Genomic DNA, 72,089 nt, shown 5'->3' on the forward strand with positions numbered 1-72,089 from the left:
ACGCTAGGTTCGGGTGGTCCACCGTGATATATTCCTTCTCTTTTTTTGAGAGAATCTGTTGCTTTTTGGCCGCTTCCAGCAGTTGTGCCAGTTTTTTTTGCATCCTCTTTTAGTGGGGTTCAACATTTCATAGTATTCTTCATCTTTCAAAATGTTATAAGCTGCGGCTAGGTAATCACTTCTATCCTGTATCACAATGCCACCTCTGCACAATGTCTGCACTTCTGATAACGATGGACTCATTAGTCACAAGATTCTTTAGGGCATTTTTCTCTTTTTTTACTGAGATTGTTAGGAATGTTCACATCTTAATTGATAGTCCTAAGGTCTTTGGTGACGAGGGCAGCGAATGTTTCTATGTGGCTGCCTCTATGGTGTAAGGGGTTAAATGTAGATTTTGGTTTGAGTCCCGTTTTGATGGCTTTCAATGTCCTGTCAGGGAGTGTTGGGATGTCCTCTGATATGGTTTGTGGTGCAATTTTCGGTTTTTGTGCAATTTGCCTGTGAGGCAAAAGAAGAGTCCTTTTTGTAATAGGTTGGTCTCTGCGTCACTTAGTGAGTGATAGGATAAGTTGAACATTCGGACTAAACTGTCTTCTTGTTCCTCTTGGGACTCATAACATCAGTTTTCTTGGGGATTAGTGGATCTTGCTTTCCCCCTTCAACGTCCTCTTCTAGGCTTATTCTTCTTTTTAATCCCCTGTTTGTGGCAGGTCGGAAGAAATTTGTGATTATTCTGGTCCCTGATGGTTGCCGTAAGGCGTAAGTTGCTTCCGGGGTCAGGGCCCTGGGTAAGAGTAAAAAAAGACTGTGATCTTGAAAATCCTGAGTGCTGGTGTTGTGAATGGAGATGAGAGAGTCTTCAGATAGCACTAAAAGGTTGTTATCACCTACTGCATGACTCGCAGTTGGTGTTGCTGTGGTGGAAATGGTGGTCAGGGTGGGAGTTGGTGGCCGCAGATGGACGGGAAAAGCAGATCCAAAGGTGGTGGGAGGAAAATTGGGACGCTCGTTGGATTAGTGGTCGATCTCTAGAACGGGTACCAACGTCAAATGGTTACTTTGAATAGGCCACTGGGAGAGTGGAGGTTTTGAGTAAGAAATAGCAGATGTGGTGGGATAATGGTTTGGGGAACTGGTAGAGGAGTCAGAGGTAGGATGTGACTTGGGATTTCAGGTAAGGGAATTTGTGTAGGGATCTGAGGTGCGACGTGATATCAGATTGGTTTTGGGGACGGGACAACGGTGCCCATGTGTTGGTACATACGGAGGTTTCTTTCTGTTACTGTTGAGGAAGGTGTTCCTCTGATAGTGTTTATTAGTGGTGTCCCGATTCGAGACACGTCTCGGTGTCGGGAATGCTTTAGACTGAGTATGTGATGGTATGGCTCCTGTCGGTTGCGTGGGAGTCTGGACTGGGTGGGACATGGACTGAGCTGTAGTGTATGATGGTACTGTGGGTGCTTGGAAAATGGTGGTATGTTTGTTGGTTGTTTACTCTGTTTGACCATAGTTTGATGTTGTTTGTATGGAAGTCAATCCTATCCCTATTTAGTTTGGTGGACTTGTTTTTTTATTGTTTCTTTTTCATATTGGAGGACTCTGGTAGTTATGAGCCGATCAAACTTAATAAAGTCAATATGTGTTGTATATTGTGCGAGATTGGCTACTAGTTCATCTATCCGTATCTTTAGTGTGTCACATAGTTGTTTTTACGTTTCTTATGGAGCCTATCTAGCATTCCGCGGGAGCACATCAACATGTATTCATCCCATTCTTTAGAGAAGATGGGATGATTTTTGAAGGTGCTTTCGAATCGGCCTGAAGCTGCTTGGATCTTACAGCTTGGACTATCCATATGTGAGAAGCTACGCTATCTGCATTAGCACGGACCCAAAAGACTTGAAAAGGGAGAATATCCACTCCGAAACGCGTTGTCACTCCACACTTAGTTATTAAACATTTTTAATAATATCCACTGGAGTCGTGTTTGCGCCAAGAGGTATCACAGTTGTATACTGTCTTGGTAAAGATCCCCCATTGATCCTCTAGCTTGGAGATCTTAGGCAAGCTCTGGCCACCGCTAGGCGTTCACATGCACACTCTTAGAGATCTCCAAGCCAGAGAAGGAGGGCGGGCCCGAGGACTGTAAGTGGGGCTGTTATCTGGGCACATAGCTGGGGTCCTGAGCACTTCAGGCCATAACTCCACCCCTGGGATCTTGTGACAGCTAATTTGCACAACTTTATAAACTTTTTTTTAAAATCTCTACGTGGGACAGACACAAGAGAGGTACTATTTTAATGTGGTAGTGGGGGGGGGGGGAGGTTTTGAGCTGTCTAAAATGCTCGGACTAGGTAACAGAGTCCCTTTAAAGCAATTCTGCAAAGATGAATAGGCCAAAATTCCTCCACAGAGATGTGAAAGACTCATTGCCAGTTATCGCAAATGCTTGATTACAATTGTTGCCGCCAAAGGTGGCACAACCAGGGGCAATTACTTTGTTACATAGGGCTAGGTTGGTTTGGATAGCTATTTTCACTTAATAAATGAAACAATATAAAAACTGCATTTTACATTTACTCAGGTTTTCTTTGATATTCAAATTTGTTTTATAATTTGAAATATTTAAGTGTGACAAATGTGCAAAAGCAACAGAAATCTGTAAGGAGCAAATACATATTTTCCACAGCACTGTTTAATTGTTTCCTGTATAACATTGTAGGACTTCATATACATTGGACTGATTTATAGTAAATCAACCTAGGGAAAATCTGCAATGGAAAAATATCTTTACCACTAAAGTCATATTGTTTTGTGAACCCACATCAAAAGGTATGTAAAATGACAAAATATGCCAGTTAACATCCTCTGCTGAAAACATGTTCCACGCAGAGCAAGTCTCTTACTTCATTTCAGGGTAGAGAGGATCTGAGGCTTTTGGTTTTAGCTGTTGTAACAATCCAAGATTAAAAGACAAAGATGTTAACAAAAATAGTCTTTGTAATGAATGCTTGTCTAGGTGGCTTATTTCTGCTGACTACATTGCAAGTTTCTGGTGAGTTTTACAATTTTCATATTATATTTCATACCAACATTATATTATAATATAAAAGCACAATGTATATAACATATATAAGTGTAAAATCAGCATTAAGCAATGAAACTTCTGCTACTGGATGGTTTATTCTTCATGTACGAACATTTCATTTCTGTTCTGATGCAAATCTATAGTATATACACTGAGCCCCAGTAGTTGCACAACATGTAATTCACTAAACTTACCATGCTTAACTGAACTAAAACAAATTACTTATTTCATGTCACTTTCACACTATAATATTTTTGTGATTATTTTGCACCAGTATTCATAAGCCAAAAGCAGGAGTAGAACACAAACAAAGAACCATGGGTGAAATCAGCCTTTTCCACCTATTTAATTTATCAGTATAATTTTATCAAACAGGTAAACAAAGCTAATTTTGAAAGCACTGGTGTTGGATTAGCACAGGTAACCAAAATCTTCACGTCAAAACAAAGCCACGCAGGTTGTCAGAAACATTAATAGGAATATTGTTAGATGCACACTTCTCAACAGATTTGGTTGCTAACTGTTGATTGCAACTGTTTATTAATGTGACATAAGTTATGGTTTCTTATTATTTATTCAAATAATTATAGAATGTTTTCAATCAAGTTTTCAGTTATAGAACAATAACAGCTTATATCTACATCTATACCAACTGAAATTGGTCTGGCTATACTTGTACCATGAGTGGTTTATGATGCCTGCTTAACTTTTAAATTAATATTTGGATAATATTAAGTAAATATTAACTAATAGAATAGACTGTTACCATGCTTTTGCGCTGTGAATGTTTTTATTTTTTTCATTTTTTAATACGTATAAGAGATGCAAATGGTTAATGTACTTTGAGGAATTTTGCTGTGGTTGGAAGAAAAGAGAAAACTGCAAAAATGTTTAGTCTTAATTGTGTTGTTGTACAGTATGATCTAGCCCAAGTTTCCTTAATGGCACTTCAACTTTGTCAATAGCCCCTTTTTTATCTCAGTGACTTTGAGAAAAGTCTAGCAATATGTCTGATTCAATATGTGCCACCATTGAGGCATATGATTACTTATTCTCCTCTGTGAGGGATTTTATAATGGCTGAGCCCTCAGCAAATACAGTTTTTGTGTGTGCACATTATGGCTTATGGATTGGCATCCAGCTATTTTGAAGCTTCACATTTCATTACAGCAGCTGGCCCCCACAGTTTCCTTGGCCCCTGACCTATAAGACACAGTAATGCCTAAATTGGATGATACCTCTATAATATCACATGAATTACCACATGATTACTACCTGCCTACATCGAATCCTTGAGAAATATACCTTGTGCTTTCTTGTAAAATTGGAGGGACAGTTCTTCAAAACTTGTCAGATTCTCATATGCCCATAAGCCTAATCATTTTAGTCAGTCAACTGCACACTGTGTGACCCATATTCCTGAGCTGAAAGTCAAATACCAGCAAAACTCTGTTACAAACTGGTATACTGTATAGTAAGAGGGTTACTATTCACATGGTTTAACAGGGGGTTTCCATCCCAGATCATAGCTGACAGTATTGTTAGTAACTGCTCACCTTTGGAAAAGCTACAATTATATATATGGGGGAATATGTTATGGGCAAATGTCTATTCTACATCAATTACATAATAACATAATATTAAAGCTGTGTATCAGACCTAAATGTCACAAAAACAGCCTAAAAGTGATTTTTGTGGTTTATATATCATTTGAATAGGTCCCATGCACACAATTTTTGATCTGCATCAAATCAGCATTTTTTTTTTTGCGGTTAGGATGTGAACCCATTTGTATGTCTGTTCCACTGCCCCTAAAAAAATAGAACACATCCTATCTGTCATGTTCGATTGAAGGTCCTATCTCAATCAAATAAACACAAGGCAAGCAATCAGACAGACAAGGCAAGGACCAAAACCGAATACTTTAATGACTAGATACAAACATGGCAGAAAACTGGATCAGCAGGTAAAGGACCAGTGTCAGGAAATACCAATGGACGAAGTGCATCGGTTTTACTTGGGGCCAAACACAGAGGGCAGAGACTCAGTGAGGCCCGTTCTTCACAGAGCCCCAAATGGTGGGGATGAACTAGGCCGAGGGCTCACTAGTTGCACCTCTAGGATGGTCCTGGTGCACTTGGCCACTTTCCTGCAGAGACTGATGATGCAAGCACCAGTAGTCCACACAAACATGGACTGGAACCCAGGCACACATACTGTAACCCGAACAAACCACACAGGACACAGTACAGACAAGACAATTAGGAACCAGCAGACAAGCAGCTGCCTGGACCCCATGCAGAACTGATGTATGGCGGTCTCAGGCAGAGCTGCCATAACAGGCAGACAAGCAGATGCCTGAACCCCATGCCGAACGACACATGGCGGTCACAGGCATAGCTGCACACAGACTAGATGTCCTCCCTCTGGAGAACCCAGGAGCCCTCTCACCAAAAACCGAACATACACAAGACAGGATAAGAAGCAGTTAAGCACTGCCAGGCTAACATATATCTAGACACTGAACAAATAGAGATAAGAAAGAAATGTCCTCCCTCCGGAGAAACCAGAAGCCCTCGCACCAAAGGCGTAGACAGGACTAGCAGATGTCTGTTCCCCATGCAGAGTTAATCCATGGGTGAACAGACAGAGCTGCACACAGGGCACATGGTGGTCACAGACCAGATATGGAACAGACAAAGTGACCTTAATGTCTTACTGGGTGGCCACTCAGACAGGGCAGATGGAATAACCCAGGTCAGGTGCATAGCTTCTGCACTCAGCAAGGCTGAAGACAGACTCACCCCTAGGCCCACAGCAAACAGGAATATAAAGCACCTAGTGAGCACATCCAGACCAGGACATTAACCCCACACAAACCAGGAGACAAGGAGGGTAAAGCATACACAGAGAAAGTACACATACAGGTTGCCGTTGCTACTAAGATTTTAGATGTACCACAGATATACACTTTATATTAATGACTGCTGTTTTTTTTTACAGGACAACGTACTGAGAGCGGCAACTCATTTCCACATCTTGTGGTTGCCTCCCATATGGGAGAAGCGGAACTCTGCCGATATAGTCTTTCAGGCACTTCAGGCACTTTCAGGGACAAGTTTAACTTGACTCTAGAAAAAGATGGAAATGTGGTGTGTTTGGTGTATAATTCAGGCACTAAACTAAAATTACACAACTGGACAAACGGAACACAATGTCATATTTCTCCATTTAATGGCAGTTTTTCTGTTAGTCTTACTAACCTTGCAAAAATGCACACTGGCAACTATATTTGTCATATACAAACACTTGTTCCACCTCCTGTTACACATTCAACTGTGAATAGGACACTTTTGTATGTCCATGGTAAGTCATCCTTTTTCTTATATTTGATAAATTGTGTGATTATGAGACTTGATTCACACATGCGCTTCTTGGCGCAGTTATTAATGCGACATTTAGCTAAAGTCAAGGGGTTATCCAACAGAGAGGTGAGTATAAAAGATCCATTGGATCCATTCTTTGGTTAAACAAACTGCCTCATACCTCACACCAAAAACTGTATGTGTGAATCTAACCTAACATGTGTTGTCTAATAATGAGACCTCAGGAAGGACTAAATAATAAAAGCATTGCATTATTATTGGTAATACTGAAACATGAAATAAAGTGAGAGATGTGATAGTATTTCACTTGATGATAATTAAAGTTTGTGTACCTCAAGATGCTTTTATGTTTCATTCAGCTAAAAAAATAGTTTTAGGGTACTTTCACACTAGCGGCAGGACGGATCCGACAGGCTGTTCACCCTGTCAGATCCGTCCGCCCCCGTCCCCATTATAGTTGATCAGTGGGGGTCCTGGGTGTCAGACCCCCACCACTCAGATACTGATGACTGATAGGTCAGCAGTAAAAATATCTAGGAAAAAAAGCTTACATTTACCCAGAAACATGTTTTGTGTTCTTTTTTTGTTTATGTTTAAATCATAAATCACAAATAACAATTGTAAAAAAATGGACTCTGACTAATATAACCTGCAATCGAAAGTCCTATTGCTCAGGGTCACAAAAACACATTAGCTGCCAGTTATATAACAAGTAACTGCATACAGAAAAGGCTTAAATAGATATCTACTAGGTTATAATATAAAATATCTGCACAAAACCAAAGTATACCCTAGAAAAATAATTTCTTTCTCCCATCAAAGGGGTTGTCTTAGATTCAGATATTGATGACCTATTGTCAGGGTAGGTTATCAATATCAGATCGATGAGGAGATGACTCCCAGCACCCCCGTCTGTGTGAAAAGGAAGTGGTACTCTGATGAGTGCTGCAGCGTGTTCCTAGTCCAGCGACATCAAGTTCTTCTGTCACATAGCCTAGGTGCAGCTCAATCAATTCAAGTGAATGGGGGTGAGCTGCAATACTCCAATGGAAGGCACGGCGCTTGGTAAACTGCAAGACATCAGCAGCCTCCACAAATAGCTGTTAGTTGGGGAAACTGGGAGTTGGATCCTCACCAATCTGATATTGTTAAACGCATGGAAAACCCCTTTAAAGTGAGTCTGTCACCATCCTGACCAGTTTTAAACCGATCCCATAGTTCAGTGGGACACAAAGACATGACATAGATGGTACCTTTGTTTCGTTTTTCAGATCATCCAAATTGCCCAAAAAGTAGTTTTTATGATATGCTAACTGGCGTGAAATCAGCGCATGCGCACTGCATATCTCTGTGCCTCTGCTCACAGTGGGCAGAACACTGCGCATGCACGGGCCCGGCAGCGATGCGCGAACGGCCTATAATATATCATAAAAAACTACTTTTTGAGCGAATTGGATGATCTGAAAAGCAAAACAAAGGTATCATCTGTGTCATGTGTTTGTGTCCCACTGAACTATGTGATCGGTTTAAACCGGTCAGGTTGGTGACAGACTCCATTTAAAGTGAGTGTCACATAGTTTATTCTGCTCTTTGAGAACTCCATGAAGTCGTAATAGTTTCAGTAAGCTAAACTATATAACTATTACGCATAAAGACTTCATACTGTAGCTTTAGTATCTTATAGTATCTTATGTTTTAATAGCTTCATTGCATACTGCATTCATAAACTGCAGGCCTAACCAGCCCAAACCTACCAATATGGATGCAAAATTTATGGTTTAGGAGACAATATTTTAAAAGGGTAAAACCCATATAACATGTTAGTAAGCCACTCATTTAATTCTGTAAAAACTGACCAGACTCTCATAAACCAAATAATACATTTATTTTGAAAGTGTATATTCAGGGAGTGCAGAATTATTAGGCAAGTTGTATTTTTGAGGATTATTTTATTATTGAACAACAACCATGTTCTCAATGAACCCAAAAAACTCATTAATATCAAAGCTGAATATTTTTGGAAGTAGTTTTTAGTTTGTTTTTAGTTTTAGCTATTTTAGGGGGATATCTGTGTGTGCAGGTGACTATTACTGTGCATAATTATTAGGCAACTTAACAAAAAACAAATATATACCTATTTCAATTATTTATTTTTACCAGTGAAACCAATATAACATCTCAACATTCACAAATATACATTTCTGACATTCAAAAACAAAACAAAAACAAATCAGTGACCAATATAGCCACCTTTCTATGCAAGGACACTCAGAAGCCTGCCATCCATGGATTCTGTCAGTGTTTTGATCTGTTCACCATCAACATTGCGTGCAGCAGCAACCACAGCCTCCCAGACACTGTTCAGAGAGGTGTACTGTTTTCCCTCCTTGTAAATCTCACATTTGATGATGGACCACAGGTTCTCAATGGGGTTCAGATCAGGTGAACAAGGAGGCCATGTCATTAGATTTTCTTCTTTTATACCCTTTCTTGCCAGCCACACTGTGGAGTACTTGGACGCGTGTGATGGAGCATTGTCCTGCATGAAAATCATGTTTGCAGACTTCTTCCTGTACCACTGCTTGAAGAAGCATCCTCAACCCGAAAAGGCCCCACAAGCTCATCTTTGATGATACCAGCCCAAACCAGTACTCCACCTCCACCTTGCTGGCGTCTGAGTCGGACTGGAGCTCTCTGCCCTTTACCAATCCAGCCACGGGCCCATCCATCTGGCCCATCAAGACTCACTCTCATTTCATCAGTCCATAAAACCTTAGAAAAATCAGTCTTGAGATATTTCTTGGCCCAGTCTTGACGTTTCAGCTGGTGTGTCTTGTTCAGTGGTGGTCGTCTTTCAGCCTTTCTTACCTTGGCCATGTCTCTGAGTATTGCACACCTTGTGCTTTTGGGCACTCCAGTGATGTTGCAGCTCTGAAATATGGCCAAACTGGTGGCAAGTGGCATCTTGGCAGCTGCACGCTTGACTTTTCTCAGTTCATGGGCAGTTATTTTGCGCCTTGGTTTTTCCACACGCTTCTTGCGACCCTATTGACTATTTTGAATGAAACACTTGATTGTTCGATGATCACGCTTCAGAAGCTTTGCAATTTTAAGAGTGCTGCATCCCTCTGCAAGATATCTCACTATTTTTTACTTTTCTGAGCCTGTCAAGTCCTTCTTTTGACCCATTTTGCCAAAGGAAAGGAAGTTGCCTAATAATTATGCACACCTTATGTAGGGTGTTGATGTCATTAGACCACACCCCTTCTCATTACAGAGATGCACATCACCTAATATGCTTAATTGGTAGTAGGCTTTCGAGCCTATACAGCTTGGAGTAAGACAACATGCATAAAGAGGATGATGTGGTCAAAATACTCATTTGCCTAATAATTCTGCACTCCCTGTATACTGTCAGATATGGATTGTGTTCACCTTTTATTAATATATAGAAAATCTAACATGGAAGACAAGGATCAAGCACTGCCTTTCTCCGAACTGTAGAATTTATTGAATCGTACACATGCAATTAAAAAAGATTGAGTTTTCTTGATCCGTTTCGGGCAACACTAGCTCTTTGTCAAAAGAGTAAAATCTCACACAAAGCAGCAGATAAGATACATGTTTGGAAAATCAGGTAACCAATAGTGAATCAACACATACATGATCAGGTGAATATCATTAGATCTCCACAGGTTCATAACTAATTATTCATAAAGAGGGGGAGGAGGGGAAGAAGCCTAAAAAAAATAAAAAAATAAAAACAACAATACTTCATATACATAATATCTTCGAAAATAACGTCTATTACTGCTCACCCTACAATAAAGTGCATAATATATCATGATAAAATATCCAACTGATATAAATTAAATTAATAGTAATAAATGACATCCTGTCTTTTATTTAGACCAGTCAGGGCTCTAGTTTCCAACATAAAGATCCAGTATGTTTCCCTGGCCAAGAGCTTTGTCCTATGGTCTCCACCTCTAAATGGACTAGACACCCTTTCAATTTCACCAAAAGGAAAGGAGGATACATCTCCCTTGTGGGTATCAGTGAAGTGTAAACTTTAGACACAGCAGAAATAATCCACGCCTTCTCATTATTGATATCATAAAGATGCTTGTGTATCCTTGTTTTTCTGACAAACCCTGCTATACATGGTTAGATGCAAAAGTTTTTTTTTTATGCGGCCATAACATATGGCGTTGTTGCTACTTCGCAAAAATTTCAACAACCTTTTTCTCTTTCAATACTAATAACACCGATAAAATATCTTCGCATATTAATTGCAATACTAAATTTCTGGGGTACCTTGTAAACTGCAGTTTGTATAAACTGCAGTACATAGGTTGCACCACAAATACCCTGAAGACAAGGATATGCAAGCATCTTTCTGATGTCAATAATGAGAAGGCGTGGATTATTTCTGCTGTGTCTAAACACTTTACTGATATCCACAAGGGAGATTTATCCTCCTTTACTTTTAGTGGAATTGAAAGGGTGTCTAGACCAATTAGAGGTGAAGACCATAGGAAAAAGCTCTTGGCCAGGGAAACATACTGGACCTTTATGTTAGAAACAAAAGCCCCGGCTGGTCTAAATAAAAGACAGGTCGTAATTTATTACTATTAAATTAATTTATATCAGTTGGATATTTTATCATGATATATTATGCACTTTATTGTGGGGTGAGCAGTGACAGACGTCATTTTCGAAGATATTATTTATATGAAGTATTGTTTTTTATTATTTTTATTTTAGGAGTCTTCTCCTTTCCCTCTTTCTGAATAATAAGTCATGGACCTGTGAAGACCTAATGATATTCACCTGATCATGTATGTGTTGATTCACTATTGGTTACCTGATTCTTCAAACATGTATTCTATCTTCTGCTTTGTATGAGATTTTACTCTTTTGACAAAGAGCTAGTGTTGCCCGAAACGGATCAAGAAAACTCAATCTTTTTTAATTGCATGTGTACGATTCAATAAAGTCTACAGTTCGGAGAAAGGCAGTGCTGGATCCTTGTTTTCCATTTTGGGAGTCTTTACCTTCAACTGATCCGACAGGCTGTGCCGACTGTTCACTGGATTCAGCATAGCCTAACACGGCTGTACACCGTCGAATCCATTTGACTATAATGGGATCCAATGGTGATCTGGTCACTTTCCAGAGTAAGTGCCAGCTTCGAAAGGATAAAAAGTCTTGCATGCACAGGTTTTTGTCCGGCTTAAGCCGGCACTTATGCCTGAAAGCGGCCAGCTGGATCCCATTATAGTCAATAGGGTTCTGCAGTGCATGGCCGTGTTCAGCTATGCTGGATCCTGTGAACTTTAGCAAGTTGTTTCTCTGGGGGAACATCCTGCTGGATCAGTTAAACTCAGATGTCAATCAGCCTTTAGCTGATATATTTCATTTTTCTAATCCTAGATGTTGGTGTGCAACCCCCGGTTTGTCATATACTGTCATTTGTAGAAATATGGGTTTTGACTGGAGTTTCTATCTTCCTGCTTGCATGTTTCATGGTGGTATTAATCATAAGTGCCAAAAGGAAGGTGAGTATTAACACTTTAATAAAACACTTTATTTCTTACAAGCACTAACACTGCATACACATGACAGAGTGCATAAAGCCTGTACAAAAGGACACAGAGGGGCAAACTTAATAATTCTGTAGATGGTGTAGACTTAGGCAGTCTAGACCTGCACCAGATTTATCACAGTGGCTCAGAATGGATCATACATTTGCTACACAGCTAGACACATTTGTCTACCTTTATACAAATTACTGATCACTGCTTACTTTTGCAACAGAATATTACTCCAGAATTGTAGTCCAATTTTTGGGAACAAATTTGTATCTTAGATAACACTGTATTCCAATAAGCCACACCTTTTTTTCAACTAAGCCCCCGGAAATTAGCTGTTTGTCCCATTTACTTAAATGGGAGAAGGAACTGTAATTACCCTGCACTGGCTCTACAATGAGGATGCAATGCTCGCACAAGTGCAACACATTCAAACAGCTTATTCGTGGGGGTGCCAGGAATTGGATCTCCACTGATCTGATTTTGGTGACCTATCTTGAGGCTCAATATCATGAAACCAGACAACCCCTTCAAACTGCCTAAAGCTGCCACTAGGGGGAGTGTAGGTGCTTACTATATATTAGGTTCATTTTGGGTTCCATGTATAAGCAGTGTGCAGCATGCTTTCTGGTGGCAGCCAGAATGTTCTAATTTAGCCTCAAGATTAAAACAAACTGCCTACATTCTCCTAGTAAACCAACTACTAATACAGTAAACGGAATTAAATAAAAAATAGCTTCAAGTCTGTTATCTTATAGTTTGGTTAAAGTAGGATAAGTGTAATTATCTTCTTTCTCCTGGATTACATGGCAAATCTCAATAAGAGTCAAATAGCTATTTGTGGGTGTTGAAAGCAGCATTAAAAAGAGGGTTGATATCATTTAAACTATTCAAATTTGTAAAATCTGAAACTGGCAAATGATGCAGGCATTCACAGCTCGCTTGTGCAAACTTAGTGTTGTTTGAATCGACGTGAAATGAATTGAATATGATCAAAATTTTGGGAAAAATTTGATTCACCATGAATTCCAATTTCCTTGCACTTCGTAGTAACAAATCGTTATTTTCCTAAAATGGCGGCTATATGTGTTATAAAGTGAAAGTAAGAAGCCTGTGAGCTGAGCATAGGAACTGACGAAGCACAATGTAGGGAGATCGTAAGGAGCCTATGTAGCCTATCACTGATATTTATGATGTGTCAAACATTATACAGGAGATGTAGCGCAGGTAATGTTGCTGCTGTCACCAGTGACTAATACAAAATTACAGGGAATGTCACAGCTATTTGGGATGCGCAAATGTTATACAGGAGAATAGCATGTGAGCTTCTGACGCTTGACGCTGAGCTCAGCCTTCCTCTAACCTCTACTGCTTGATCCAGAGTCGGCGGCCTTGGGAGCCCAGGGCTTGGAGTTGTCGCTGGGCAAGACGCCACACTTGGAGCTCGGTGTGTATTAGTGGAAAAAGAAAAAATATTTTTGCCACCTAGTGGTGCTGTTATCTGTTTTGAAGCCTTTTTTTGCGTGTATTAATGGAAAAAGACAAAATATCTTTGCCGCTCAGCATTGCAGTGAGATATTTTACAGCCCAGTTTGCTGTGTACTAGTGGTGAAATACAAATTTTTTCGCCGTTCATAGTTGTACTTATTTGTTGAAAAGCATTTTGTTAAAAAAAAAAAGAAAAAATTAGGGCCTATTTGCCATTCACTGGTACAGTGAGATATTTTACCATTTGCCATGTATTTGTCACGGGTAGGAAGATAGAGAGGAAGTGCACCCCCTGGGCTGCCACCCTCACCCCTGTTCCTGCCTACTTGCACCACCCGCCCTAGGTGATGGGGAGCAACTGGGTGACGGTCCCTGACCTGCGTAAGTGCATGCAGAGTCGATAGAGACAGTGAGGGAAGCGGACAGCCAAACGAGAAGTAGTAACAAAGCAGACAGGGAGGTAGACAAGCAAGGTACCCAGAAATGGAAAGGGCAAGGCAGGTCAACTAGCCGAGGTCAGTCCGGGAGATCACGTCAAGGTCAAAGGAGCAGGCAGAAGGGGCGTCAGGAAACAAATCAAGGGTCAATACCAGAGGTCAGATAAGATATTATAATAATAATACACAGCCCAAGAGACGAAAATCACAGGCAACCTGTTTAAATAGTGGAGGGAAGGGGTCATGTGACGTGGCGAGCGCCTCCCTGACAGTAGCCGAATGTCCTGGCTGCCGCGAGATCGGGGACCGTCGGCGGCGCAGGGGACGAGAAGCCCGCCGCCTGCCTCTTGTGACAGTATTACTGGCGAAATACAAATATATTTGCCGTTCATGGTTGTACACAGGGGTCAAGTCCTGGGAAAAAAAGTGTGGGAACTCACCCAAATGCCTCCGTGTGACGTCACGGCGCGCGGCATATGCAAAGGGCAGGGGAGGTTGGGAGGAGGAGCAAGCAAGTATTGTATTTTTCGCCCTATAAGATGCACCTAGGTTTTAGAGGAGGATAATAGGAAACAATATTTTTCATTTCACCTCAGGTCAGACCCCAATGTTAATTAGACCTCAGCTCACAGGCACAGCCCCAATGCCTCAGATCAGACCCCCATGTCATATTTCTCCCCGTCCATGGCACAGACAGACCACAGACATTGTCTCCGGCCCATCATGTAACCCCATCCTCACCCATGTCACATTTCCCCCCCTCCATTTCATTGCTCTAACACCTAAAGAAAAAATAATTTAAAAAACCTGATGTTTCTCCAGATGATCTTATGCTAAAAGTAGTGGTAATAGAGTCTCAAAGGTCTATAGAAGTAGGTACACTATTTTTGCAAACCTTTGAGACTCTATTAACACTACTATCAACATCAGGTCATTTAGAGAAACAGCATGTTTTTTTAATTATGTTTTTCCTTTATGTGTTAAAACATAACTTTCATTTGATTGCTGTAACACCTAAAGGAAAAATCATTTTAAAAACCTGCTGTGTCTCTAAATGACCTTATGTTGACAGTAGTGTTAATAGAGCCTCAAAGGTCTGTAAAAATAGGGTAACTGCTTCTATAGACCTTTCAGACTCTATTACCACTGCTATCAACATAAGGTCATCTTGAGAAACAGCAGGTTTTTAATTTGTTTTCCTTTAGGTGTTCAAGCAATCAAATAAGTTATGTTTTAACACCTAAAGGAAAAACATAATTTTAAAAACTTGCTCTCTTTCTCTAGGTGACCTTATGTTTATAGTAGTGTTAATAGAGTCTCAAGGGTCTATAAAAGCAGTTACCCTATTTTTACAGACTTTTGAGACTCTATTAACACTACTATCAACATAAGGTCATCTAGAGAAACAGCAGGCTTTTAAAAAAAAAATCCCTTTAGGTGTTAGAGTAAATTGCAATCAAATAAACATTATGTGTGAAGATTACGGTCAGAAACAGACAAGCAGGGTTTTCTTTATCCTCTTGGGTATTAGTTTTTACATTCATAAAGCTCCACATTGAGCTTCCAGCAGCAGACAGATGCCAGGGCACTTCTGTGGTCACCTTACCTGGGCACATGGTATTTGCTCAGCAGAGTCCTGCCATACATGCTGGGTAGATGCTAGAATGGATTTGTAAGAAGGAGGTCTGTGACATCACTGGTCACATGATCCACTGTGAGAACGCAGGCTTCACAACCTCCTGCTGTGTTTAGCTCCAGAGAGAAGGGGGTGTGAAAGGATGGACCAATGGCAGGGCAGCTAGCTGATACTGGCCAATCAGCAGCCTCCTGCTCCTCTCTGTGGCTTAGAGTGAACACTGGCTGGGGAGGGCTCCCGGCAGCGCTGCGCTGCTGGCAAGTAAGTGATTGATCTCTCTCTTCTGTGCAGAGTGCGTCCTAAAGGCAGCCGCTTGGTCTGCCTTATGGAAGCGCCAGCCCTGTGAACGGGAACGGCGTTCCTGCTGTGAAAAAAGTGCAGGAACGCCGTTCCCACCCGTTCCCCCTCGACTCGAGCCCTGGTTGTACATATCTGTTGAAAAGCATTTTGTGTAAAAATATTTAAAAAAATTGGGCCAATTTGCCATTCAGCAGCGCAGTGGGATATTTTATAGCTCAGTTTGCTGTTTATTACGTGTGAAATACTAATATATTTGCAGTTCATAGTTGTACAGTACTTATCTGTTGAAAAGCCTTTGGTGTAAAAATATAAAAAGAATTGGGCCTATTTGCCGTTCAGCGGTGCAGTGTGATATTTTACAGCTCAGTTTGCCTTGTATTACTGGCGAAATACAACTATATTCGCCTTTCATCATTGCACTTATCTGTTGAAAAGCCGTTTGTGTAAAAATATAAAAAAAATTGGGCCTATTTGCCGTTCAGCGGTGCAGTGAGATATTTTACAGCCCAGTTTTCCATGTATTACTGGCGAAATAAAAATATATGTGCCGTTCATGGTTGTACTTATCTGTTGAAAAGCCTTTTGTGTAAAAATAGGGGGGGGCGTGGCTTGCTCATGGCAGAGTAGGACGCAGAGAAGCGAAGCTCTCCCGCCATCTCCGCCTGATTTGCCATTTCTACAAGAATACCTGTTGATTAATGATCCCTGATGGGCCGCAAGACTACCAAGGGGCCACTGGAGCCTGCACAACAGCCGGAGGGGTCCGGAATACAGAAGTTTTTCGGCTCACAGTCGAGCGGTACTGGGACTGTAGAGACGCCCAAGATGGCGACCGGGAGAAATGCACCCGCTGCTGCAGGAAGTGCGAGCCTGCCGCTTACTGATAAAGAGCCTAGAAGCCCGGCATCCAGTGTGGCAGAAGGAGAATGGGATCTCCGCACTTATTTGCAGGCGCTGCCTACTAAGGATGATCTGGCGCAGTCAGTACAGAGGCTGGAGCAGACTTACCGCTCCGAGATGAAGACCCTTAAGGGGGAAATCAAGCATCTCGGCACCAGAGTGGAGGCCTCAGAAAAGGTGCAGGAATCCTTCCACGACCAGCTGGAGGACCAGCATAAGGTACTGTCGGCGCATTCGCAGCAGATAAACCACCTCCTGGCCCATGTAGACGACCTGGAGAATCGCCACCGCAGGAATAACTTGCGGATACGGGGGGTAGCGGAATCGGTCCCCACATCTGAGCTGGAGGCGACGATCCAGACCTTCTTTGGTTCGCTACTAGGGGACTCTGCTACACTACCGGTGGAATTAGACCGGCTGCATAGGGCCTTGGGGCCTAAATCTAATGATGTCTCCAGACCGAGGGACATTGTGTGCAGGGTGCACTTCTTTAAAGTGAAGGAGGACATTTTAAGAGCGGCCAGACAGGCGGACACTCTGGAACTTGGAGGGTCTTCAGTACAGATTTTGCCAGACCTTTCCAGGCGCACTCTTCAACTAAGAAGGGCGGTGAGGCCCTTACTCACCTTGTTAAAGAGAAGGAGATCCCATACAGATGGGGCTTTCCTTTTCAGCTGCATGCCAGGAAAGATGGCAAGTCGGCGGTGTTCAAGGATCCGGTAGATCTTCCCAAGTTTCTGGAGACTTTGGCGCTCCTGCGTGTCTCATTGCTGGAGTGGCCTGACTGTTCCAGAGCCTGCGACATTGCCCCAGAGGGAGAGGTGGTCTGAGGTCTCCCCAAGGGCCTCCAAACAAAGGAGATCGCCGTGAAGCTGTTGCTGGACTCTTTAGTCTAGGGGTCACTTAGTAGCTTGCAGAGGCCGTTTAATGGGCTGTTATGGTGGGTCTCAAGTTATGTCCCACATAAAGGCGGCTACAGCCGTTAGGCTGTCTCGTTATGTTTGCTCATATTATGATCCTAATGTTCAGGATTGTGTGGGGAATGGGCGATTTGTTTATCTGGGGTAAGCTGCTGTATATTGAATATAAGACAGGAGGATAATAAGATGGCCCCATGGGCCTATAACGTATTTTTGATACAGGATGTATTTCTATACTATTCCTATTGTTCTGTTTCTGTCAATGGCATTTTATTGAATGTTAATTAGTTCTAACACATGGAGATGGTGGGGGGGGGGGCTGCTTTGTCATATAGAGCTTCCTCTTCTCCCTTAGTTGTGTGGGTGGTGGAAGGACGTTATACTCCACCACTTAATGTTACTTACAAGTAATATCACTGCCTTGCGTTGCTTATTTGTTATATGTGTCTGTTGTATGTCTCCCCTGTTGTGTCTTGTCCTCCCTTGGGTATTGTTCTTACCCTTATATGTTAGGTATCCATCAGATTTTATAGGAATAACTGTTTCATGCTATGGCTTCCATTAAGGTTTGCTCTTATAATGTTAATGGCCTAAATGAACCGGTTAAAAGGAATCAGATTTTATATAACCTCCATAAACAGAAAGTGGGTATAGTCTTCTTGCAGGAGACCCATTTTAAGAAGGGACACCTCCCCGCGTACAAAACCAGGTACTATACCACATGGGCCCACAGTACATATGCTGAATCTAAATCTAGGGGAGTTGCTATAGTCATCCACAAGAATGTGCCAGGATGATCAGGGCTGTTACGTGTTCCTGAAAGTTAATATTGCATCTAGACTGTTGGTTCTTGCTAATTTGTACTGTCCCAACACAGGTCAGAGTGGCTTTGCAGATGTAGCCTTTGCAGCGTTGGAGGACTTTGCAGACGGGGTGCCGATTATCTTGGGTGGAGACATTAATCTCCCTCTGGATGCTAAATTGGACACGTTATCAGGTGAGTCTTCAATTTCTCCTGGGGTAGCCCGGGGCTTTCAGAGACACCTACATTCACTGCGCCTAGTGGATGTTTGGCGGATCCTTCATCCGTCGGTGAAAGACTTTACGTTTTTCTCCATTGCTCATAATTCACATCACCGCCTAGACTATGTGTTTATCTCGCATGATTTATTAGATCTGAAGCCGACTGCGGAGATAGAACCTATCCTCTTCTCTGATCACTCGCTGACATGGGTTGCTCTGGACCTGGGAGACCCCACACTGTCAAAGGGCACTTGGAAGTTGAATGATAATGTATTGAAAGACAGTGTGTGTGTGTGGCTGACATTAAAAAGGTTATTGAGGAGTTTATGGAGGTTCATGCTGGAGATTTCTCTAGATCTACTATTAAGTGGGAGGCGCTCAAGTGTGTGATTAGGGGTCGCTTGATTTCCCATGCGTCCCGATTGAAGAAAATGAGATCCATCCAGATTGTTGAACTGCTTAAAAAAATAGCAGAGATAGAGGGGTGCCATAAGAACAGTCTAGACCCGAAGGTATACCAGGAGCTCTGTGATGTTAGGAATGCCTTGTGGAAACTCATTGACCAGAAATATTTAGTGGCCAGAGAAAGGCTTAAAAGTCTGTATTATGGTTTGGGGGACAAAAGTGGTAGACTCCTAGCAAGGGCGCTGCGACCGCGGACAGCCTCCGGATACATTCCTTCTCTCAACTCTAGAGCGGGAGGGAAGGTGCATGCTACTGGTGAGGGAATTCTGAGGGAGTTCCAAGCTTATTATGAGAAACTATGTAGTCTGAATGGAAAATATGCAGATTTAGCACCCGATCTTAAAGCTCAAAAAATAAGACAGTACTTATCAGGGTTGAAGGGACCTAAACTTTAGAGCGTGGAGAGTGACTTAGAGCGGGAGATATCCGAGCAGGAGATTAAGGGGGTCGTGAAAACACTGGTAGTAGGTAAATGCCCAGGACCAGATGGGTTTACACCCCGCTTTTATAAAATATTCCTAGATGAGGTGTTAGGGCCCTTGAAAGATATGTGCAACTCTATAGAGCAAGGAGATATGTTTCCAGCGCAGGCGGTTACGGCACACATCTGTGTTATTCCTAAACCAGGGAAGGACCCTTTGGTCTGTAGTAATTATCAGCCAATTTCTTTAATAAATATTGACGTCAAGATATATGCTAAAAATTTTGGCAAACAGGCTGAAGGTTCATATTCCTTCCCTGGTTTATGTGGATCAAGTGGGGTTTGTTCCCGGTAGAGAGGCAAGAGATAATACCATCAGATCCCTGGCGCATATTGGAAGGGCTAAGGCCAATAAGATACCTCTTTGTCTACTCTCAGTCGGCGCGGAAAAGGCGTTTGACCGCGTGGACTGGGACTTCCTTAGGAAGACCCTGCAGGCGTTTGGACTAGGACCTAATATGTTAATCAGGATAATGGCTTTATACAATAAGCCAAGAGCTCAGGTGAGAGTAAATGGCGCGTTGTCTTCCCCGTTTGAGATTCACAATGGGACCCGTCAGGGGTGCCCATTGTCGCCATTACTGTATATTCTGGTCATGGAGTTTCTGGCAAGGGCACTTAGAGCTAATGCGTCCATAAGGGGCTTTCATTTCGGAACACAGAAATCTAAAATTGCCATCTACGCAGATGATCTATTGATATACTGCTTCGACCAGGTGGTTAGTTTACCAAATATCACGAGGGAATTCTCTATATTTGGGGATTTAAGCAACTTCAAGGTGAATTTCCATAAATCCGAGATACTGAATGTCATGGTTCCACACACCACTGTGCAAGCCTTGAAACAGGCCTTTCCGTTCCAATGGAGGTCGGATTACATTTCTTATTTGGGGGTGTCTATTCCTGCCCGTTTAGAGAGCCTATATCAGCTGCATTTTTCTGCAATATTGGTGGAGATTAAAAAGGATCTCACTGCCTGGAAGCATGTGCCATTGTCGTGGTTTGGAAGAATACACACGCTAAAAATGAACATACTCCCCAGGATTTTTTATCTTCTGAGGACTGTTCTCATCCCGTTACCGTGTGTGTTCTTCAAAACCATGAGATCCATGTTCCTAGATTTCATCTGGGCAGGGGCCTCACCTAGGTTGGGGATTAAGTTCCTATTTAGAACTAAGGACAGAGGTGGAGTAGGTGTCCCTGATATTAAGTTATATCATAGAGCGGCAATCCTTGCGTACATATTAGACTGGTTTCACAACGGTTCCACTAAGAGATGGGTTGGGTTTGAGAAAATGGAGACGGAAGTCCCCCCCAAAATCTCCTGTGGGTGCCTAAAGCTTCCCGTAGTCAAAGACTTCCGCTTATCACGGCAGGTGTCCTTCAAGTTTGGGATAGATGTGCTGTTGCATTGGGTTGTTCGTCTTTCCCAAGTCCTATGACACCAATTGTGGAAAACCCGGTTTTCCCGTTGGGTATGAGGAGGAAGGAATTACTGGGTTTTCGCAAAGGGGAAGATGTTAGGGTGCAGCAGATGATCAAGGGGAACTCAATCCGACCATTAGTTGATTTACCAGGCCATGAGGGGAGAGGAGCATGGATAATGTATAGTGGGTTGAGGAATTTCGTGCTATCTTTAGGCCCGTTGGAAGCACTTTCTAGGGATCTAACACCGTTTGAAGCAGTGTGTTCACAATCATCCCCTCCTACGCATCTGGTGTCTCTGTTGTACGGGCTGCTCCAGGAGAGTGTTGGGCCTCCCTTTTCCTTGCCATATGTTCAGGCATGGGAGAAAGAACTTGGTAAAGTATTCTCTACTGACCAATGGATGAAATCATTTACGCTGTCTCATAAGTCCTCCATTTGCTGTGGGGTACAGGAGAAAAATTTCAAGGTCCTTTCTAGGTGGTACAGGACTCCTGCTATCTTGTATTCCTTTTATCCGGTTTGCTCTGATATATGTTGGAGATGTTTGGAGGAGGTTGGTACGTTGTCCCATATATGGTGGCAGTGCAAGAAAATAGATCCCTTTTGGTCTGCTCTAAATGAGTTATATAATCGTGTAACGGGCTCAAAGTCCAAATGGACTCTGGAGGAAGCTCTCCTTTCGATGTTTGCTGGTTCCATTCAGGTAGCTAAGAGGGGCCTCCTGAGATTTTTCGTACAGGCAGCTCGTTTGGTGGTGCCGAGACACTGGAAGTCTCAGGATGCTCCTAAGGTGGGGGAGTGGCTAGAGACGTTCGAAAAAATACGCAGAATGGCGAGATTAATAGCTGAGGACATGGGAATGGATCAGAAATACCTGAAATTGAGGTCGCCATGGCTTCTCTTTAAGGGGTCTCAGGAGTTCCCTATTTGGCTGGAGCAGGCCATTGTCACTCCGGTTACTTCAGGGTGATGCGTTTGGTTTCTTGTGGGATACCTTGTTGTTGTCTTTATCCTTATGTGTCGTGTATGTGTCGTGTTAGTTTGTCCACACGTGTGTCTGATTTACATGTCTATGCCTAAGTTTCTCTTTTTGTGGAAGCTTTTTTTTTTCTTGTTGGGCCGGGGGTTTCTAAATTTGTGCGGATATTTTCAATCTAGATGAGCAGCCCAATTGTTATTATCTGTACTTTGATGCTTATGCTGTACTTGTGTATGCTATCATTTATTGTGTCTCAATAAAATGATTGAACAACAACTACCACCAAACTATAGAGACATTATAGGCCATTACACCACTCTGGCATTCCTAATCTGGGACATGCGTTATAACACCTTGGAAGGACCCTGAGATAGTACCCTGCACACCTTGCAATTGGCGTCACAACAAATACAGTACATATTATACACCCGTACCGGGCCACTGCAATTGTTTGTGTTGAGTTTCTGCACTCCACCCCTCCCAGTAGAAGGTTCCAGTCTAGCTAGAAATGGTATATAAGGAAAACATTTAGAGACCCTAGTGTTCTGCAGTTAGGGACCAGTGCATGGAGGGGAAGATGCATGCCAGTCTGCATGAGTGACCAGAAGAAGATGCTGAGATGGGGATGCTGAGCCACAGACCGTGGACATCCAGCCTTTGACCAGGATACCAGCCTTCAGAGAGAGAGAGAGAGAAAGAGAGAGGGACAGCTAGCTCAGACCTTTCCTCAGCATCAATACCTTCTGCTGCCAGGGAGGAGATGGGAGAAGCCAGCCCTATGCCTCACCTGTATTGTTTTGCCCCTGAACTCCTCCAGTAAGAAGCACACTAGATTACTGCAGACCCTGACTTTCTTATTTCTCATTCGGATGCACCATGCCTTACCATCCCTTCCGGAGAGCAGCAACACGTAGTGACACCTCAATAGTGTTCGGGGGACACAGCGTAGAGTTGGGGCCACCACAAACCTTGCCACTGCAGGAGCACGTGCTGTGAGTGGTCAGGGATGTGGCCATGAGACTGGTGAGGGTGACATAAGTGTCGACCAGACAGTAGTGGATGATGACGTAGCCAATCGCACATTTGAGCTGGGTGAAGAGGGGCTTCATCATCAGAGGGTCAGGGTGACAGCATGCCGATGAGCCAGCAGGGTGGAAGTAGTGTGAGATCTGGGGCCAAATGCGCCCTGGGCAGACTGTCTGCTACTCAGGAGCCTACCTGTTAGGAAACAGTGGTGCAGGGGTTCAAAAAGCCAGCAGCAAGCAGTTAACACGGAATAGTGGGGGTAAAATACCATACTTGGCAGTGTGGGAATTTTTTAGCAAGTCATTGGAGGACGTTAGCATGGCAGATATGCAGGCTATGTAGACAGAAGGTGAAGTGCGGTCAGGGTGCTAATGTTGGCACCACTGCCCTGCTTCAACACATGGAGCATCACCAAAGAGTGGCCTAGAAAAACTGTAGCACTAACATAGTGCTACAGCCTGATGCTGCAGCCACTGCATCTCCCAGCAACCTCCACACCTTCTCCAGCAGTCAGGGCTCCTCAACCTCAGCAGAAGGAAGCTGTCGTTCCTACCCTTCGTCTATTGCTCCTGATGCTCCTCTGCCTCCTACTCCTTGTTACTTGTTTTGCCAGCAGTCGATCACCAAGGTGAAGGCAAAGAGACAACAGTATGCATGCACTCATCAAATGATGCAGAAGCTGAACATACACCTGGCCAAGTAGCTGGTACTACAGTCCCTCCCTTTAAATATCATGGACTCTGAACATTTCAGAGAACTAATGGCTTGTGTCCAACCAAGGTGGAGAATCTCAAGCCATCATTACTTCTCTAAAAAAGCTGTACCAATCCTCCACACATATGTTGAGCAGAAGGTGGACCAGTGATCCTATTGGCGTCTGGTACAGTTCATGTCAGAACTGAGCATAACTGTCCTTCACAGCTTACTGGGTAAATGTTGTTCCAGCCCAGTCACACCAGCAACTTGGACAGGTGATGACATTGCTGCCTTCACATTGTAATCATGGGTTTGCTGCACCAATGTCCTCCTCTGCCTCATTATCCTCCACCTTGTCCTCAGCCTCCACTATAGGCACAATTCAGAATGGTCCTCCAGCATACTACCCATGCAATGCATGGCATTGTCATGGGGCTCTGCAGCTGGTAAGCCTGGGTGAATAGGGTCACATTAGGGATGAACTTCTCCACGTCATCAACCAAGAAATTGAATCCTAGCTGTCTCCTCGCCAAATAGGAACCATGGTCACAATAATGGGAAGAACATTCTGTCTGCGCTGCATCAGACATGGCTGACTCCTGCACCCTGCATAGCACACGCCTTCAATCTGGTTGTCACCTGGTTCCTGAAGTCTTCCACTCAACTGCAAGATGTCTTGAAAATGTCAAGGAAACTGTGCATGCACTTCAACCACTGTTACTGTGAAAAACACTCCCACCTTGGGCTGCAAAGGCAGAATGGTGTTCCCCTACATCACCTCCATATGCAACGTTTCCACATGTTTGAACTCCATGCTACACATGTTGGACCAAATGTATGAGCAGAGGAGACCCGTGGCCAAATTCTTGATGATGCAGACGGATAGGACCACTCCCCGGTGTAATTTTTACATTAGACAGTGGCAGTTCATGCGTGACACCTACCATTTGCTTAGGCCCTTTTAGGAGGCCACTTTATTTTTTAATCACCAGGTCTTTCACTGGCAAGGGGACAGAAGATGTGGCGCCTATATCTCATGGCCACATGACCCCTGTAGAGGCTGAACTGGCACAGGAGGAGGACATAAACATAACATAAACACCCAGGAATTCTATAGTGAACTAGTTTTTTTTTATTGCCCAAGCAACAGGAGAGGAGCATAAGGAGCACAAGGAGCTAGAGGGCAGTGACGAAGACCAGGCAGATGATCCCAACAGACCGTGGCAGTATGCAGTGGAGATGGAGGCAGGGGTCCCTCTGAGTTCCTTGCACAAATGGCTAAATGCATGATGAGTTGGTTGTTTGCGTAGTGACAGCCACAGTATCACCATTCGGCAGAGGGATTACTACTTGCTCTCCACGATGTTAGACCCTTGCTACTGGGCAAAAACGGGGGGCCTTTTTTACACCTTCTGAGAGGGGTGAAAAACTGAACTACTGTACTATCGAGATACCCTTTGTAGTCAGTTGGTTGCTGCCTACATCGCTCATTCTCACGAACGTCTAACAGGGGGAACCTCTGAGCTCACTTTCCACTGCCATGACTGCTGGATGTGGGTGAGAGTGCAGGAGCAGCTCCGTCAACAGCAACTTAAGTCTTGAGTTTCTAATGAGCACTTTTCTTCACCTGCATACTGAAGAAACCACCCAACAACAGCAGGACATGGAGCAGAACCCAAACCAGCAGATGGTGACATACTTGGACTGCACTCTATCATCCCAGATCCAAAATCCCCCAGACTAATGGGCAACCACACTTGAATTGTGTCTGCAACTGGCTGAGTTTGCCCTGGGCAAGCTTTTCTGCCCAGCCAGTAGTGTGGCATCAAAGCAAGTGTCTAGTGTGGCGGGTGGCATAGTTACCCCAAAGAGAACTCTCCTTTCAACTCAAAATGTTGAGAGACTAGCCTTTATAAAGATGAATCAGGCCTGTATCTACCAGGATTTCCAGATATAATTATGATCTAGCATTAATGATCTGACTGAAGTTTGCTACACCGGAACATTGTGACAAATGGCAACCCACCTGATGCCACACACCTGCTGCTGCCTCTACTTCCATCTGCTCCTACTGTGATCTGTCACCATCCTATTGCCACTGCTGTTGCCTCCACCCCTCTGTTCTGGGGCCACTATTGTGACTCTTTATGCTGTTGCTGCCCTCACCACTCTGTTCTGAGGCCACTATTGTGACTCTTCATGCTGTTGCCACTCTCACCAGTCTCTTACAGCCACTTGTTTCCCTGTGCGACTGTACTGACACATTTTTCCGTTCTTCTGATCCGTCAGAAGAACAGAAAAATAACAAAATAAATGGGTCCTGTCGTTTGAGCATCCATAAGGTCTCTATAACACAGTCAGTATTTTGCATCAGGATTTGATCATGATTTGGAAGACAAAAGTGGGAGTGGGTCCAAAACACTGAAGACATGCAAATGTTTTCATCACATGTTATTTCTGTTTTGCACCCACTCCTGTTTTGCCTTACCAATACTGAACAAATACTGATGCAAACATTTGACTGCAGGACTTAATTTCCATCTGAATGAAACTGATTTCAGATCCAAAGGCCAAAATTCATGAAAACTGAGCATGAGGCCTCTATCACACGGTCAGTATTTTGCATCAGGATTTGATCATGATTTAGAAGGCAAAAGCAGGAGTGGGTCCAAAACACAAAAGATATGCAAATATTTCCATTACATCTTATCTCTGTTTTGGACCCTCTGCTGTTTTTGCCTTACAAATACTGATCAAATGCTGACCAAAACCTGACGGTTTGAAGGTGGTTGCTCAAACTGCAGGTGTTGGGCTGCTTTTCTGATGGATCAGAAGAACAGAAAAATTAACAGTGATGTGAACACAGCCTTACTGCTGACACCCTCCCCACTGTCATGGGGCCACTACTTGAATTTGGGGCCACTGCACGATTAAATCCATGCCGATAAATTAGAGCTGATGCTAACATTGACCTGTAAGGCTGAGTTCACACTTCTGTTATTTGGTGAGCCAAGCCTACTCTCAGATTACGTATTATGAATAGATCTGCACCTGTTCTGTTGTTTTGACCTGCACCTGCTTTGAGCTGACAATAACTGATGATAATAACTTACCAAATAAGTAAAATGTGAACTAAGCCTAATCAAGAACGTAAAAAAGAAAACAAGAAGAAACAAGGTTATCCCAGCTCTATCTAGGGATCAATTGAATGCCCCTGAAGAGGAGGAAAGAAGGCCGCCAACAGGACTGTGATGATGTAAAAAAGAATATAGAGTCACTAAAAATAAGTAGGCTGCTCAAATCAGTGTAAACGAGGTTTAACACTAAGTCAATGAAATAGAACAGAGTAAAACACAAATCCGTAACCCGTGAAGTGGTAAAAACGACACCGTGAAGGAGAGAGCGAGCGCCAAACTTCTATTCTGTGATGTACATATAAGTGATATAAATAATAGATGGATAGATAGATACCCCACTAGATAAACATGCAAGACAGATGAATATAGTATTGTTATCGTTAGTTTTTAATGGAATTGCTACCAAATTACATTCACTATAAGTGGATAAAATTGCAACTGGACAAATACCCAAAATCTGGACACATCCCAATAAATAAAGTATCTCAAATAGAGGTCAAAGGAGAAATAATACAAATATATAAAAGTCAAATATGTAAAACAAGTAGTAAGAGCCAAAAAGCTTTTCCACTCACTTTAAAAGGGGGGTCACCTCCAGGATAAACTCAAGACACCTGGGGTGATTCCCCCCTGATCCGAGGTCATTTGTAGAATGGTAGAGATCCAGGTAAGTGGGCCAAATCTGCAGTGAAGATGAAAGCAGCAGCCAGATCCTCGACTTCATGAAATCTCTCTTTATTGGAAATAAAACAAGCTCAATGCGTTTCGGGGTTCCATATAATATCCCCCTTCCTCAGGAGCAGATGGGCTCTGCTCCTGAGGAAGGGGGATATTATATGGACCCCCGAAACGCTTTGAGCTTGTTTTATTTCCAATAAAGAGAGATTTCATGAATGCCATTAAAAACTAATGATAACAATACTATATTAATCTGTCTTGCACGTTTATCTAGTGGGGTATCTATTTATCCATCTATTATTTATATCACTTATATGTACATCACAAAATAGAAGTTTGGTGCTCGCTCTCCCCTTCCCGGTGTCGTTTTTACCACTTCACAGGTTACGGATTTGTGTTTTCCTCTGTTCTATTTCATTAGCTAAGCCTAATAGCAGGCCCGAAATGGCCCACCAAGTAGGCAGGGAATTCTTCGGTAGGAGCCCAGTCTCCTGCCCCCGGAGATAAGACGGAGGAGTAATTATTTCTCTTGTTTCTCAGGAGAGATAATTATTGTAGCCACTAGGTGGCAATATCACAAAATGATGCAACCTCCTACTGGTGTAAATTGTACAGGAGGCCCCACAATATCTTCTAAGCTTCCTGGGCTTCTGTTAGTGAAGGAGGAGAGCACATGGTCTGGCCATCCTCTTGCCCTCTCTGCTGTCAGAAAACTGTGGTTGTTGGAGAGAAGGACTCCTCTGCGTTGCTGGGCTGATTTCTCAGGTGTGTGAAAGTAGTGAGGTGTAAAAGATTGTAAGGGGGAAATAGGGGATTTGTTTATAGTAGACTCAGATCTGTGTGCGGCTCTCTGCAGAGTTCAGAGTGGCATTGGGGAGACTCTGCCCTAGGTCCCCCCCAATGCCTCTGCTTTAGGTGCACCCCCATTAGGCCACAGCTCCAGATGCCCCCAATGCCCCCACTCTAAATACATCCCTAATATTGCCTTTTCTCCAGTTGCCCCCCTAATACCTCTGCTCCAGGATCACCACTATTACCCTGCCTCAGATGACCCTAATGCCTCTGCTTTAGGTGCACCCCCATAAATGACCAAGCTCCAGATGCCCCCACTCTAAATGCACCGCTAATATTGCCTCTTCTCCAGTTACCCCTGCTACAGGATCCCCACTATTACCCTGCCTCTGTTTCAGTTATGTTCCTCCTCTAGCACCTTTGCTTGGGTTTTGTTAAAGGTTATGACGTGCAAAGGGAGTTGGACTTATGACTGAAAAATTCTGCACAGTGCGTCACATTCGCCAGTATTGACACATACTGTATGGTTTACATAGAGGTAGTGATGATATTCCGTATTTACAGGCATCACTGTTGCCATGTAAAGAGATATTGGTGGTGGAGTGGTGGAGGATTTAAAGGGGTTGTCCAGGTTTCCAAGTTATCCTCTCCACACCATAGGGCATAACTATATGATTAGTGGGGTCCGATTCTGCGACTCCCCACTGATCACAGGAATGGGTCCTGTTCCCCCTTTTTGATGGTGTGGCAGGCCACACATATGCCCTGCTTCTCTATTTATTCTCTTTTGGACCAATTGAAATAGCCAGCGCTGTACTCTGCCATCTCCAGCGACCCCATAGAGAATGGATGGAGAGGCAGCACATATGCTTTACCTGCCACGCAATCATAAGGGGGATCAGTGGGGGGTTCCAGCATTCAGACCCCCACGGATCACTTAGTTATCTCCGATCCGGTGAAAAGAGGATAACTAGAAAAGTGGACACAGATCCTTTAACAGGCGAGCATTTCTATTTTAGTTCGACACATATTTTGGGCCAGATTTAAATTTAAATTGTATTTTTTTTTTTACACCCAAAGAAAACCTTTAAGGATAGGGAATGTGATAAGGTCCAACAGCTATGACACCACAGGTGAAAAGTGTCGGATTGATGGGGGTCTGACTGTTAAGGACCACCAGCAATCTGACATTATGGTAGGACAACCCTTTTAATTATAATGTAGATTATGTACAATATGAGGAGATTAAGATTTGGTAAATTTCATGCCAGGCATTTATGCTTAAAAGGGTTAAAGTGTTTTTCTCACTTCAGTAAATGGAATTGATCATGCAGTTAATACAAGGCACTTACTAATGTTTTGTAATTGTCCATATTGCCTCCTTTCCATCAAATTATTCACATCACGTATCCGTGTTTATTACCACCATGTAATCCAGCAGTGGTAGCCGTGCTTACAAACTATAGGGAAAGGCTGAAAGTGCGCATAGGCCAACACCTTTATCTATAGTGTGCAAGCACGGCCACCACTGCTGGAAAGTGTTAAGGGCGAATTTTCGAATAGCTAATTTTTATTGTGAATATCGCCTCTTCGAGAATTCACAAATATTTAGAATATAGTGTTATATATTCATTATATCGAATATTCCGATTTTTTTTTTATCTGAACACATGATTACTCTCTGCTTGAGAAGGAAGCAATGTCAAGTTCACAACAATACTTAGTGCACCAATCAGTAATCTTTAGTCAGACCTGCTAAAATATGAATATATCGCAATCACAAATATATTGGAGCACTTGACTCTATCTGCATATAAAGCTATTGTAATGTTCTGCCATGCCAACCATTTTCTCCAGTCTCAGGAGAAACTCATGAAACTTCTAGCTGTTTGAAAAATGTAGTCAAAGTGACCAACGCCTGTATTTTGCTTTATGAATTCGCATTACGTGATTTTTAGATTGCCGATTTTTCGCATTTAATAAAAAAATCTCGAATTTGCGAATATATGACGCATATTCTACAAAATATTTGTGAAATATCGCAAATTCAAATATAGCCCCTGCTGCTCATCACTACTGCTAGATTGCAGAGTGGTCAAAACCATGGATACGTGCTGTGATGTGATGGAAAAAAATCTATATGGACAATCACAATACATTAGTAAGTACCTTGTATTAACTTTCTCTTCATGATAAATGCCAATTGCTGAAGTGAGACAAGCTCTTTAACCCCTTTAATTGTGCTACACTTAAAATGTAACTGTCATTTTTTTTTATTTGCTAGTTTATTAGAGCTAGGCATGTATACCTGAGTTAGTCTGTCAATGACTGTCAAAAGATCTGTAATTACCTTATAATATCAGCCCTATGTCCCCTGTCCCTTTCCACTGCTCCCTTAAAAAACTGTGTGTGTGTGTGTGTGTGTGTGGGGGAAGGGGGGGGGGGTCTTTACACTGCATGCCTGCAATAGGCTTCAGAGTGAGGAGGCGTGCCTCTCAGTAATCCAATCTGATTGGCTGGCAGGGAGCTGCTGGCTACAGCAAGTGTGTATGTAAAGTGAGGGAAAGCAGTTTAGGCCTCAGAGAACTGGCAGAGGAGCCATCTTAAAAAGGTCCTTATATTGTAAATGTTTAAACAGCCATAACTAAGGTAAAAACTCAAGGAAAACTGTGGTATGTGAAGAAACTAAAGATTTCTTTATGCATAATGCTGCTGCAGCAGTAACATATGCTAAAAAATATTTTTGGATTAAAAAATGACACATAAAGTTATATTTTAATAGGATTAGGCATACATGTCTTGGTGTGTGCATAGCGTGTTTCCTTTGTGTGATTGGTATGTGCTATATATGTTCTATGTATCAGTTGTGTATGTGCAGTATGTGCCATATGCATCAGTGGCATGTGAGCAATGTATAAGTTTCTTGTGTGCCACGTGTGTCCAATGAGTGATTGGTGTGCGCTGCATGTGTCTTGTTCCTGACTGACTTAAGTGCAGGATATCCATATATGTGTAAATTCTTCCACATGTATGTTTGTGCATTTTGCTAATTTGTTCATCTTTAATATTTCTGTTATCACTGTAAGTGCTCATGAACACGACCGTTGGATGCTTTGCAGTCTGCAAATTGCGGATCCGCAAAACATGAATACCGGGTGTGTGCATTCCATATTATGCGAAACAGAACAGCTGGCCTCTAATAGAACAGTACTATACTTGTCTGTAATGCCGACAATAATATTATATGTTCTATTATTTTACAGAACGGCCATGCGGACATACAGACACGGAATGCACATGGAGACATTTTTTTTTTTTTTTTTACTGCCCTGTCAAGTGAAGTGAACGGTACAGACATGGAGAAAAAATAAGTTAGTGTGCAGGAGCCCTAAGGTGGGCCCCCAGAATAAGTTACACTGGTGGGCCCTAAGTACCCCAGTCCGACACTGCCTAATAGTGACGAACAGCCATTCTACAGTTAACAGAAGGAATTAAACGCATGTGTTTGCACTGCCACAACATGGATTAAAATAACCTTTTTTTTTCTCCACTACTTTATTGGTGCTACCTCCATGTCCTTATTTTGTTACACTAAATAGTAATTTGACAACGGCTCCTACAGGGGCGGACAGACTTTTTTTTTCTGCTTTAAAGAAGGATGCTGTAGACTTTTTTAGCTAGGGGTTAGCTAGGAATGTTGGTGGGTTGTGTGATGTTGTGCGCTTTCATATGTGACCTGCCTGTCATTCTGACAGTAACTGTTTCACTACCAGAAAGGACTAGCTATGCATGTTGCTGCACTGCACAGTGATGTACACCAGGATACATTCTTACTGCGGGCCGGGATAGACCTGATTTAATACACTTCATGATAAATGAATTCGTAATTAAGCAAATTTTTTCGAAAAATGCGGAGAAGGGGTGAAACGAATATTTGAATACTTCCCTCATCTCTATGCAAACTCGCAGGCCCGTATTACAGGGAATCCACATGTTATCCAGGGATATCCTTAGAAAAGACTATTATCAGCCTAGCCTTCAGCTTTTCTATTTATAAAGCTGTGGCCAAGTTACAGTCAATTGAAATGTGGCTATCATTCTCTTTTGTAAGTACAGTAATACTGAATAATCCACTTTATGTGCCTCAGTGTTGCAGAATAATTTTTGGTGGATTACATTGTCTGACAGTGGACCATGTGTAGACTGTTGGAAGAAGCAAAACACGCTTTATCATAGGATCCAATCTAAAATCCTGAAATCGTTTGCCCTGTGTTTGGTCAATTTTCTCAGCTGGAATGTGTTTTTTGGATTTAATAATAATCATTTAATAATTTCTGTTTTTGACAGAATTGCAGAGAATGTGATGCTAGAAACATGGAGCTGACAAAGGACCATAACAGCGAGTATATGCACATGGCTTCTGTCCCTCATGCAAGATGGCCATTGCGGTAAGATATGAAGAATTTGTATTGTTTTTATATTATAAAGCAAGTTTTAAGCTATAGTAGTAAACTATGTTAGCATCAAATATCAAGAGTAAAAATACTGTATAACAGTAATAACATAATGCACAATACTTTCTAAGGTGTCCTGTAACATCAGCGGTCTATACCCATGGCATCTCCCTGCTCCCTGTGGAGACAGCTGCTAAAACGCTTACCCAACCCTCTCCTCTGATGCCTCTCTGCTCCCTCCTGGGTGGCAGGGCGACTGGAGTAGCGCTGCCCCATCCACTCCACACTGGTTTGCTGCCTTCTGCTTGTTTGCAGTGCCTCTGTCTGTAGGATGCGCATGCACTCCCTCTGGCTATTAAAGGTCCAGTTCATGTCGTAGTCTGCCAGATTATGACTAGCCTTCCCATGGTATTTAAAGAGAACCTGTCATCAAGAAATGCAATTCAATCTGCAGGCAGAATTTTATAGAGCAGAATGACATGAGCAGTTTGATATATAGTTTTATGTGAAAATATTCAGCAAAACTTGTAATTTATACATTGAAACAGGTAGCTATGAATACACACTTACAATGGGAATGCAATCAATAACTGATAAGAAAGCCCCAATTAAAGTCAGAAATTAGTTTTACAGAATCTTTACCCACAAAACAATGCTGTACGTTAATCTGCTCAGCTTTTCCTGCTTTATAACATGCTGTCTTCACACTGCACTGAATTTTGTGCTGACAGTTTAAGTCATCTTCCCCTGTAGGAGGGTTCCTGAGCAACAGGTCAGCTTTCATTTGACGGAGAGTACTCCAAGAGGTAGCAGCCTGGTGGTTCCCCTGCAGGAGACCAGATCTCTGTATAGGGGTAAAAGGGTGAATGCCGGGAATACGTAGATAATGCCCTTAGAAGTAGCCCTAAGCCAAACTATGCTGCTTTCTTAAGGAGTTAATAGATTATACTATATATCCCAAACTGATACTAATAAAAACTACAATCTGTCCGACAAAAACAAGCAAAAATTGATGGTCTTAGAATGCATTGACACAAAAAATATTTTTTATTACACATAGTTTATTACATATAGTATATGAAATCCGGCAACACTCACTTTAGAGGTTATCAGGTGCAAGCGTCTCGCCTTTGACCATAGGCTTGTATAGTCAAGGAAAAATCAACTCAGCACTTGGCTTGAGAAGGATCACGGAAGGGGATTAAAACGTTGCCTATTTTTGTGTCACATGTGTGAATAAAGAGTGCTGCGTTGATTTTTCCTTGAATATATATACATATATATATATACAGTACAGACCAAAAGTTTGGACACACCTTCTTATTCAAAGAGTTTTCTTTATTTTCATGACTATAAAAATTGTAGATTCACACTGAAGGCATCAAAACTATGAATTAACACATGTGGAATTATATACATAACAAAAAAGTGTGAAACAACTGAAAATATGTCATATTCTAGGTTCTTCAAAGTAGCCACCTTTTGCTTTGATTACTGCTTTGCACACTCTTGGCATTCTCTTGATGAGCTTCAAGAGGTAGTCACCTGAAATGGTCTTCCAACAGTCTTGAAGGAGTTCCCAGAGATGCTTAGCACTTGTTGGCCCTTTTGCCTTCACTCTGCGGTCCAGCTCACCCCAAACCATCTTGATTGGGTTCAGGTTCGGTGACTGTGGAGGCCAGGTCATCTGGCGGAGCACCCCGTCACTCTCCTTCATGGTCAAATAGCCCTTACACAGCCTCGAGGTGTGTTTGGGGTCATTGTCCTGTTGAAAAATATATAATGGTCCAACTAAACGCAAACAAGATGGAATAGCATGCCGCTGCAAGATGCTGTGGTAGCCATGCTGGTTCAGTATGCCTTCAATTTTGAATAAATCCCCAACAGTGTCACCAGCAAAGCACCCCCACACCATCACACCGCCTCCTCCATGCTTCATAGTGGGAACCAGGCATGTAGAGTCCATCCGTTCACCTTTTCTGCGTCGCACAAAGACACGGTGGTTGGAACCAAAGATCTCAAATTTGGACTCATCAGACCAAAGCACAGATTTCCACTGGTCTAATGTCCATTCCTTGTGTTCTTTAGCCCAAACAAGTCTCTTCTGCTTGTTGCCTGTCCTTAGCAGTGGTTTCCTAGCAGATATTCTACCATGAAGGCCTGATTCACACAGTCTCCTCTTAACAGTTGTTCTAGAGATGTGTCTGCTGCTAGAACTCTGTGTGGCATTGACCTGGTCTCTAATCTGAGCTGCTGTTAACCTGCGATTTCTGAGGCTGGTGACTTGGATGAACTTATCCTCCGCAGCAATGGTGACTCTTGGTCTTCCTTTTCTGAGGTGGTCCGCATGTGAGCCAGTTTCTTTGTAGCGCTTGATGGTTTTTGTGACTGCATTATGGACACTTTCAAAGTTTTTCAAATTTTTCAGACTGAGTGACCTTAATTTCTTAAAGTAATGATGGCCACTCGTTTTTCTTTACTTAGCTGCTTTTTTCTTGCCATAATACAAATTCTAACAGTCTATTCAGTAGGACTATCAGCTGTGTATCCACCTGACTGATCCACAACGCAACTGATGGCCCCAACCCCATTTATAAGGCAAGAAATCCCACTTATTAAACCTGACAGGGCACACCTGTGAAGTGAAAACCATTTCAGGTGACTACCTCTTGAAGCTCATCAAGAGAATGCCAAGAGTGTGCAAAGCAGTAATCAAACAAAAGGTGGCTATTTTGAAGAACCTAGAATATTATATATTTTCAGTTGTTTCACACTTTTTTGTTATGTATATAATTCCACATGTGTTAATTCAAAGTTTTGATGCCTTCAGTGTGAATCTACAATTTTTATAGTCATGAAAATAAAGAAAACTCTTTGAATGAGAAGGTGTCTCCAAACTTTTGGTCTGTACTGTATGTATACATATATATATATATATATATGAATTAAAATGGCAGCACTGACTAAAAATGTAGGTAATATATAGGTGCAAAGCCCAATGAGAGTAAGCAAATACCCAAAGCATAAAATGCAAAAAAGGGCAGAACTCCAAGGTAAAAAGGAAACCGTTTATTCACCCAAGTGGTACAGCGACGTTTCAGCTCAACAATAGAGCCTTTCTTAAGCAAGGAAAATGGACAAAGTGCTCAGTACATAGAACGTAACCAATAAAACTCATAATTACATAAAAGTGCAATAGACATTATTTGATACATAAAAAACCTTGCAATCACCGGATCAATAATTAAAGGGCTTCTGTCACCCCCCAAAAGTCATTATAGTGTGATTATTTAATATATAGTGCTCTTACCTTTTTCTGTGGCTTAGTTTCTTTAAAAAACACACTTTTATAATATGTTACTTACCTCGCTACCAGCAAGTAGAGCGGTTACTTGCTGGTAGCTGCCGCATCCTCCTTTTCAAAAAAACGCCCCCTCCTCCTATTGATTGACAGGGCCAGCAAGCGCTTTCCTCCTCCGGCTGGCACTGTCTGCGTTCCAAATCTCGCGCCTGCGCCGTACCGGTCTTCAGTCGGCGCAGGCGCACTGAGAGGAGGATGCTCGCTCGGCCGCCCCTTACTCAGTGCGCCTGCACCGGGTGTAGATGTGACGTCATCTGCGCAGGCGCACTGAGGAAGGAGCGGCCGAGCGAGCGTCCTCCTCTCAGTGCGCCTGCGCCGACTGAAGACCGGTACTAGAAGCACAAAAAGGGGGGGTCAGCACATCCCAATGCGCAGAGTACAAAAGTATAACTTTCATAACTTAGAGATGCTTAGCAAATACATTTTGTACAAAATCATTTGAGCCCGCCTGCCGCACACCAAGGCGATCTCTATAAGACGGGTCCTAACACTAAAGCTCACCTGTTGGGTGCCATAACAGCAACCATGAAATCCAGGAAGTGCAGGTCCCACATGCATGCTGGGCCCCTGTTGATCCATATCTGTGTGGAGCCAAAATGGCCTTGATGGAATCCAGGGACTATAAATACAAGCATGCATGTTGAGCTGACTATATACTCATGCTAATTAAAATCAGCCTGTGAGGCAGAAGAGGCTAAGGGAGTGCACGACCCAGCATATAGGAGTCAGCCGCTACTCCCATATATATAATACTAGAAACACAAAAAGGGGGGTCGGCACATCCCAATGCGCAGGTGCACGTCGCATTATTTGGTCCAGGAAATAGTGACACAACCCGGGTATATTAAGCAGATCATACATAAAAAACTTTTGAACACTATTGCCGCACAAACATCTGCAAGTGCCTCCATAATCCGTATTCATCCCATCCGTCTCCAGCACATCATATGTAAAGAAAAATATAAATTAGTAAAGATTACAAAAATGTAATCATTTGTCCAAAATAAACTACCTAACACACAGACATGAGGAAAATAAATCCCCAAGGAACAAAGGGCAAGCAGACCTCTCACAATAAATTCCCAAATTTATAATCAACATTAAGGCCAGAGGGTTTCAAATTATTGAGTTTGTGTATCCAGAATAACTCCCTTTTCTTCAACATATTCACACTTTAGGTTATTTCATTTTCAGTATGTTTAAAAAAAAAAAAATGCTTGGAAACAGGTAAATCAAGACATTTTTTGCATATCGAATAACAATGATTATTGAGACGTGTTTTCATGTCCGTAGTAGTCTCACCCACATACAATAATCTACATGAGCATGAAAGCGCATAAATAACGAAGGTAGAGTCATACTTATGGTAAAAACGTATATGATAAGAAACCCCCGAAACGGGGTTAATAAAACATTTTCCTTTCCTTATGTAATGCCAATTTACACAGCTAAGGCATGGAAAACATCCCAGGCCAGCTTGTGTCAATGTAGACTGTTTAATGGTTTTAGTAGGCCCAATTTCCGCTTTCACTAATTGGTCAAGCATAGAGTTGAGCGGACACTTGGATGTTCGGGTTCAACGGGTTCGGCTGAACTTCACAAAAAAATTCGAGTTCGAACTTGACCCGAACTTGACCCCGAACCCGACCACCATTGAAGTCAATGGTGACCCGGACATTTTTAGCACTTAAATGGCTGTAAAAATGTCATGGAAAGGGCTAGAGGGCTGCAAATGGCATAAAAATGTGGTTAAGAGCATGGCAAGAGCTCTGCAAACAAATCTGGATAGGGAAGTTACTTAAAATAACATAAAATACATTTTAAAAAAAAGCTGGATCTAGGAGGACAAGGTACATATGGAGTAGGAGGTTGAAGAGGCGGTGGATGTGGTGGTGTAGGTGGTAGTGGCGGTGGAGGAGGAGGTAGCCAACACTGGTTTTTGTTTTTTATTTAATAATTAATTTTTTCTGTTTAAATTTGGGTAGACCCCAAAAAATTGGGAAATATAACCTGCGATAACCCCCTCCAGCCATGCTAAAAAAAACGTTCAGACAATACACTGGCTGCAGAGCAGGCCAGCACCTCCAAGGTGTAAAGGGCAAGCTCAGGCCATGTGCCCGATTTGGAGACCCAGAAGTTGAAGGGGGCAGACCCATCAATCAGTACGTGTAGGTATGTGCACACATACTGCTCCACCATGTCGCACGTCTCCATGATGTCCACGTTCCAATTGGATATCTTCTCTATCAACTTTCAATGTTCTTTTCTGCACCTACCATGTTGATCACGGTTAGTGGCAAAATCAGGGTTCCACGCCGGAGAGGGAGCGTGAGAAAGGGATACCACATCCAAGGGAGGTCAATGTATGAAATTAAATGTCATCAAGCGGAAGTGTGGGACATATTATTGAAGCCGAAGCTTCCTAGTTAAAGGAGGGGGCGCACAGCAATAACCCACTCCCAACTCGGGGAGGTAGTGACGATAAATAACAATACAGGACTCTTAAGATGCCTTGTTTTTGGAATGATAATAAAAAATTATAGGGAATGTCATTGGGGTATTTTGGATTTGAAAAAGTTAGACAGGAGAGGCCCTGTTGCCGCTTTGTTGATAACTTCTGCCTGATTGCACGTCCCCGTGACGTCCACGGTCCAATTGGATATCTTCTCTATCAATTTTCGATGTTCTTTTCTGCGCCGACCATGTTGATCACGGTTAGCAGCGAATCAGGGTTCCACACCGGAAAGGGAGCGTGAGAAAGGGATACCACATCCAAGGAAGGTCAATGGCTGAAATGTGGGACAAGTTGTTAAAGCAGAAGGATCGAATGAAAGGAGGTGGCACGCGTCAATTAAAGACGAATTTTAGACATTTAAGTCGTTGTCACCTATGCAGAGCAGGAGTTTTTCATAGGCGAAAATGGGTTAATGTCACCCACCAATGGAACAGAAGATCTTTAAAAATTCCGGTCCCTGCCAACTATGCAGAGCAGGGGTTTATTCATGGCAAAACTGTGTTCATGTCACCCACCAACTGAACAGATGATTTTACAAAAATTAGGTCCCTGTCACCTATGCAGAGCAGGGGTTTGTATACGGCAGAATTGGTGAAATGTCACCTGACAGTGTAACAGACAATTTTTTTTACATTTATGTCCCTGTCACCTATGCAGAGCAGGGTTTATTCACAGAAAAAATTGTAAAATGTCACCCAAGAATGTAACAGACGCTTTTGCTCCCTGCTCCCTCTTTTGCTGTGCTGGTCCCTCTGTGCGACCACTGCCTCTTCCTCCGGACTAGACAGGTCACTCACATGATCTTGATTCCATTCGGGGTATAGTATCTCATCATTCTCCACATCAGCTTCCACCCACTCTTTACCCCTGCCCTCCTTGTCAGTCGGCATACTGCAGAAAGCCGCAGCAGTTGGGACCTGTGTTTTGTCATTATCAGAGACGTGCTGCGGTGGTCTTCCAATATACTCATCCTGAAACATAAGTGGATGGGCATCAGTGACCTAAATCTCTTCCACTTCTGGGGCAGGGTTATGTGGATGGCCCACAGAAACCCTGCCAGCAGAGTCATCAAAAAGCATGACAGACTGCTGCATGACTTGGGGCTCAGACTGCTTGCCTGATTTGCAAGTGGGTGAGTTGAAAGACAGATGACCATGGGCTGTAGGTGCCAACTCTGATCTTTCAGCAGGGGACTGGGTGAGAGACAATGCAAAGGAACTGTAGGCACTGTCAGCCCCCCAATCTGTAAAAACTTCTACTTTTTCCATGAGAGAATAGGCTTCATACCATTATGAAAGGAAAACACTATTCACACCTAGCCAAAGATTATGGCAAAAGTCGAGAGTTTGAGTTTTGGGGAGAAAATTGACAGCATTTAAAATATTTGGAATATGAATGGTTAGAATGTTTTCCTCAGCATTTTACTTTTTACACTGAGAAATATAAAAGAGGGTTGCGCGGATAGATACTTTTCTCTGACTCTATACTGACTCTAACTATTGGTTGGCTTAAGTTTGACGCCATAATTGTGGCATAGTTTTGCTGCAAAATGATGAATTTCACCTGACAATGTAACAGACAAATTAGTGCAATGTATTTACCTGTCTACTAGGTAGAGCAGGGGTATAACACAGCCAAAAATTTGGGAAATGTAGCCCAACAATGTATGAAATGACTTAAAAAATAAAAAAAATACATAAAAATAAAAAAAAACTATTATCTTGATCTATGAGGTGAAGGTCCATATAGAGTAGGAGGTTGAGGAGGTAGACGTAGCGGTGTAGGTGGAAGCGGCGGTGGAGGGGGACAAGGTAGCCAACACAGTTTTTTGGTTTAATTTTTTTTTTTTTTTATTAGGGTACACCCCTAAAGAGTGTGAAATATCAAAAATACAACAATGAGCAATTGCGCTGTAGTATAACAATGGTTGGGTAAGGCCGGTATACATGTCTATTCTGCACAAGGTACGGACAAGTCCTGTGGGATCCATGCCTGGTTCATTTTAATGAACGTGAGCTTGGCCACATTGGCAGTGGACAGACGGCTGCGCTTGTCTGTGATAACGCCCCCTGCCGTGCTAAACACATGTTCAGACAATACACTGGCCGCAGGGCAGGCCAGCACCTCCAAGGCGTAAAGGGTAAGCTCAGGCCATGTGCCCAATTTGGAGACCCAGAAGTTGAAGGGGGCAGACCCATCATTCAGTTTGTGTAGGTGTGTGCACACATATTTCTCCACTATGTTGCTGAAATGCTGCCTTCTGCAAAGACGTTTCATATCAGATGGTGGTGCTGGTTGTTGTGGCGTGCTGACAAAGCTTTTCCACATTTCGGCCATGCATCTAATCGCTCATGCATGCCAGGCAGCCCAGAGGCAACGATAAGCTGTCCTCTGTGGGAGGTGTATTGTCTCTGTCCTCTGTATCCCCCCAGCCATGCATCAGTGATGGCCATGAGCTGGCTTGGGTGCCAGCCTGCTGTGAACACGGTTCCTCCTCCTCCATCCCCTCATCCTTCAGCTCGTCATCCTCCAGAACTGTGCCCTTGCAGGAACCCACCCTCGGAGCTACTTGTGAATGACTGGCCTGAAACTCTATGAAATGATCCCTCTTCCTCCTCCTCCTCCAGTGCCACATCCTCTTCCATCATCACCCGAAGCGTTTTTTCAAGGAGGTATAGAAGTGGAATAGTAACGCTGAGAACGGCGTCATCAGCACAGGCAATGTTGGTGGAGTACTCGAAACAGAGCATCAAGGCACACAGGTCTCGCATGGAGGCCCACTCATTAATTTGAAGTGGTGCTGTTCCTCAGAGTGACTCACCCATGCGTGCTGCAGCTGAAACTCTGCTATCGCCTGCTGCTGCTTGCATAGTCTGGCTAGCATGTGCAAGGTGGAGTTCCACCTTGTGGGAACGTTGTATATGAGGCGGTAAGCGGGAAGGCCAAAGTTACGTTGCAGCGCTGACAGATGAGCAGCAGCAGGGTGAGAACGCTGAAGCAGCAGTTCTGACATATCGGGGAAATTTTTATGGAAACTCTGCACCACCAAATTCAGCACAGCAAATCGGCTAGTCCCAGAGCTGCTATGAGATTTCGCCCATTATCGCACACCACCAGGCCGGGCTTGAGGCTCACTGGCACCAACCACTCATCTGTCTGTTGTTCCATGCCCGTCCACAGCTCCTGAGCGGTGTGGGGTTTGTCCCCCAAACAGATAAGTTTCAAAACTGCTTGCTATCGTTTACCCCTGGCTGTGCTGAAGTTGGTGGTAAAGGTGTTACGCTGACCGGATGAGGAGCCGGTAGAGGATGAGGAACCTGAGAAGGAGAAGGAAGCAACAGGAGGCAAATAGAAGCACCCTGCAATCCTTGGTGGCGGAAGGACATGCGCCAAACTGCTATCTGCTTTAGGCCCAGCCGCCACTGCATTTACCCAGTGTGCTGTTAGGGAGATATAACGTCCCTGACCGTGCTTACAGGTCACCATATTCGTAGTTAGGTGGACCTTGCCACAGATGGCGTTGCACAGTGCACACCTGATTTGGTCCCCTACTTGGTTGTGCAGGAAAGGGATGGTACGACTGGAAAAGTAGTGGAGGCTGGGCACATCGTACTGTGGGACAGCCACCACCATAAGGCTTTTAAAACTCTCCGTCTCCACCAGACGGAATGACAGCATTTCAAAGGCCAGTCATTTTGAAATGCTAGCATTCAGAGCCAGGGATCGTGGGTGGGTAGGGGGGTACTTTCTCTTTTGCTCCAGTGTTTGGGATATAGAGAGTTGAACCCTTCCATGTGACATTGTGGAGATGCTTGGTGACCCAGATGTTGGCGTTGCTGGCAGATCCTCTGTTTGCGGGGTGGCAGGTGCCACTGTCACTCCAGAGGTGGATGAAGAGGCCAAGACTGCTGCAGAAGAGGAAGCAGGAGGATCCAGAGACCTTTCTTTGTTTTTGAGGTGTCTACTCTACTACAGCTCGTGCTTTGCACTTAGATGCCTGGTCATGCAGATTGTGCTTAGGTTGAGAACATTAATTCCTCGCTTCAGGCTCTGATTGCACAGTGTGCAAACCACTCATGTCTTGTCGTCAGCACATTGTCTGAAGGACTGCCATGCCAGGGTACTCCTTGGAGCTGGCTTTGGTGTGCTCGGTCCCTTGCTGCGTTGGGCAGTAGCAGGCGTACTGTCTAAGGGACGGCTGCTCCACTTTTGCACGCTGCTCCCTCTTCTGCTGTGCTGGTGGCTCTGTGCGACCACCGCCTCTTACTCCAAATTACAAACCGGATTCCCAAAAAGTTGGGACACTAAACAAATTGTGAATAAAAACTGAATGCAATGATGTGGAGATGGCAAATGTCAATATTTTATTTGTAATAGAACGTAGATGACAGATCAAACGTTTTATCCGAGTAAATGTATCATTTTAAAGGAAAAATACGTTGATTAAAATTTTCACGGTGTCAACAAATCCCCAAAAAGTTGGGACAAGTAGCAATAAGAGGCTGGAAAAAGTAAATTTGAGCATAACGAAGAGCTGGAAGACCAATTAACACTAATTAGGTCAATTGGCAACATGATTGGGTATAAAAAGAGCTTCTCAGAGTGGCAGTGTCTCTCAGAAGCCAAGATGGGTAGAGGATCACCAATTCCCACAATGTTGCACAGAAAGATAGTGGAGCAATATCAGAAAGGTGTTACCCAGCGAAAAATTGCAAAGACTTTGCATCTATCATCATCAACTGTGCATAACATCATCCAAAGATTTAGAGAATCTGGAACAATCTCTGTGCGTAAGGGTCAAGGCCGTAAAACCATACTGGATGCCTGTGATCTCCGGGCCCTTAAACGACACTGCACCACAAACAGGAATGCTACTGTAAAGGAAATCGCAGAATGGGCTCAGGAATACTTCCAGAAACCATTGTCAGTGAACACAATCCACCGTGCCATCTGCCGTTGCCAGCTGAAACTCTACAGTGCAAAGAAGAAGCCATTTCTAAGCAAGATCCACAAGCTCAGGCGTTTTCACTGGGCCAGGGATAATTTAAAATGGAGTGTGGCAAAATGGAAGACTGTTCTGTGGTCAGACGAGTCACGATTCGAAGTTCTTTTTGGAAATCTGGGACGCCATGTCATCCAGACCAAAGAGGACAAGGACAACCCAAGTTGTTATCAACGTTCAGTTCAGAAGCCTGCATCTCTGATAGTATGGGGTTGCATGAGTGCGTGTGGCATGGGCAGCTTGCATGTCTGGAAAGGCACCATCAATGCAGAAAAATATATTCAGGTTCTAGAACAACATATGTTCCCATCCAGACGTCATCTCTTTCAGGGAAGACCCTGCATTTTTCAACAAGATAATGCCAGACCACATTCTACATCAATCACAACATCATGGCTGCTAAGGAGAAGGATCCGGGTACTGAAATGGCCAGTCAGCAGTCCAGATCTTTCACCTATAGAGAGCATTTGGCGCATCATAAAGAGGAAGGTGCAACAAAGAAGGCCCAAGACGATTGAACAGTTAGAGGCCTGTATTAGACAAGAATGGGAGAGCATTCCAATTTCTAAACTTGAGAAACTGGTCTCCTCGGTCCCCAGACGTCTGTTGAGTGTTGTGAGAAGAAGGGGAGATGCCACACAGTGGTGAAAATGGCCTTGTCCCAACTTTTTGGGGATTTGTTGACACCATGAAATTCTGATTCAACATATTTTTCCCTTAAAATGGTACATTTTCTCAGTTTAAACTTTTGTTCTGTGATTTATGTTCTATTCTGAATAAAATATTAGAAGTTGGCACCTCCACATCATTGCATTCAGTTTTTATTCACGATTTGTATAGTGTCCCAACTTTTTGGGAATCCGGTTTGTAAACTCTTGACATATCTTTCTTTGCATGTAATGAGTCTATCTCATATGTTAGTTTCAATTCAGACCTACGGTTTTCTGCATTTCTGGGTTATTCGGGTCTCTGGGGACCCGATAACCCGGAACAGGATGGTGATCGGTGGTGTAATAATACACCACCAATCACCATCCTGCGATCCTGAGAGATGATGGTGACGTCACCTCTCAGCATCGCCTCTTATTGGTCGGCTGCAGGGGCGGGCAGTTCAAATTACTGCACGTCCAATCTCAGAGACAGCACCCCCATCTGTGCAGGGATCATCAGCAAGAACCCCATCTGTGCTCCAGCACCCACATCTGTGCACCCAGGTATTTAGGGAAAGGTTAGGTTAAGCAGGGATATTCAGGGAAAGTTAGTGGAAGAAAAAAAAATGTTCAGGTATCTGGGGTCCACAGCACAGCTGTATGACCCTAGACCCCCCCCACCCTAGGGGTGCTGAAGCTTGCACCCCTGCACCCCCTCCCTCCCCACAACTTTTTTTTGGGCGCAAGCATTTTTTTTTTACAGTACATACGCTGACTGTGGCCGGCACTCTTAGCGTCCGGCCACTGTTAGCACATCGCAACTTTGGTTGGTTGGTCAGCGATTTTTTTATTTTTCAAATTTTTTCCCCTTTTATTTATTTACATTTTTTTTGTCTGTTATGTTTAGGGTAAGTTCTCGAACACCTGTGCCCCCCCACACACGTTCACCAAATAAAGTTTATCGCGCACGCACACACACAACTATGGCCACCGGATGTTCTCGGCCGAGGAGGCATACGCCCAGCTTGCCTCCGAGTACGATAGCCCCAGTGACGACGAGGATGACCCCACTTTCCTTTTGTCATCCGCATCCTCCTCATCATCTAGCGATGATGATGAGCCCCCAAGGCGGCGGAGACGCCACCAGGCGGAAAAAGGGGACCCTGTGGCCCCACACTAGTACAAGCACCTCTGGGGCTCGTTTTCCGGCCCACCAGTTAAGTCCAATGGAGCCCCCTGCCGGTGAACTTGTCTAGTATACCCCAGAGCGTTTTAAGCCCGTGATTCCTGATTTTGTAGGCCAACCAGGGATCCAGATTTCCACAGTGGGCTTCACTGAATACGACTACTTTAGTCTTTTTTTCAGTGACCACTTTGTAAATCTAATGGTGGAGCAAACAAACCTGTATGCCCAACAGTTTGTTGCTCAACACCCGGGCTCCTTTTTGGCTAGGTTCAGTCGCTGGACTCCGGTCAGTGCAGCAGAGATGAGGACGTTTTAGGGCCTCATGCTGCACATGGGTCTAGTCAAGAAACCTAGTGTCAGGCATTACTGGAGTGGGGACATCCTATAGCAGACCCCACTTTACAGTACGGCCATGACACGCTCCCGGTGTGAGGCCATCCGGAAATGCCTGCATTATGCAGATAATGCAGCATGTCTACCCCAAGGTGATCCTGCCTATGACCGCCTGTACAAAATCAGGCCGGTCATCGATCACTTTGGGGCCAAATTTGTGCAGGCCTATGTACCTGGAAGGGAGGTCGCGGTTGATGAGTCTCTCATTGCTTTCAAGGGGAAACTCATTTTCCGCCAGTAAGTTCCCTCTAAGCGGGCGAGGTATGGCGTGAAGCTACACAAACTTTGTGAGAGTACCTCAGGGTACATTTACAAGTTTTGTGTGTAAGAGGGGCAAAATTCCCGTATTCAACCCCCAGAATGTCCCCCCACTCTGGGTTTTAGCGGGAAACTTGTGTGGGACCTTATGCACCCACTCCTAGATAAGCGTTACCACCTGTACGTGGATAACTTTTATACTAGTATCCCCTTGTTCCAGTTCCTTGCCACCAGATCCACGTCTGATTGTTGGACCGTGTGGAAAAATCAACGCAGCCCCCCTACCCACCCCCTCTAGGTACCTATCCCCAGGGGTGCGACCCGTGCCCTTACCAGTGGAAACCTGTTGCTGGTCAGATATAAGGACAAGAGGGATGTCCTGGTACTGTCCACAATTCATGGTAACGGCATCACCCCTGTTCCTGTGCAAGGTACCGCGGTAACGGTCCTCAAGCCCGATTGTATTGTCGACTACAATCGGTATATGGGAGGAGTTGATCTCTCTGATCAAGTCCTCAAGCCATATAATTCCATGCACAAAACCCGGGCATGGTACAAAAAAGTTGTGATCTACTTGGTACAGGTTGCCTTGTACAACACTTTTGTGCTGTCCCGGAGCGCTGGCAACACAGGGACATTCCTTCAGTTCTATGAGGCAGTCCTCAAGCACCTGATCTTTTCTGACCGGGAAAGAGCAGGCCGGAGTACCTCGGGAACTGGAGGTGTCCGGGTCGTCCCTGGCCAACGCTTTCCAGGGGTAGTCCCCCATACTGGAAAGAAGGGACGGACCCAAAAAAGGTGCAGAAAGTGTCTCAGGAGGGGGATACGGAAGGACACCACTACTCAGTGTGACACGTGCCCGATCATCCAGGCCTCTGCATTATTGGTTGCTTCAGGGAGTACCATACTTCCATGGAGTACTAAATTTATTTCCCTTCCCCGATTTAGCCAGTGACAATTGTATAAAAAACTATGGTTCTCAGACTTGAGACACTAAAACAAAACAAAACAAAAATTAAAATATTATTTAGTAAAACTAAAATAAAGTTATATATAGTGTAAAACATAAATAAATAAAAAGTAGACCTATTAGGTATCGCCGCGTCCATAGGAATCTGCTCTATAAAAAAAAAAACATGACCCAACCCCTCAGATTAACACAGTCAAAAAAAATTAAATAAAACGGTGCCAAAACAGCAATTTTTGGGCAAATTTTCCATTTTAATCATTTTTTTTCCAGTAACAAAGCAAGGATTAACAGCCAAACAAAACTTAATATTTATTACTCTGATTCTGCAGTTTACTGTGGTCTTAAACTGCTGTATTACCAAACAGCAGGGCGCAGAAAGAAAAGGAACGCCGTATGGTTTCTGGAGGGCAGATTTTGATGGCCTTTTTTGGGGGGCACCATGTCCCATTTGAAGCCCCCCGATGCACCCCTAGAGTAGAAACTCCATAAAAGTGACCCCATCTAAGAAACTACCCTTAAGGTATTCAAAACTGATTTTACAAACTTTATTAATCCTTTAGGTGTTCCTCAACAGTTTATGGCAAATGGAGGTGAAATTTCAGAATTTCTATTTTTGGTAACCTTGCCTCACAAAAATGTAATATAGAGCAACCCAAAAATTATATGTACCCTAAAAATAGTCCCAACAAAACTGCCACCTTATCTCGTAGTTTCCAAAACGGGGTCACTTTTATGGATTTTCTACTCTACATGGTGTAAATAAACCAGTCCAGCAAAATCTGGCTTCCAAATCCCTCTACGCCCTACTGTGTGCCCGTACAGTAGTTTATGGCCACATATGAGGTGTTTCTGCAAACTACAGAATGGGGGCAATAAATATAGCAATTTGTTTGGATGTTAACCATTGCTTTGTTACTGGAAAAATGGATTAAAATAGAAAATTTGCCCAAAAAAAAATGAAATTCTCAAATTTCATCTCCATTTGCCAATAACTCTTGTACAACACCTAAAGGGTTAACAAAGTTTGTAAAATCAGTTTTGAATACCTTAAGGGGTGCAGTTTCTTAGATGGGTTCACTTTTATGGGGTTTCTAATCTAGGGGTGCATTGGGGGGCTTTAAATGGGACATGGTGTAAATAAACCAGTCCAGCAAAATCTGCCTTCCAAAAACCGCATGGCGCACCTTTCCCTCTACACCCTACCGTGTGCCTGTACAGTAGTTTGCGGCCACATATGGGGTGTTTCTGCAAACTACAGAATCGGGGCCATAAATATAGCATTTTGTTTGGCTGTTAACCCTTGCTTTGTTACTGGAAAAAATGGATTAAAGTGGAAAATCTGCCAAAAAATCTAATTTCAGAAATTTTATCTCCATTTGCCATTAACTCTTGTGGAACACTTAAAGGGTTAACGTTTGTAAAAATCAGTTTTGAATACCTAGAAGATTGCAGTTTCTAGAATGGGGTCATTTTTGGGTGGTTTCTATTATGTAAGCCTTACAAAGTGACTTCAGACCTGAACTGGTCCCTAAAAATTGGGTTTTTAAAGATTTCTGAAAAATTTCAAGATTTGCTTCTAAACTTCTAAGCCCTGTAACGTCCCCAAAAACTAAAATGTAATTCCTAAAATGATCCAAACATGAAGTAGACATATGGGGAATGTAAAGTGATAACTATTTTTGGAGGTATTTACTGTGTATTATAGAAGTAGAAAAATTGAAACTTGGAAATTTGCAAATTTTTCCCACATTTTGGTAAATTTGGCATTTTCTTTATAAATAAAAATGATTTTTTTTTACTTCATTTTACCAGTGTCATGAAGTACAATATGTGACGAAAAAACTATATCAGAATGGCCTTATTAATTCAAAGCGTTTAAAGTCATCACCACATAAAGTGACACTGGTCAGATTTGCAAAAAATTGTCTGGTCCTTAAGGTGAAATATGGCTGTGTCCTTAACCCCTTCATGTTTGAATTATTTTGGGAATGATATTTTATTTTTTGGGGATGTTAGGCTACTTTCACACTAGCGTTCGGGCGGATCCGTTCTGAACGGATCCGCTCATAATAATGCAGACGGAGGATCCGTTCAGAACGGATCCGTCTGCATTATATTAGCTAAAAAAAGCTAAGTGTGAAAATAGCCTCGGACGGATCCGTCCAGACTTTCAATGTAAAGTCAATGGGGGACGGATCCGCCTGAAGATTGAGCCACAGGGTGACATCTTCAAACGGATCCGTCCCCATTGACTTACATTGTACGTCTGGGCGGATCCGCACGCCTCCGCACGGCCAGGCGGACACCCGAACGCTGCAAGCAGCGTTCAGCTGTCCGCCTGTCCGTGCGGAGGCGAGCGGAGCGGAGGCTGAACGCCGCCAGACTGATGCAGTCTGAGCGGATCCGCTCCATTCAGACTGCATCAGGGCTGGACGGCTGCGTTCGGGTCCGCTCGTGAGCCCCTTCAAACGGAGCTCACGAACGGACCAGCGAACGCTAGTGTGAAAGCAGCCTTACAAAGCTTAGAAGTTTAGAAGCAAATCTAGAAATTTTTCAGAAATTTACAAAAACCCAATTTTTAGGGACCACTACAGCTCTGAAGTCACTTTGCGAGGCTTACATAATAGAAACCACCCAAAAATGACCCCATTCTATAAACTACACCCCTCAAGGTATTCAAAACTGATTTTACAAACTTTGTTAACCCTTTAGGTGTTGCACAAGAGTTATTGGCAAATGGGGATGAAATTTGAGAATTTCATTTTTTTGCCTAATTTTCCATTTTAACCCATTTTTTCCACTAATAAAGCAAGGGTTAACAGCCAAACAAGACTGTATCTTTATTGCCCTGACTCTGCCGTTTACAGAAACACCCCATATGTGGCCGTAAACTACTGTACGGCCACACAGCGGGGCGTAGAGTGAAAGGTGCGCCGTTTGGTTTTTGGAAGGCAGGTTTTGCTGGACTGGTTTTTTGACACCATGTCCCATTTGAAGCCCCCTGATGCACCCCTAGAGTAGAAACTCCATAAAAGTGACCCCATCTAAGAAACTACACCCCTCAAGGTATTCAAAACTGATTTTACAAACTTTGTTAACCCTTTAGGTGTTGCACAAGAGTTATTGGCAAATGGGGATGAAATTTGAGAATTTCATTTTTTTGCCTAATTTTCCATTTTAACCCATTTTTTCCACTAACAAAGCAAGGGTTAACAGCCAAACAAGACTGTATCTTTATTGCCCTGACTCTGCCATTTACAGAAACACCCCATATGTGGCCGTAAACTACTGTACGGCCACACAGCGGGGCATAGAGTGAAAGGTGCGCCGTTTGGTTTTTGGAAGGCATGTTTTGCTGGACTGGTTTTTTGACACCATGTCCCATTTGAAGCCCCCCTGATGCACCCCTAGAGTAGAAACTCCATAAAAGTTACCCCATCTAAGAAACTACACCCCTCAAGGTATACAAAACTGATTTTACAAACTTTGTTAACCCTTTAGGTGTTGCACAAGATTTAATGGAAAATAGAGATACAATTTTGAAAATTTCACTTTTTTGGTAGATTTTCCATTTTAATATTTTTTTTCCAGTTACAAATCAAGGGTTAACAGCCAAACAAAACTCATTATTTATGGCCCTGATTCTGTAGTTTACAGAAACACCTCATATGTGGTCATAAACTGCTGTACGTGCACACGGCAGGGCGCAGAAGGAAAGGAATGCCATACGGTTTTTGGAAGGCAGATTTTGTTGGACTGGTTTTTTTGACACCATGTCCCATTTGAAGCCCCCCTGATGCACCCCTAGAGTAGAAACTCCAAAAAAGTGACCCCATTTTATAAACTACGGGATAGGGTGGCAGTTTTGTTGGTACAAGTTTAGGGTACATATGATTTTTGGTTGCTCTATATTACACTTTTTGTGCGGCAAGGTAACAAGAAATTGCTTTTTTGGCACCGTTTTTTTTTTGTTATTTACACCATTCATCTGACAGGTTAGATCATGTGGTAATTTTATAGAGAAGGTTGTCCCGGACGCGGTGATACCCAATATGTATACAATTTTTTTTATTTATGTAAGTTTTACACAATAATTTCATTTTTAAAACAAAAAAAATGTTTTAGTGTCTCCATAGTCTAAGAGCCATAGTTTTTTCAATTTTTGGGCGATTATCTTAAGTAGGGTCTCATTTTTTGTGGGATGAGATGACGGTTTGATTAGCACTATTTTAGGGTGCACATGACTTTTTGATTGCTTGCTATTACACTTTTTGTGACGGAAGATGACAAAAAATGGCTTTTTTTACACCGTTTTTATTTTTATTTTTTTTACGGTGGTCATCTGAGAGGTTAGGTCATGTGATATTTTTATAGAGCCGGTCAATACGGACGCAGCGATACCTAATATGTATACTTTTTTTTTATTTATGTAAGTTTTACACAATGATTTCATTTTTGAAACAAAAGAAATCATGTTTTAGTGTTTCCATAGTCTAAGAGCCATAACTTTTTCAGTTTTTGGGCGATTATCTTGGGTAGGGTATGATTTTTGCGGGATGAGATAACGGTTTGATTTTGGCGTACATGTGACTTTTTTGATCACTTTTATTACCTTTTTTGGGAAGTAAGGTGGGCAAAATACCAAACATGTGTAGGGAATTTTGGGTCTGATGTCTGCATAATACAGTACAATATATATTGTACTGTTCTGTATTTTACTTACACTTTGTCTGAACAGATCTATGCTTTCAGCACAGATCTGTTCAGAACCATGGACAGCAGGACGCCTGAGAAGGCGTCCTGTTGCCATGGGAACCTTCCCCGTCTGCTCAGTAGTTGCCAGAACTTCGCAGACGGGGAAGGGTAAGGACGGGGCTTGGGGGGCTGCCTGGAAGCTCTCTCCCTCTCCATTCGGGGGGCTGCAAAGGCACAACAGCCCCCCGATGGGAGAGGGAGGGAGCTCCCTGAGCTGTTAACCTTTTCCATACAGCGGTCCGTAAGGACCGCTGTATGGAAAGGGTTAAACGGCTGACATCGCATCACCGATGTCAGCCGTTTATACCAGGGTGCCAGCAATGTGCTGGCACCCTGGTATACCCACTAGACGCCAACGATTATGCAATGGGAGGCGGGCGGGGGATCGCGATCCCGCCTACCGCACCGTTCCCGGTCTGTTCTTTGCTAGCTGTGGGCTTGGGCTAAAGGACCTTTGATGACATCAGATCACATGCTCTAATCACATGGTCCATCACCATGGTGATGGAGCATGTGATCTGACATCATCAAAGGTCCTTTAGCCCAAGCCCACAGCTAGCAAAGAACAGACTGGGAACGAACTACGCGAACAAGAGGATAAGGTAAGTTAACTTTTTTTATTTTTTTAACCCTTCCAGCAGTATTATACTATGTATTCTGTAGTCAGAATGCTATTATTTTCCCTTATAACCATGTTATAAGGGAAAATAATACAGTGAGTAGACTGTCACCTAGAACCCATGCGTGAAAATCGCTTGCGCTTGCGGATGCTTGCGATTTTCACGCAACCCCATTCACTTCTATGGGGCCCGCGTTGCTTGGATTATCGCACTGCAACGCACAAAGAGGAGCATGCTGCGATTTTCACGCAACGCATAAGTGATGCGTGAAAATCACCGCTCATGTGAACAGCCCCATAGAAATGAATGGGTCAGGATTCAGTGCGGGTGCAATGCGTTCAACTCACGCATCGCACCCGCGCGGAATACTCGCTCGTGTGAAGGGGGCCTTAGGCTGAGTTCATACGAGCGAGATTTCCGCGCGGATGCAATGCGGTAGGTGAACGTATTGCACCTGCACTGAATCCGGCACCATTCATTTCAATGGGGCTGTGTACATGAGCGTTTTTTTTTCACGCATTACTTCTGCAATGCTTTAAAATCGCAGCATGCTCTATATTCTGCGTTTGTAACGCAGGACAGGCCCTATAGAAGTGAATGGGGCTGCATGAAAAACGCATTGCATCCTTAAGCAAGTGCGGGTGCGATGCGTTTTTCACTGATGGTTGCTAAGAGATGTTGTTTTTAAACCTTCAGTTTCTTATCACGCGCGTGAAAAACGCATCAAAACGCATTGCACCCGCGCGGAAAAAACTGAACAACTAAACGCAATTGCAGACAAAACTGACTGAACTTGCTTGCAAAATAGTTAGAGTTTCACTTAACGCACCCTAAACGCATCCTGAGCCAATCCGTCACTCCCGTGTGAACCCAGCCTTAGGCTGGTTTCACACGGGCGTGACGGTTTTGATCTTGATGCGTTCAGGGTGCGTTCAGTGAAAATGCTGCGATTTTGGCACTAAAACAAGTCAGTTTTGTCTGCGATTGCGTTTAGTTGTTCAGTTTTTTCCACGCGGGTGCAATGCGTTTTGATGCGTTTTTCACGCGCGTGATAAAAAACTGAAGGTTTACAAACAACGTCTCTTAGCAACCATCAGTGAAAAACACATCGCACCCGCACTTGCTTGCGGATGCAATGCGTTTTTCACGCAGCCCCATTCACTTCTATGGGGCCTGTCCTGCGTTACAAACGCAGAATATAGAACATGCTGCGATTTCAAAGCATTGCAGAAGTGATACGTGAAAAAAACACAGCCCCATTGAAATGAATGGTGCTGGATTCAGTGCGGGTGCTATGCGTTCACGTCACGCATAGCACCCGCGCGGAAATCACGCTCGTGTGAAAGGGACCTTAGGGATTTGATAAAATGTCAATTTTCATCAGTTCCCTAAGCTGGCGGAAGGCAGAGAAAGTAGTTATACTAATTCTTTGAAATACAGCTTATTTAGCAATTGAAATTATTTTGTTCCTCATAAGATAAGAAAATGTAGCGCTTACTTCTCATAGATTGTAGACAAGAAAGGAGACAAAAAACACAGCGCCTCATGTGCGGTACCGCCTTATAGACAAAATAAATGTATGGTGCGTATTTCGCTTACCGGATTCTGTTGTGAGGAGTCATAACAGCTAGATGAGCCTTAGCTGGTGTATTTCCCCACCAGCATAAGGGAGATGCCGTGCTGCTGCCTGGGTCTATTCCTGTCCCGAGGGTTCCAGGTAGATAGATATGCAGAAATCTCAAAAAATAACAAAAAATAGTCAGACCACTATCCGGCGCTGCAGGCATAGAATTCAGTCCTTTAGATGGATAAGATTCTTTTTATTTAAAGTCAACGCGTTTCGAGGGCAAGGTGCCCTCTTCGTCAGGACAATATACAGAATAAGGATTCACTAGTAGTGAGGATATTTAAAACGCTATTTTGGCGGGTTAAACTGGGGGAGGTTCGGGGGTGGGATGGGCGTGTTTAGTATAATGAGGCTAATTGTCAGTGTCTATCCGTGATCAGTGGTAAATGGTGTTAGATGTCTGACACTTTCTTGAATGTGCAGACTGGGTAACGCAGAGTCAAGCGCTTCATAGCATAATTAATTACATTGTTTTGGCATTTCTTTTTGTGATACATATAGTGATACATTTAATGATACATTTCATGATGGTATGTTAATATCACAGCGGCGCTTTAGTTAGATCAGTTAGAGCCCTGTGGTTCATCCACCTCTCTTATGCCAATTACAATAATACAAAGACAGTCACAAGACCACAATAACAGTAGGAGTGGAACACCAATAGATGCTTCTTATTTTAGCCCTATACAGGCTTTTTATAAATATACCCTGCATCAGATAAGAACTCCTTTTTTTTATCTATTTATTTATTTATTTTCTAAATAAGACCAGAATTGGCCACAAGTCTTTTATACAGTATGATTTCCCATATAATATGTAATATATAATCCACTGGTACATGACTGTAAGTATGTACCATAGCTTGGCCCCTTTTTAAAAAAAATAACGATGTTCTATATATATTAAAATGATGTCACCTCCCCTGGAAATAAGGAAGCTACTGTATAATATAATATAAAATAAACATACACACCAGCGTTACACATACCGATCTGAGGACTGTAAGGACCTTCATCTGAGAGATCGGGCATCGCTGAGTGTCACAATGTACAGGAGAAGCGGGGAGAAGCGCAGTGAACATGAGAAGCGTAGTGTGCAGGAGAAGCATCAGTGTGCAGGAGAAGCGTCAGTGTGCAGGAGAAGTGGGGTGAACCTGCAATAATAATGATTTACAGCGAACCGCCGCATGGTAAAAGCAGGGAGCTGGATACACTCCCAGCTCTCTGCAGAAGAAGAATGGCCACTGCTACACTGACCCCTAATGAGAATAGAAGCGCCGCTGTAATATACTGACTCCTAAGGAGAATGGAAGCGCCGCTGTGATATTAACATACCATCATGAAATGTATCATTAAATGTATCACTATATGTATCACAAAAAGAAATGCCGAAACAATGTAATTAATTATGCTATGAAGCGCTTGACTCTGCGTTACCCAGTCTGCACATTAAAGAAAGTGTCAGACATCTAACACCATTTACCACTGATCACGGATAGACACTGGCAATTAGCCTCATTATACTAAACACGCCCATCCCACCCCCGAACCTCCCCCAGTTTAACCCGCCAAAATAGCGTTTTAAATATCCTCACTACTAGTGAATCTTTATTCTGTATATTGTCCTGACGAAGAGGGCACCTTGCCCTCGAAACGCGTTGACTTTAAATAAAAAGAATCTTATCCATCTAAAGGACTGAATTCTATGCCTGGAGCGCCGGATAGTGGTCTGACTATTTTTTGAGATTTCTGCACTTCTCATAGATTGTTAGATAGAAGCTCTGTTCATAAATTCTGCTGTATTATAAGTGAGTCCATCAGATAACTCTGGTTTGTTGTGCAATGGATCCAGTAGCATACAAAACAGATATGAACATATCCTCCTTACGATCTTATATTTAGTGCTATCTGTTCATTCTCACTGCATTTTTAGGAATCTATATAGGTCACAATGTCCTAAATGATTTCATAATATATCTTTACAGACAAAAGAGCTCCATTCTTAGCTGACATCAGTGGATTTAAATTATAACATTTTCAGAAACCATGCAGAAGATTCAATTTGTACAGCTTCCATTGAGTTCAAGAGAAAACGCCTAAACTACTCCGCAGTTGCATTAAATAATTGGACACAGTGCAAAATGGGGATCCCAAGTAAATAATATTGCCAATAAAGTGACAGAATAATACCATATTATTCCAGTAAAGAAAAATTTGCCTCTGCAGAGATTCCCTTAAAGGTTTGTATAGAAACCTTCTTTACAGCATACCTCTGCCCTCACTGACAATACAAACTTATTTGGTTTCCAAGGACATTGTTATTAATCTTAATAATAAAATAAAAAAAATTTTTTTACATTGGTATGATTGAACTTTGCACAACTGCCTTTTTTCCTTTGACTTTGACTTCTGGTTAAAATGTGGTAAAAAAAATGGAGATTGATACTGAAAGCCACAGACTTTAGTTAGTTTTAGTATGACTACAGGACTATGCACATCTTTTCCTTTTTTTTTTTTTTCTGGCAAATACAGATGACTCATTTCTTTTCCTTTGCAGATAATATTATGAATGTCAAGTATAACTATATGAATTTCCCTGAAATGTATGAATCAATTAAATTAACATGTTTTTTTAATATTTGTTGGCACTTACAGTCTAGTGCTGTGATCACAGATCAAGAAAGAGATATACTGTATATACAAATGCACATGCAATAAAAATAATACATTTGAAATATTGAGTACTTTTTTTCAAAAATAAAAAGGGACGATAGGCAGAGAAACATATCAAACAGTACCTAGAATAAGGTCTCACCTAATGGATCGGCCAAGCCTATTAATACAATGGGCCTACATTTACTAATGTAATCGCACGTAGAATGTGGCTTAAAATTCTGGTGGGGTTCTAGCTTAGTTGTAAATGGTGTTGCTTAGGAGGAAGGGGAGTGGCATATTATGCAGCAATTGCATCAATCTGCAGGCAGAATGACATGAGCAGTTTGATATATAGTTTCATATGAAAATATTCAGCAAAATGTGTAATTTATACATTAAAATAGCTAGCTATGAATACACACTTACAAAGGGAATGAAATCAAAAACTGATAAGACAGCCCTAATTGAAGTGAGAAATTAGTTTTACAGCATCTTTACCCATAAAACAATGCTGTACGTTAATCTGCTCAGCTTTTCCTGCTTTATAACATGCCGTATTCACACTGCACTGAATTTTGTGGTGACAGCTTAAGTCATCTTCCCCTGTAGAAGGGTGCCTGAGCAACAGGTACAGTTGCAAGAAAAAGTATGTGAACCCTTTGGAATGATATGGATTTCTGCACAAATTGGTCATAAAATGTGATCTGATCTTCATCTAAGTCACAACAATAGACAATCACAGCCTGCTTAAACTAATAACACACAAATAATTAAATGTTACCATGTTTTTATTGAACACACCATGTAAACATTCACAGTGCAGGTCGAAAAAGTATGTAAACCCCTAGACTAATGACATCTCCAAGAGCTAATTAGAGTGAGGTGTCAGCCAACTGGAGTCCAATCAATGAGATTAGATTGGAGGTGTTGGTTACAGCTGCCCTGCCCTATAAAAAACACACACACCAGTTCTGAGTTTGCTTTTCACAAGAAGCGTTGCCTGATGTGAATGATGCCTCGCACAAAAAAGCCCTCAGAAGACCTACAATTAAGAATTGTTGACTTGCATAAAGCTGGAAAGGGTTATAAAAGTATCTCCAAAAGCCTTGCTGTTCATCAGTCCAGGTTAAGACAAATTGTCTTTAAATGGAGAAAGTTCAGCACTGCTGCTACTCTCCCTAGGAGTGTCCGTCCTGTAAAGATGACTGCAAGAGCACAGCACAGACTGCTCAATGAGGTGAAGAAAAATCCTAGAGTGTCAGCTAAGGACTTACAAAAGTCTCTGGCATATGCTAACATCCCTGTTAGCGAATCTACGATACGCAAAACACTAAACAAGAATGGATTTCATGGAAGGATACCACAGAGGAAGCCACTGCTGTCCAAAAAAAACATTGCTGCACGTTTACAGTTTGCACAAGAGCACCTGGATGTTCCACAGCAGTACTGGCAAAATATTCTGTGGACAGATGAAACCAAAGTTGAGTTGTTTGGAAGAAACACACAACACTATGTGTGGAAAAAAAGAGGCACAGCACACCAACATCAAAACCTCATCCCAACTGTGAAGTATGGAGTTGGGGGCATCATGATTTGGGGCTGCTTTTCCTCGTCAGGGCCTGGACGGATTGCTATCATCAAAGGAAAAATTAATTCCCAAGTTTATCAAGACATTTTGCAGGAGAACTTAAGGCCATCTGTCCACCAGCTGAAGCTCAACAGAAGATGGATGTTGCAACAGGACAACGACCCAAAGTATAGAAGTAAATCAACAACAGAATGGCTTAAACAGAAGGAAATACGCCTTCTGGAGTGGTCCAGTCAGACTCCTGACCTCAACCCGATTGAGATGCTGTGGCATGACCTCAAGAAAGCGATAATGATTGTCCTGGCCATTCTGGAGCAACGCATCAGTGTCTATTGACTCACCTAAGTCAGCTTTCATTGAACGGAGAGTACTCCAAGAGGTAGCAGCCTGGTGGTTACCCTGCAGACCAGATCTCTGTATAGGGTGAAAGGATGAATGCCAGGGACACTTAGATAATGCCCTTAGGAGTAGCCCTAAGCCAAACTATGCTGCATTCTTAGGGAGTTAATAGATTATACACTATATCCCAAACTGATACAAATAACAACTACAATCTGTCCCACAAAAACAAGCAAAAATTGTTACTCTTAGAATGCAGTCAACACAAAAAATATTTTATATTTTAATCAAGCCTACAGTCTAGTGCTGTCATCACAGATCAAGAAAGAGATATATTTTATATACAAATGCACAACAATAAAAAAATACATTTTAAATATTATGGACCTATATTTGCTATCACACGTATATTGTGGGCTAAAATTCTGGTGGGTTTCTAGCTTAGTTGTAAATGGTGTTGCTTAGAAGAAAGGGGAGTGGCCTATTATGCAACAATTTGCAGAAATTTCACCACAAAATTCTATTGCAAAGTAATCCCACCAACATGTGTTATAAAGTTAGACAAAAGTGTTTAGCTATGCACCAAATTTATCATCCAGTGTTAAACTTAGCACATCTTTAGATTGTAACAGCTACAATCTGTCCTGCCCCAAATCAAGGTGCCACCAGTACTGCCTGCTATCAGATCCTTTGACACCGATAGCCGGGTAGAAGTCAGAGCATCGGAATAATACCCGGTATCTCTACTGACACCTCCTGGACTCTGGTGGTTCCAACGGCATTCTTCTCCCAAGCTGTAGGGCTGTTCAATTGCAGCACAGATCTCACAGCCTGGGAGAAAAAAAACTGGGAGAAAGAACACCCAGGAGAAAAAGGGCAGGCTTTCCCAGTGTTACCAAGTCAGCAAAAATACCAGGGGACATAGTGGGAGAACGGAGCTGCACCCCGGAATAATAGTAAGTGCAGTGAGATTCTGGGGCGCCACTCTACACAGCCTGATAGTTATCTTACAATGTTTGGGCCGATGAAAGGTTCTCTTTAAGTCACTCACTGTCATCCCCTCTGCCATTTGATCTGAAATTGGCAATTTTGCCAACTCAGAAATGCTTTTGGGCAATTGCTCTGCCACCAGAAGCGTATAGCTGTGTCTACTTTGGAGTGGTCAGTGTGTGTCACTGCAGAGCTGCTCCCATAGAAGTCAATGGAAGCAGCACAGCAGTGACATGCTCATTCCACTACATAGTAGACAGAGCGGTCTGCTTCCAGTGCAGGAGATATTGCTAAACAGCTGATCGGCAGGGGAAATGTGTGTTGGAACCCCTCTGATCAGCTAACCAGATTATCAAAACAAATCTGAAGTTTTTCGAAATCATTATGGACAAATTGCATAAAATGGTGCTCAGTGGCATTTTACATTGAGAATTGCCAGGAAAACACCACGAGGAAGCAAGATAAAGGATCAGTCATGGCACTGGAAATGGGGGTCGGGGGCTTACGGTGTTTGGCTCATAGACTTACAGCCTAGATCAGCCAATCAGGGGGGCACCAAGCCGGGAGTTGTCTGTGCAAAACAATTAGAATGTCATTCTGCTTTTAATTGTGACCTGGCAGGAAGCTGTGCAGCTCTGCGGCTGCAGACTGGCTTACTGAGCTAGGAACAGTATAAGAAGATTATGGAGACAAGATAGGTGATAGGGAAAGACAGTGTAAGAACATTATAGGGAGAGAATATTTAGGAATTTGTGGTATATTAAGGGGTATAATCAGGGGAAGGGAGTGAGAACTGGTCATTATCAGGTGTATTTGCTGGCAGGTTATTGTCACCTAATCTTCTGGCAACTAGTTCAACATTACAGATTCCTTCAAACACAGTCTTTTTTGGGAAAAAGTTTCTATTTACACTTCCATACAAATTACTTGTCCCTCCTTATTTTTCAGTGTCTATTTACCGTCTGTAATTGGGCATCTGTGTGCTTTATAGCTGTGTTACTGAACACGTTGCACAGGGGTGGATACAGCAGCAAACACATTTCACATCAATAAGGGCCGTTTCACACGAGCGGATGCCGTGCGTGGCATCCGCTCCGTGAAAGAGTGCCAAGACCCGCTGCAGACTGCAGAGGCACGGAGCAGTAACATGACTGTTAATGCTCCGTGCCTCTCTGTGATCTCTTTACTACGAAATCACAGTGAGATAAAGTTGTCACTGTGATTTCATAGTAAAGAGATCACAGAGAGGCACGGAGCATTATCAGTCATGTTAATGCTCCGTGCCTCTGCAGTCTGCATCGGGTCTTGGCACTCTTTCACGGAGCGGATGCCACGCACGACATCCGCTCGTGTGAAACGGCCCTAATAGTGATGAGCGGCAGGGGTCATATTTGAATTTGTAATATTATATTCAACGATTTTTTTTACTCGAAAAATCGGCAAGGTAATGATTGTGTTATATGCGAATTTCCGTAATTTGAATTTTTTATTGCGAATTTTTTAACTTACAACTATTAGACAAAGATTATAGCACTATATTAGCTAAATTGTCTATATTCAATTTTATTTAGAATATTCACTATATTGCTATAACTTAGTTTTTCGAATATTCGTAATATTCTAAAACAAGAATATATAGCAATATAGCGAATATTTGATAAAAACGAATATAGAGCAATTTAGCTAATATAGTGCTATAATCTATTTTTTTATAGTTGTAATTTTTTTCCAATCTGAACTTCAGACAAATTTTAGACAAAGAAGATTATAGTACTATATTAGCTAAATTGCTCTATATTAGTTTTTTTTCGAATATTTGCTGTATTGCTATAACTTATAATATTCATAATATTCTAAAACAAGAATATATAGCAATATAGCGAATATTCGAAAAAAAAAACGAATATAGAGCAATTTAGCTAATATAGTGCTATAATCTTCTTTGCCTACTAGTCTTAATTTCTTTCTCATCTGAAGTTCAGATTGGAAAAAAATTACAACTATAAAAAAAAGATTATAGCACTATATTAGCTATATTGCTCTATATTCGTTTTTTTCGAATATTTGCTATATTGCTATAACTTAGTTTTTCGAATATTCGTAATATTCTAAAACAAGAATATATAGCAATATAGCGAATATTCGAAAAAAACGAATATAGAGCAAAATTCGCAAACACTACTACTCCTAAAGTCAAGTATATTGCAGCCTTCTTATTGGCCCACAAGCTAGAAGCAGGGAGGGATCATGTGTACTGATTAAAAAAAATAAAAAATCGAATAAAAAAAAGGGGGGGGGGGATTTGTGATAAAAATTCTAAATTCGACTATTCGTGATCAACACTAATCAATAATGCAAAATCTAACAAAATTTGTGAAAGCATACTGCATCAAAGCATCTAATTGAAAAGATGTGTATCATCACCGTAAAATTATTGAACAAGTTTTAGTGAATGCATATTATTCTGCAAAAACAGCGTCCAATAATTCTACAGCATTTTATATCTCTAATGCAAATCACAACTGTGTTAGTGAAGGTTTTCTGTCTTCATACATGTTCACACAGTGTGCAGTCTGACATTCAGCATAAACCATCCCTGTCTTCCAAATAAGAGGACTGTTCTTCGCAGTCTAACTTGTTTATTGGTCAACAGGTTGTACTCTCTGCGTGGTGCGCATGAGTGAGAGATCATACATTTGATTGGTAAAACTACAAGAATACAAATAACGTATATAAGTATAAAGCATTGGATAGCATGTACTATAACATTTACATTAACACTGAAAGCACATGGTAAAATGGCTGCCAATACATAGGATTGTATACCTAGTTAACAGTAATAACTCCCTGAGTAACAATACAAGTAAATGAACAGCTCTGCATAACATAATATCCCTGTAAGAGATGGCCTTGCGGTTTGCCCGGCGGTTGGTTTGCGGCGAACTTCGCGTGTTCGCGATTCGCCGAACATGCGAACATATGGCGATATTCGCGACCACCATATTCTTTTACATTGTAAAGAACCGATAAAACATCCATCAGGTGGTACAGGACAGCCAATTGAAAAGTTTCAGCACATGGACATACCCCCTATCTTATAAATAGACCTGATCTGGCCGCCATTTTACATTCAGTCTTTTGTCAGTGTAGGGAGAGGTTGCTGTGTGGAGCAGGGACAGGCTGTTAGGGACACAAATCTCTAGCTAATAGGTCCACAAAAGTCCTTTTAAGGACTGGTATAGGTGTACTATTGATAGGTGTGCAGTACAGAGGGGTGTAATACACTTATAATATACTTTCATTCTACAGAAGCAGTTAGGATGTACGGTAATATTAGGAGTGGGGGAGCATGTTTAATAACTTTTAATTGAATAAGACATTTTAAATTTGTATAGTGCAGCACTGGAGCGGCGGGGCTATAGTACAGTGACTGCACCGCCCTGCCGCAATTGCCGGCCCCCAGCTCCTCCCCCCAGTCCCTCCCCGCTCGTGCATACATCGCAGCCTGTGATGTAAAACTGTCAGCATTCGCCCCATAAAACGCAGGGGCATTTCCCCCCCCCCCATTTTGGGGGGAAAAAGTGCGTCTTATGGGGCGAAAAATACGGTACATGGCAAAGTGGGATGTAAAATATCTCACTGCACCGCTGAATGACAATTAGGCCCAAGTTTTTTCTATTTTTACACAAAAGGCTTTTCTACAGATAAGTACAACTGCACCGCTAGGCGGCAAATATTTTTTTCCTTTTCCCACTAATACATGCAAAAAAGGGGTTTAAAACAGATAAGTGCACAACTGAGCGGCAAATATATTTTACTTTTGCCACTAATAAATTACATAAAGTGCTGTAATTTTTGCACTTCACCACACAACGGCTTATACGGGTGAAACTTGAAAAATTAGAATATCGTGCAAAAGTCCATTTATTTCAGTTATGCAAATTAACAGGAATTGCATTAATGGGGTTATCCCACTTTGCATTTTCATACTTACCTGCTGCCAGTGCGCCGTTCACTTCCTGGATTCTGGCTGGGGGCGGGCTTCATCTTGATTGAAGTCTTCTCCCGGCCAGGCCGCGCACTGGACTGAATGCGCACGCTGCCGTGCATGAACCATGGTGACTTATTCCTGACCAGTATAGTACAGAGCAGGTGTGCACGTTCGCGGCTCTGTACTATTCTGACGAGGAAGAAATCACCATGGCGCATGCACGGTGGCGTGCGCGTTCAGGACAGCGAGCTGCCCGGCCGGGAGAAAAGAAGGAGTCTTCTGCGCAAGTGCGGCCACCGGGATTGCAGAGAAGAGCGGTGGTTGTAACAGGGGAGACCGAATGACAACAATGTGGTAAGTGGGGATGAATTTTCTCCAAAATGGCGGGAATTGGTTAATCAAAGATATTTACAAAAATGATCACTGTCAAATCATTAACAGTGATCATTCAGCTAATTAATCCATATCCCCTGAGCAAAGGGTAGCTCAAAATTGTGACTTTGGGGTTTCATAAACTGTAAGCCATAATCATCCAAATTATAACAAATAAAGGCTTGAAATATCTCGCTTTGCATGTAGTGAGTCTATCTCATATGTTAGTTTCACCTTTTAAGTTGCATTACTGAAATAAATTAACTTGAGTTTCACCTGTAAGCCCTTTTATTCCCACTAATACAAGGCAAAAAAATGCTTTAGAACATAGAACTGCACCGCACAAGGGCAAATAAAGCGTAAAAATATTTCCTTGTAATGAACCCTGTTAATGCCTGTATCAAATAGCACTTGCACCCTAATAAGAACGGTTTGCTGGAATTACAGAGCTGTATAATGGCAATTTGTATCACCAGTCAGTGCAGCAAAGTGTAATCTAATTGTTCCTATTAATCAGGCTGTCAACTCCCCGACTGAACCCTGTTCAACAGAAATGCAGTGGAATGATTCTTCCCTATCCTTTCCCTTCACCTTGATTAATCCTTCCCTGCACTTGTAAATCGTTTCTTTTTAGCACAATGACCACTGTCCCTAGCGCCTGCAGACACATCTCTCCCTGCATTAGGTATGCTGGTGAATGGCAGAATCTAAGATGGCTGCCGTATTTATACGGCTGTGACAACGCAGGACTGGCTGGCTGCTTATTGGCTGCATGCATGATGTCAGTATGGATGATACCGCCTTCCCAGACTTCCTTTCTCCATGTCCTCACACGTGCAGCAGCCATTTTAGGAAAAATGTATACGAAGCGCGGAGAAATTTTGCATTCGGTGCAAATCGAATTTTTCCTGAAATTTGTAATGAACTCCACTTCGTCAGCTTCGATTTGCTTATCTCTAATAATAATGTATGCTTGGTCTTTTTGCTATTGACTGTGATCTGAAAAATTACCAACAAACCTCTAACTCATCTTTTTATATCAATACCAATTATTGAGCTTATTAAGTCAATTTGTTAAAAAAAAAAAAAGTTTTTAATGCTGTTTCTTTACAGCATTAAAATGTATTGGCTCAGTGGAGCCAAACTTCGTCTTTGGGCGAGACTTTGATGAATTACTATTGTAATCATATCTGCGTATTTAAAAACATTTTATAGTAGAAATCCGAAGTGGGCTTTAGCACTGGCTGGTACCTCGGCACCAAATCCCACTTCGGATTCCTATTTTAAAATATTTTTAAATACACAGATATGAATACAATAGTAATTCACCGAAGTCTCATCAATGGCAATGGCCACTGTTGGGAGCATCCAACTTACACCTAATTATCCAGAACAAAAGTTTGTAGAAATGTTTGTCACTAATAATTGGTCAGTGTACAGGTGCCGCCAATCATCTGATGAACAAGCAAATGCTCATTCATCAGGTAACACAATCACCCAATTAATTCTTTCAGGGTTGCAGACTGACCTGTTCTGTGTAAAACACGGATCTGCATGAAACATTGAATCTGTATAGGAAAAAGTGATCACTCATCACAGTCCAGAGGAGATGATTGTTGCACGTAAAGTTGGGGGCCTGGTTTGATCCTTGCTATGGGGCCCTTACTTCTCTATGTATGCCACTGAATGGAGCTGTTGAATGCATTCACTTTGGGGCACTCCACGGGGCACGGGGCCACTGTTCTCATAGTTTTCCTGTCACGGTTACTCAGGTGACTGGTGTTAGGAGATCAGAGAGACTTGCTGAAAGTGGAGGAATCTAACTGCCTCCTTGATTTCACTTTATTCAGTGTTGATAGGGTTAATGACCACTTCCCTTTTCTCAGCTGTTGCTCAGTGGTCATCACTTCTACCCTTTATAATCTGACCCCACCTTTCTGACTATGCGGTAGATAGCTTCATTTGGGTTTGGCTGAGCTGGTGAGAGGTTGTCTCTAGTTTTGCTGTTCTTCCTTCTCTAGAAGTTAAGTGTCGCATTTGTTTGTATTTGTTATATTCCCTGTTGTTGTAGCTGGGCCTGAGACAGAGACTTCCATTTGTCCATCTGGGGAGGAATGAGTTGTCTCTAGTCCTAAACTTATTCCAGGGCCTTATAGAGAAATCAGGGCATAGATATCCTGCATATGAATATTCCTACCTTCAAGGTCTATTCATATTGATAGGAAGTCAGGGCCTGGATTAGGGTTGTCTAGGAGGTGACCTGTTTTTTCCCTAGTTTCCAGGCGCAGTTACTGTTCTCTTTCCCTCCTGTGATCAGTGTGGAGTTTCCCCCCACACACTGATCGTGACATATTCTCTATCCTGTGGCTAGGCTGCCCGTATACAGTTTAGTTCGGCAGCAGGATCTGAATGCAGCTTGGTGCTAATTGCCGGCCACAACTGTACTTTCCAGACTGCACATATGCATGCCATTTGTTTCAAATACCATGCACAGGCATTGCTTAGCAAGTACAAGTGAGGCCTGTAAATTACCAGTGAGCTGCATCCGGGTACTGCTGCCAGGCCACAAGGTGTACTGGCATTCTAAGGGTGACCATACATGTTCATATTTTCATCAGATTTTGTTCAGGTTTTTTTATACAGTTTTGAAGCCAACACCAGATATGGATTTACAAAATAGAAGTATAAACTGTCTGGAAGGCTGAGGGCACTCAAAGATTTTTTTGTAGCACTTTTAATTGATTTTAACTTCTGCACTACAGTTGTAGTCCAAAACATTACACTACGTGCAGAATTATTAGGCAAATGAGTATTTTGACCACATCATCCTCTTTATGCATGTTGTCTTACTCCAAGCTGTATAGGCTCGAAAGCCTACTACCAATTAAGCATATTAGGTGATGTGCATCTCTGTAATGAGAAGGGGTGTGGTCTAATGACATCAACACCCTATATCAGGTGTGCATAATTATTAGGCAACTTCCTTTCCTTTGGCAAAATGGGTCAAAAGAAGGACTTGACAGGCTCAGAAAAGTAAAAAATAGTGAGATATCTTGCAGAGGGATGCAGCACTCTTAAAATTGCAAAGCTTCTGAAGCGTGATCATCGAACAATCAAGCGTTTCATTCAAAATAGTCAACAGGGTCGCAAGAAGCGTGTGGAAAAACCAAGGCGCAAAATAACTGCCCATGAACTGAGAAAAGTCAAGCGTGCAGCTGCCAAGATGCCACTTGCCACCAGTTTGGCCATATTTCAGAGCTGCAACATCACTGGAGTGCCCAAAAGCACAAGGTGTGCAATACTCAGAGACATGGCCAAGGTAAGAAAGGCTGAAAGACGACCACCACTGAACAAGACACACAAGCTGAAACGTCAAGACTGGGCCAAGAAATATCTCAAGACTGATTTTTCTAAGGTTTTATGGACTGATGAAATGAGAGTGAGTCTTGATGGGCCAGATGGCTGGATTGGTAAAGGGCAGAGAGCTCCAGTCCGACTCAGACGCCAGCAAGGTGGAGGTGGAGTACTGGTTTGGGCTGGTATCAACAAAGATGAGCTTGTGGGGCCTTTTTGGGTTGAGGATGGTGTCAAGCTCAACTCCCAGTCCTACTGCCAGTTTCTGGAAGACACCTTCTTCAAGCAGTGGTACAGGAAGAAGTCTGCAAGGTAAGAAAAACATGATTTTCATGCAGGACAATGCTCCATCACACGAGTCCAAGTACTCCACAGCGTGGCTGGCAAGAAAGGGTATAAAAGAAGAAAATCTAATGACATGGCCTCCTTGTTCACCTGATCTGAACCCCATTGAGAACCTGTGGTCCATCATCAAATGTGAGATTTACAAGGAGGGAAAACAGTACACCTCTCTGAACAGTGTCTGGGAGGCTGTGGTTGCTGCTGCACGCAATGTTGATGGTGAACAGATCAAAACACTGACAGAATCCATGGATGGCAGGCTTTTGAGTGTCCTTGCAAAGAAAGGTGGCTATATTGGTCACTGATTTGTTTTTGATTTGTTTTTGAATGTCAGAAATGTATATTTGTGAATGTTGAGATGTTATATTGGTTTCACTGGTAAAAATAAATAATTATAATGGGTATATATTTGTTTTTTGCTAAGTTGCCTAATAATTATGTACAGTAATAGTCACCTGCACACACAGATATCTCCCTAAAATAGCTAAAACTAAAAACAAACTAAAAACTACTTCCAAAAATATTCAGCTTTGATATTAATTAGTTTTTTGGGTTCATTGAGAACATGGTTGTAGTTCAATAATAAAATTAATCCTCAAAAATACAACTTGCCTAATAATTCTGCACTCCCTGTAAAGTCACATATATGCAATTTCCACACTGCAGCTGTCCCTCAATACTTAAAATCAATTATTAGTACTACAAAAAGTATAGCCATAGGCCCTGATTTATCGTACCTTCACTCCAGAATTCTGGCATCAAAAAGTGCAAAATAGGGCTTTTACAACTTTTTTACATTCAATTGCACAAAATTTAAGCAATGGCGCAAAAATTTTGACTTTTTGCGTTTTTACACCACTTATTCCAATTTTGTAATGTGCGTGGAAAAGTGGGTGTGGTTAGCTATGTTAATATGTTTCACTCCAGATTTATCATTGCAACTTCTTTAAAATGTTGCAAAAAAAAGCGCAATCTCACTCCAGGAGGAGGGTGCAGTAGGAAAACTGGAGTAGCTTCTCTAGAAGTTTAACGTCTAAGGACAAGCCAAATTTATCAAGTAACATGAGACATTTGATAAATGTGGCACAGTACAGACTCAAGCAAAACTGACTTCAAATATTCCCCTCATGATAAATTTCCCCCAAAGTCTTAAACCTCATTCACACGTCAGTGTTTTGGTCAGTGATTTCCATCAGTGATTGTTTGTGAGCCAAAACCAGGATTGAAGCATCCACAGAGATGAGATATAAGGGAAAGATATGCACCTGTTCTGTGTTTAGCCTCCAACCTGATTTGGCTCACAATCACTGATGGAAATCACTGACCAAAACACTGATGTGTGACTGAGGCTTTATAGGCTGGGTTTACAAGTTCAGGTTTTTAAAGCAGTTTTTGAAGCCAAAATCAGGTTCGGATCATACAGAGAGAAAAAGTATAAAGGACGGATGCTGTCTCACCACCTGTTTTTTATTTCACAGCTGCATCAGAAAACCTGGTCAAAAACTGAATGTGTATGGACAGCATTATTTTAGTTTATGTAAATTGTGTTAATGAGTAATGAAGAAATCTAAACTCAAAACAAAATGTGTTTTCTAGGTCACCACAGTTAGTACACAATATATAAATGCTTAATTGCAAAATCAGTGCGATTTTGTGTCATTCTCGGAACAAGTTAATTGTGGATGTATCTGGGCCTGAGACAGAGACTTCCATTTGTCCATCTGGGGAGGAATGAGTTGTCTCTAGTCCTAAACTTATTCCAGGGCCTTATAGAGAAATCAGGGCATAGATATCCTGCATATGAATATTCCTACCTTCAAGGTCTATTCATATTGATAGGAAGTCAGGGCCTGGATTAGGGTTGTCTAGGAGGTGACCTGTTTTTTCCCTAGTTTCCAGGCGCAGTTACTGTTCTCTTTCCCTCCTGTGTTCAGTGTGGAGTTTCCCCCACACACTGATCGTGACATATTCTCTATCCTGTGGCTAGGCTGCCCGTATACAGTTTAGTTCGGCAGCAGGATCTGAATGCAGCTTGGTGCTAATTGCCGGCCACAACTGTACTTTCCAGACTGCACATATGCATGCCATTTGTTTCAAATACCATGCACAGGCATTGCTTAGCAAGTACAAGTGAGGCCTGTAAATTACCAGTGAGCTGCATCCGGGTACTGCTGCCAGGCCACAAGGTGTACTGGCATTCTAAGGGTGACCATACATGTTCATATTTTCATCATATTTTGTTCAGGTTTTTTTATACAGTTTTGAAGCCAACACCAGATATGGATTTACAAAATAGAAGTATAATCTGTCTGGAAGGCTGAGGGCACACAAAGATTTTTTGTAGCACTTTTAATTGATTTTAACTTCTGCACTACAGTTGTAGTCCAAAACATTAAAGTCACATATATGCAATTTCCACACTGCAGCTGTCCCTCAATACTTAAAATCAATTATTAGTACTACAAAAAGTATAGCCATAGGCCCTGATTTATCGTACCTTCACTCCAGAATTCTGGCATCAAAAAGTGCAAAATAGGGCTTTTACAACTTTTTTACATTCAATTGCACAAAATTTAAGCAATGGCGCAATAATTTGCGACTTTTTACACTCATTTGTAAAAAATGTTGTGACTTTTTGCGTTTTTACACCACTTATTCCAATTTTGTAATGTGCGTGGAAAAGTGGGTGTGGTTAGCTATGTTAATATGTTTCACTCCAGATTTATCATTGCAACTTCTTTAAAATGTTGCAAAAAAAAGCGCAATCTCACTCCAGGAGGAGGGTGCAGTAGGAAAACTGGAGTAGCTTCTCTAGAAGTTTAACGTCTAAGGACAAGCCAAATTTATCAAGTAACATGAGACATTTGATAAATGTGGCACAGTACAGACTCAAGCAAAACTGACTTCAAATATTCCCCTCATGATAAATTTCCCCCAAAGTCTTAGGCCCCTTTCACACGGGCGAGTTTTCCGTGCGGGTGCGATGCGAGCGGTGAACGCATTGCACCCGCACTGAATCCTGACCCATTCATTTCTATGGGGCTGTGCACACGAGCGGTGATTTTCACGCATCACTTATGCGTTGCGTGAAAATCGCAGCATGCTCCTCTTTGTGCGTTTTTCACGTAACGCAGGCCCTATAGAAATGAATGGGGTTGCGTGAAAATCGCATGCATCCGCAAGCAAGTGCGGATGCGGTGCGATTTTCACGCATGGGTTCTAGGTGACAGTCTATTCACTGTATTATTTTCCCTTATAACATGGTTATAAGGGAAAATAATAGCATTCTGAATACAGAATGCTTAGTATAATAGTGCTGGAAGGGTTAAAAATAATAAAAAAGTTAACTCACCTTCTCCTCTTGTTCGCGTAGAGGCCGGTCTGTTCTTTAGCTGTGGCTGAAGGACCTTTGATGACGTCAGATCACATGCTCCATCACCACGGTGATGGACCATGTGATTGGAGCATGTGATCTGACGTCACCTCAGGTCATTCAGTCCACAGCTAAAGAACAGACCGGGATCTACGCTAACAAGAGGAGAAGGTGAGTTAACTTTTTTTATTATTTTTAACCCTTCCAGCACTATTATACTAAGCATTCTGTATTCAGAATGCTATTATTTTCCCTTATAACCATGTTATAAGGGAAAATAATACAATCTTCAGAACATCAATCCCAAGCCCGAACTTCTGTGAAGAAGTTCGGGTTTGGGTACCAAACATGCGCGATTTTTCTCACGCGAGTGCAAAACGCATGACAATGTTTTGCACTCGCGCGGAAAAATCGCGCATTTTTCCCGCAACGCACCCGCCTCTTATCCGGGCAAAAAACATGACGCCCGTGTGAAAGAGGCCTTAAACCTCATTCACACGTCAGTGTTTTGGTCAGTGATTTCCATCAGTGATTGTTTGTGAGCCAAAACCAGGATTGAAGCATCCACAGAGATGAGATATAAGGGAAAGATATGCACCTGTTCTGTGTTTAGCCTCCAACCTGATTTGGCTCACAATCACTGATGGAAATCACTGACCAAAACACTGATGTGTGACTGAGGCTTTATAGGGTGGGTTTACAAGTTCAGGTTTTTAAAGCAGTTTTTGAAGCCAAAATCAGGTTCGGATCATACAGAGAGAAAAAGTATAAAGGACGGATGCTGTCTCACCACCTGTTTTTTATTTCACAGCTGCATCAGAAAACCTGGTCAAAAACT

The 72,089-nt window shown here is 42.5% G+C and overlaps 1 protein-coding gene across 1 annotated transcript; it reads left to right on the forward strand.

Moving 5' to 3' along the window:
- Positions 1-2,893: 2,893 nt before the first annotated feature.
- LOC122945589 (T-cell-specific surface glycoprotein CD28-like) lies at positions 2,894-56,950 on the forward strand. Its single transcript, XM_044304673.1, has 5 exons — positions 2,894-3,058; positions 6,095-6,457; positions 11,914-12,038; positions 32,805-32,905; positions 56,233-56,950. Exons 1-5 carry the CDS (start codon positions 2,983-2,985, stop codon positions 56,255-56,257), a joined length of 690 nt encoding a protein of 229 aa, XP_044160608.1. The 5' UTR covers positions 2,894-2,982; the 3' UTR covers positions 56,258-56,950.
- The last annotated feature ends 15,139 nt before the right edge of the window (positions 56,951-72,089 follow it).

The sequence above is a fragment of the Bufo gargarizans genome, chromosome 8, assembly GCF_014858855.1.
Source record: "Bufo gargarizans isolate SCDJY-AF-19 chromosome 8, ASM1485885v1, whole genome shotgun sequence".
NCBI lineage: Eukaryota > Metazoa > Chordata > Amphibia > Anura > Bufonidae > Bufo > Bufo gargarizans.

What these genes read in the sequence shown, in the direction of transcription:
- LOC122945589 (XM_044304673.1), top strand. Translation starts at nt 2,983, where the DNA reads ATGTTAACAAAAATAGTCTTTGTAATGAATGCTTGTCTAGGTGGCTTA. An exon ending in GACACTTTTGTATGTCCATG is followed by an intron (nt 6,458 to 11,913) that starts GTAAGTCATCCT and finishes TTCTAATCCTAG; the next exon opens with ATGTTGGTGTGCAACCCCCG. An exon ending in CATGCAAGATGGCCATTGCG is followed by an intron (nt 32,906 to 56,232) that starts GTAAGATATGAA and finishes ATATCTTTACAG; the next exon opens with ACAAAAGAGCTCCATTCTTA.